The sequence below is a fragment of the Parus major genome, chromosome 7 (genome assembly GCF_001522545.3).
Source record: "Parus major isolate Abel chromosome 7, Parus_major1.1, whole genome shotgun sequence".
Lineage (NCBI taxonomy): Eukaryota > Metazoa > Chordata > Aves > Passeriformes > Paridae > Parus > Parus major.
Window position 1 is genome coordinate 6079774 of NC_031776.1, and position 72089 is coordinate 6151862.

A 72089-nucleotide genomic window follows, 5' to 3' on the forward strand; every position below is an offset into this window, starting at 1 on the left:
TCAAGCAGTGCTGTCCCTGAATTTGATGCTGTGAAATCCTAATGTTAAAGAAAAGGCCTGGTGAGTAATGAGCACTCTATAAAACACGAAAGGGTATTGCAGAAAGACTTTGACTAACTCTAGAGTAATACAGGTATCAGTATTGAACAAAATTGAAAAAAAAAAACTTGGTACAGCTCACTTCCTTTTGAACTGGGAGATTTCAGCCCCTGTGTTAGGAGCTGGTTTAACAAATGTGGCCATACCCTTGTTGTCCTAGTGAAAACATTGCTCCATAGCCCAAGACTAAGGACAGCTTTTGCTAACAAACAAATGAGATTTGGCTGATGGGAATTGCTCACAGGAGCAATACAGCAAATCAAGCCTAAACACCTGTAGTTGTTTCCTCGTGTTTCACCACTTAATGCTTTCACAGTTTTCAGATGTAATGTTTTATTTTTCCTGATGGATATCAAAGATAATATTAAACAAAACAGAAATAAAAAGGCATAAACTGACCAAAGCAAACTAATACGTGAAGTCCATTTTTTACTTTGTATTCTACTGCCTTGTTAGAAACTGAGTTACTTCTTAAATGGTCTGTTCAGAGTAGCTAAGCCTTGTGAAAAGTCCAAGTGTCTGGATGGCACGAGAGCAAAATAGTTACTAAAACTCTCACATTGATGAGGACTTTTCTGGGAGACTAATAGTAGTCTCAATGAACAAATGAGTGGTGATCCTTGCTTTGCTCCAGTTATTCATTCTGCTGGTACTGTAAAGCACTGAATCCACTTAGAGGCTGAAGTTCACTGCTTACACACAGGACCTTCTGCTGACCCTTTGAAGTAGGACCACAGTGGTTTTGCACATTTGCAGTTTCTACTGAATTGTGGCACTTTGTCCATTTCTTGCTGCTGCTTTTCAGGGCAGGAGGTGGAGACTCAAAGGAAAAGCATTCTGAAATACTCTATGTTACAGGATGAACACTCAGGAATAGCAAAAAAATAACACCTGCCTACCAAAAGTGCTTTGCATCTTACAAAGTTTTATTCAGCTGCATTAACAGCTTGTTGTCTGAGTAAAAATTAACAAGACAAATAACAGAAATACGAGTTTAATCTGTTGGATAGAGTCTCTAGACTCCATCAATTCCAGAATAATTGTATTCTCTTTTGAAAACAGACAAAAAGTTTGGTGTCTTAGAAGGAATCCAAGTGCTGCCCATTTCTCAGTTGTTGATTTTCACCCCTGGATATCTGTTGATTACCCCTGGATATCTTAGCCTGAGAACTGAAAGCTACAGGTAACAAGTAAATACAGAAACATGCAATTAATTTGTTTGCCTTATGTAATATGATCTTACTGCCTGTTTCTTATCTATTTGGTAGTCATGCTGAGAACTAAACCAACTAGGAAAGAAAAATCACATCCTCACTGGAAGGAAGTTTGCTGCTCTACATAAACAGCAAAGTCTGGTTTTGGCTTTCACTCCTGTTCAGGATTCTGTCAGACAGGGTAGCTCAGTGCAAACAATGGAATCAATCACTTGGCCTATCCTGCAACAGAAAGCACTTTCTCTCATTTACAGTAAGATTGGCTTTGATTAGAAGTGTATCCCAAGCCTGTACACTTCGAAAGGAATGATGGATTTGTCCTTACAAACAAGCTGTGGGTCTGCTGGTAGATAAAACTAGCACTGAGAGATAGAAGAAACAATGGGAAGGATTCTACTGATTGATGAATGGAAAAAAAGATATTTACCTTTACAAACAAACTGTATGTTTGCTGATAAGTGAAATTAGATACTGAAAGATGAAAGAAACAATGGGGAAAAACATAAATTCCATAAGAATTAAAAATTAAGAGGGAGGGTTATACATTAGAGAGGAATCTTAGGTGTTCTGGGAAGTCTGTATCTCTCAAGTACCTCAGACAATGGGGAAAGAGAGAGGGACATGAAGCTGGGAAATTAGGATAAAAAGGAGACTGCATCCTCCAAAAATTGGAGAGACCCCAGGGGAATGCCCCATGGCCTCTCCCTTTATTCGAATAAAGTAAAAGGACTCCTCTGTCTCTTTTTAGACATAAGCCTCTGGTGTTTGTGGATTCATTTCCCTGACATCTTCGTTTTCTTTTCCCAGGTGGAGGCTGGGGGCTGTGGTGCCATGCAGGGAGCTGTGGCTCTGCTCTGGGGCTGTCTAGACTGATGGACTCCGATTGTGCTGTGAGCTGGGGCCAGCCAGCAGCGGTGACTCAAGTTCCTGGGAGAGGAGAGGAGAGGGTGCCCGCTGCTGAGTCAGGGAAATGAGAGGCAGCCTCACTTGGACAGCCCAGACATGGGGAGCAGACAGACAGACAGACACGGAACAGCTGTGACAGCAGTCGGCTGGAAGGGAGGAAAGGGTTTGACAAAAGATTCCCGTCAGATGAGTAACCCCTGACTCTGGGTTGCTCCTATGGCCTGGCTTTGCAATTTCCAGCAACAAGCAGAAGTGTTACACAGCCAGTCTCTGATCATTTGGTAAAAAAATTGTAGCATCTTAAAGACAATTTATCCATCACTCCTTGTGTGACATTATACAATCAAGAAGAGAAAATAAATCCTCCTTTTCCCTAAGTTACCAACTTACTGATCAAAGTACTCATAAACCAAGCTTTTCGTTTATTGCCCATCTAGAGTTTGGGAACTTATTAACTCACCTGCAGTTTTGCTTTGATCAGGTCTGTAGTACAAAAGCTCTGAGCTAAGTCAGTAAATAACAGTAAAAGTAATGTGGGGTTTGTGTTTGTTTGGTTGGGTGGATTTTTTTTGGGTTTTTTTAACCTGTTGAGGAGGCAGCAAAGTTAGAAAAATTAGCAGCAAGTATCAAGGTTATGGATAGGAACTCCCCTTCTGAAAAAAAACCAGAATTTCTGAGGTGGCTTCCTGAAGAAATATTAATTAATTAATAGCAAAAGCAAGTCAGTGGAACACATGAGTAGCTTTGGGTCTTTTTCTGCTTATTGCAGAAATGTTTTTCTTTTGGGATTCCCATTAGACTAAATTAGTCCCTTGGTAAATATGGGGTATTTTTAACTTTTATTTAGGGCTTGAAACACCAGTATTTGTTCTGTTGCTTTTTATCATGCTCGCATGAAGAAAGCAAGAAGTTTAGACTTTCGGTGGCAATAAACTCCAGTCCTGTTATGTTGTACAAATTAATATTCTGAATTAATATGATTTATTTTTTCTTTGTAGGTGTTCAGGTGTTTTATTTTAGCTGAGACACTGAACTCTGTTTACCTGAGATGCTGAACTCTTATGTTGGCTGAGGAGGACTAGGCTAGGACGGGTTTGACTGAGCCAGATGATAGCGCTAAAATGTTATTAGTGAGAGATGATACAAGAGCTACAAACTGCAACTGAAGAGGTTGGACCTGCGCTGGATGTTTCTTCCCCAGGTGGGTATTGGAAGGGTGCAACAGTAACGGAGACCTCCATCAGGGAGGATTTTCAGATTTACTCTTCCTAGCCTTGTGCCTGCTGCTGGGCATTCCTGTGGCTGGGGAGATGCTGAGACCCTGGGATTTAAAATTACTTCATTTAATAGCATATGTGTTTGAAAATCAGGTTTTTTTTGTTTTTTTTTTCCTCCATGTCTGGGTCCACACTGGCACTCCCTTCACTTTTTGATTAACAACTTTCTTGAAAGACTTGTTCAGAAAGGCTTCACCAAATTGACCAGGCACGGACGTGTCTCCCTCTTCAAATTTCTAGCACTCCTTCATAGGATGGTACAGTGGTTTGAGATGAAGGGACCTTAAAGACCATCTCATTCCACCCCCTCCCATGGGCAGAGACACTTTCTGCCAGACCAGGCTGCCGCAAGCTCCTTCCAAGCTGGCCCTGAACACTTCAAGGGATGGGGCAGCCAGAGCTTCTCTGGGCAACCCGGGCTTCACCACCGTCACAAGAAAGAATCTCCTTGACCTTCCTCCAGCCTTCGGCTCGGGCAGAGATAAGAGCGGGATGCCTGGAGCTAGGGCAGCTCCGGGCCCGGGGTTCCGCGGCCGCCGCGCAGCCCCAGCCCCGGGCGGTGCCGGGCGCTCCCTGCCTGCTCCCGGCGGAAGAGAGCGGCGGCCCGGGCTCGGATCGGCCAGGGCCCGCCCCCGGCACCACATGATGCCGCCTCTCCTTCCTGCCGCCCCCGTCCCAGCGAGAAAGGGGAAGTGACTCCGCTCGGCTCCCCGCCCCGCCGCGGGAAACGCGCGGCCCCCTCGCCCCCTCCGCGCGGGGCCGGCGCGTCCCGGCAGAGCCGCGCCCGCCGAGCAGCGCGGGGCTGGCCATGGCGTGCCTGGGGATGCTGCTGCTCCTGCTGGGCGCCGCGCTGGCCCCGGGCAGCGCCTTCAACCTGGACGTGGAGAGCCCGGCCGTCTACTCGGGCCCGGCGGGCAGCTACTTCGGCTTCGCCGTGGACTTCTTCGCCCCCGACCCATTCTCGTAAGTGCGCGTCCCGCCCCGCCCCGTCCTGCCCCGCCGAGCCGCTCCCCGGGGCGCTGGAGCCGCGAGCGGCGTTGTCGCGGGGCGAGAGGCGGGCGGAGGATGGGGAGCAGCCCCCCGGTCCCTCAGCAGCCCAGCCGCCGGTCCCGGGCGGGCCGGGGCGGCTCTCGGAGGGGACGCGGCTTTGCTCAGGCCCCGGAACGGGGATGGAGCCGGCGCCTGCCCCCGGCAGTCCCCAGCAAGGAGCGCTCCGCATCCCAGCCCCGGCTCTGGCGGCCGAGACTCCCCGGCGGGGAGCCAGACCCCATCCCGAGCGGCCGGCGGCTCCGCTGGGGCATGATCCTGGCGCTGCGGGATTCTCCGCGTAGCCTGCACTCATGCAAATAATGGTGGTGATAAATACAGCGTGGAAAGATGTAGTTAGCGTCTTTTGGTTCCTGGAGCTGTGTGCCGGGGCATTTCAGAAGGTCTGCTGTTCTCTCTTTGGGTGTGCTTTGCGGGAGTGCTGTGTTTGAATTGTGCTGAGTCTGTGCGAGTTACTCAGCTGCTAATGAGTTTAGAGAAGGAGAAGTTCCATGCAAGCACCCTGCCCGTCTGCTTCCTGAATATATTCCTGTTTCAAGTTAAAGATTAGGCAGTGTGTAGTCCCTGTTGCGTTTCAGACCTTTGAATCCTCGTGTCGCTGACTGCACAGCCTCGGTGTCGCCAGAATGAATCAGGGTCTGGTTCAGAAATAGGAGCTACAGCAACATCCAGCTTTTGTCACTTTTCCCCCACTCCTCTCTCATCTTAAGAAAGAGCTGTAAGACTGGAAAAGCTGCTGGCTTTCATCCTGCTGAGGGGATATTATCTCTCCCCCCTTAATCTTTGCTTGTAAAACTTTATAAGCAAGTTGTACAGCTATTGAGCAAGTCTTTCTGCAGCGCATCATCTAGCCTTGTTTGCATTTTTTATTGCCTACATATATTAGAAGCCATCCTGTCTTAACTTGCACATGTTGCACCATCTTTCTCTGTTATCTTAATCCTGTAAGTCTTGGTACTAAAAGAAAAAAGCTTCTATTTTTGTCCCACCCTTTATTTTTAAGTCAGCATGTGTGGCTGCATAGTTATCAAAAGACTGGTAAATGGATGTAATAAACTTTCTTCCTTGCTTTCTGATAAGGAATTATGTGACCCAACTCTCCATGAAATCACTATTTGGAACCTCTCCATTATTTTTCTAAGAACTATTGACCTCAAAGTGCACTGGTGTAAAAGAAAACAATGTGGTTGTCAGGCAGCAAGAAAAACTTCTGTATAGTTATAAGGGAATGCTCACCTCAGTTTTTTTGTCATCACTAAAAGTTTGCTTGTACCTGCTAAGCTAAACACCTTATTTTACATTAAAGTTCTTAATTGAACCAAGTTGGAATGCACTTTTACAGGAACAGGCTCTAGTGGTGTTAAAGTCTCTTTCTAGTGGTTTAAATTTTACACCTATGATATTTTGCTTCCTGGAACAGCCAGAAATGCTCGTATGCGGTGTCCAGGCATATGGGATGGTGGTTTCTACACCTTCCTTTTTGCTTTGGTGAGCTTCTGTTTATCACCTGTTCTATACACGAGTACCAGAGACTCAGTTTCACTGGGCTGAGTCTATTTGGATTGTCTAGCCTGACAACAAAGGCATGATATTAGTTCCTGCATGCTCAAGCTGCTGTTTCACAGTCTATTTTGACCTGCTGGATGCCAAACTGAAGCGTATTTAGAAGTGCAGTAGGAAAGTCCTGTTCCAGGAGTGGAAGTGGTGGTGTTGTGGCAGGGGGCTGTGTGGTGCCTGACAGTGGGCTCAGCTTTCACAGAACACAGCTCCATGACAACTGAAACAGGTTTCTCATAAACCCTCTGTTTCAGAGGAGTTGCACTTGATAGTCCAGGATGCACCTCCATGGAAGCCCCAGTTTCTTTGCTGGCCATGGAAAGGCCTGGAAAGGGGCTGTTCCTGTAGGCACACCAGAGTGCCAAAACACTCCCAGTCTTGCCCCAGCATTAGGATGGGGTGAATGGCTCAGGAACACAATTTAGGAAATTAGCAGTATCAAAGCATAGCTGGTATATTCCCATGGAAATACAATTGTCCCTCTATTCCCTCTTTCCCAAAGTATGTGGATTAGAGGCTTCTAGTATTTGGATAATTTGCATATTATTACAAGAGCTTTGACAAAATCTGCTTGCTTGGTCTCTGATGATAAAAATGCATTTATTTATTTGGGGAAAAGACCTTTGTGGACCCACATAATGACTCCTTTTTTTGTAATCTTTTTAATAAGCTTCATCATAAATATTAGCTTAAGAAACATTTAAAATATATAGTTAGAATGGGAATGATTAAATCTTTTAAAGGAGCGTTTCATTTGGGGGACTTCTCAAAAGTCAGGGGTACAAGAGTAAAATGGGAGGTAAGCTACCACTTGGTGAATAGATTGTAATTATAATAATTGATATGTTTCTTTAGTTGGCAATATAATGTTTATTTTTAAGCATTTCTGTTCTGACCGGAGAGTTAACTTTAAGTTGATTAAAATGTTTCAAATTCTGGTTCTAGAAATCTAGACAGTCTATGAATGGCAAGTAAGGAAAACAAATGGATTTCCAGCTAGCCTGGATTTTCTATCAGGGTCCATGCTGGGACATTTTTAAGGTTCTGAAAAGTAACAAAGGTTGAAAACTGGTAGGTCTTCATGAGAGCTGATCTTTGAGGAGGTGGTTTACACCTACACTTATCTCTTTATTACAAAGGAGCCTGGAGATGACTCTGAAAACCAGGGCAAGTTTGATAAGCCTGGATTTGCCTGCCTGAAGATATTCTCCAACCAGTCCTGCAGCTTGTTTATCTAACCCAGTTTCCAAACTAGACAACTGTAATGCCTGACAAGACTTGCTCTTGCAAGCTGTGTTCCCTCTCAAGCAGTCCAAAGGAAAGTGACAAAGCAGTGTGATTCTGGTGGAAGGAAGCACTTGATTTTGTCTTCTAAGCATGACTTCATGCTTCCAATTGACTTTCTCAGTCAAGTGTTGATGAGTCAAGTGGGTCTCAGAGGTGCTGGGGCTCCTGGAAGGAGCTGGAAGACGCCAAGAGCCTTGTTCAGTCTATTTCTTACTTGGACACTTCTGAATTTTCCCACCTGTGCAGGCACAGTCTGGTGGCAGTTCCTGCTCAGAGTGCACTGAACAAGTGTCTGTAGGAGCAGAGATGCAGAAAAGCATAGCAGATATTAATAAGAAAATGATGAGTGTGCAATGAGTGTGGTAAGGATTCATTAAGATGCAGATCTGTGGCTGAGAGTGGCTGGCACTTGGAGACTGTTTTTACAAGAGCACTTGCTCAGGCAGGGCTGACTCATCACATTCGGTTCATGCTGAGCTCCCAGCTCACTACTGCTTTGTTTTGACGTTGTTTCCTTTTTTGACTGACTTCCTTGAATTACCCTTACTCACAAAATTAACCAGAAATTATGCCAGCTGACGGCTTTTGTAAGGTACAGAAGTACACAATTTCCTGTTCTGCTGTATATGTGCATATTTTTGAAAGGAAAAAAGAATATAAAATGTGTTTCTCTCATGTAGAATATAAGGTGGCCTGGATACTTTAAATTTATCGTAGCTTTTTTTTTTTCACTCTCCTTTTCGTAAATGGGATTTTTTTGGTATGCTTTTGCATGCAGAAAACATAATACAACTTTTTCTGTAACTAAGAGTAGTTTGGTTTAGATTAGAATAGGCAAGATCATTGCTTTATTAACTCTTCAGATACCATAAAGTTATAACAGCTGTGCCTTAGGTGTTGAAACCTTTGTTTTGCTTCTTCTTTTTCCTGCAGGACATTTCTTCTGGTGGGAGCTCCGAAAGCAAACACTACCCAGCACAACATTGTAGAAGGAGGGCAGGTGCTCAAATGTAACTGGAACTCAAACAGGAACTGCCAGCCCATTATATTTGATCCCACAGGTAATGTGTGAGTCACTGTGGGGGAGATGGAATGTCTCTGCCCTAATGCTGCTCTGGGGAAGCAGAAAGGATTCGGGTCCCTGTGGGATTTTTTCCATGGTCAGTGTGAATGCAGCTCTTTTTTGACTGGTAACTAGTCAAGGCTTGCTTTTGCTTTCCTTTTCCTCTCATCTCTTTTAGAGTTCTGTTGTCCTTGGTATGTGCTGAAAGCCTGAGTGAGCAAACATTATTCTTCTTGTGTTTTAACCTATTTATATTTCTCCTCTGTACTTTCCAGCAATCCTAAAACATTTGGCAACCTAATTCCCAATGAACCCTGAGGGGTTTTCTTCCTATTAAGAATGTGTCATATGAGGAAAGATACTTTTCAACATTAGCAAAGGTGGTATATAGGCTGAAATACCCAGAAGTTTCATCTGAAACCAGGAATATGAACTAAAAATTGTGGAAAAATGTATTTTTTAATTTTTTTCCCCTCAGATATAGCTCCAGAGTATTTTTGACTTCTATGACAACAGCACTCAGGTGCCTCTGGTCATAGGCATTCCTTACCCATTTCTGAAGCACAGAGGAGCTCAGCAGCATCGGTGTGGACATGAAATATTTCAGTCATTCTTCATGCTCTGGTGCACACAGTGATTTCCACAGGCTGTGGCAGGTCATGAGAATGCACTCTGTGCTGAATCCTGTTTTCCACAGCATGTTTCAGGGCAGCAGAAAATCCTCCCCATGTCACGGGAGGGGATTAACAAGACCCATGTGGCAGGGCAGAGGAAACACCTGTGCCGTGAAGGTCTAGTTGGTTGTAATTCATTCTTGCCTCTGCCAGTATTTTGACTTGGCAGCCTAAAAGCTGCTAGGTTGATGCAGCCTTTTGAAATCATATGCAATAGAGTGGAAAAGCCCATCTTCCAATTGCATTGTCAAGATATGACACAAAATGTTATTGGTGTTCAGATTTCTGAAATCTTCATATCTTTTTGTGAAAATCACTATGCTACCAATTCCATTGCAAAAAACAAACAAAAAAAAAATGTAATGGCACCCACAAGCCCCAAGTCATTATCATTCTTTCACTCATTTATCATTCTCTCATATTATTCCATAGGAGCATATCTGCCAGATTACTAAAAGTCTCTAATAAACTGCAAAGTCTGCATCAGTATCAAGGCAGCAGAAAGAGATTATAACTATCTTTTGGTTGTTGTTGTTCTCTGGGCTTATTGTTTACTAGAATACAAGTGTACTTTTTGTTAGTTTGGGTACTCTGCAGAAAGAATCTCAATGTCCCTAGTTAACAATCATCATTAATATCATAGCCAAAAAACTTCTGGTGGGGAAAGATGAGCCACACGTGTTCTAGACACATCTTCTAATGAGAATTAAAGTGCATTTATGAGTTTATACCATAAATATTTGCAGTAGGCTTTTCCATGTGTCAGGTAAAGCTGTTAGAGGCCACACTGCTTTGCTACGTGTCTGTGCTTAAGGTACGTGCTCCTGGGCAAACAGACAGTGTTTTGCTCATCATTTGCCTTTTAGGAACAGGCATGTTAATTGCTTGAAATTTAACATTAAAAATAGCAGGTCATAATGGCTTAAGAGGATTTCTTTCAGGCATGCTTTAACTCACTCCAGCTTTGAGGCAGTGAAGGGGGGAATAAGGCATTTGTCAATTATTCTGCTGGTGAAAAGGGGCATTGTGTTTCAGCTTGATAAAATAATAAATGCACTGAGACAAGAAAGAAGATGTCTTTTTCTTTGTGCATAACACAATGCTGGATTCCCTGTGTTCTGGTGACAAAGTCACTGCCAATACTGTAAACCCCCTGCTCCTGCCTGGTTAGGGAACATTGCTGAGGGAGGACTCGTGACCCACTTTGGGGAAACTGGAAGTGGAAGATCTGACCACTAACTTGTGGTGCTGATGCAAAGGGGCTTTTTGTAGATGACTAAATGCCTCTGCAGGAATCCAGGCTCATCCATCTGCTCATCATTTGTGCAATACCACTTGTAACTCCAGAGGTATTGCTTAGCCCTGCGATACAAGGGCTTTTATTCCCTCACAGATTTACAGGAAAAAACACATTCTGCATCATGACTTAGATCTATTTCTTCAGAGTTATTTTCCAATTGCTTACAGCCAGTGAGAAATCTGACCTGTGAAAATAATGAGAATGCTTGTACTTGTGGCTTTCCTGTTTGCCTGTCGATGCCAAACTCCATATGTGGGGTTGGATGCCCCGTAATTAACAGGAGTCATGACCCTATTCCTGCTCCTGCCCTCTTCTGCCAGACAGCACAGCTGGAAAGGCCAGAGCAGGCTAAGCAGTGAGAGAGGGCAGGGCAGAGGCTGTGTTCCTGTGCTGGGAACCTGGCAAGGGAATGGAGGAAAGAGCAAGCCTTGTTCTGACTGTGTAGGATTGCTCAGTCCCTTTGTCTTGTATCACAAATAAATATTAGACTAGGGTTTTACAGAGGTCTGGCACAGATCTCTGTAAACATGCAAGTTTTTTTTCCTCTATATGTTGTTCTATTATTATTAATTAGGACTATTTCTTCTTAAACATTCCTTGTTCTTTATTTAAGTTTCTTTGCAGCTTTATGGGCCCATCTGTACAAAGGTCATGCTGAGCTCACTGGCTGGACAAGGCTGGGTTTTATTTTCTACCTCTTGCTTTTGGCTTTAACATTGTATTTGCACAGCAGCATGGTCATTTCTGTGATCAAATGCCATGGCTCTTCCACAGCCCAGGAAGGAAGGTGCCAGCTGCTGGAGGATAATCTTTGGAAGAGTTGTTCCAGCCCTGCTGTTGCAGCAGCATCTTACTTGCACTTACCCCAGCTGCTCTCGAGGAAAGAGATAAATCATTAAGCTGATAGTTCCTGTACTACAGAATTTACTATTTTCTTTATTCCTTTCTGTGGGTGACCTTTCTGACTTTCCTTTCTGACTCAGCTCTGTCAGCATGGGAGTTGGGCAGTAGGAGTCCATTTGTGCAATGTCATTTATGTAGCTCTCATGATGAAATTACATGAATTTCCCTCTTTTTCATGCCCTTCCCACCAGCCTGTAACATAAAACCAAAATCCAGCAAAAGCAGTTATTATAATTTTTAAACATGTGGCTGAAAAAGCAATGTTCTTTCACAGCATATTTTCTCATTTAAAACAGCAATGTGTTTTATGGGATCACAGAATGGTTTGGGTTGAAAGGGACCTTAAAGATGATCTAGTTCCCACTCCCTGCCATGGGCAGGGAGAATATGTGACAGGGAATCTCCTTTTGTCCTGGATCTTTCAGCACAGTGGTTATACTCACTAAAAATATGCTGGGGAATATTCTGTCTGTGTGTGTCTGAGAGTTTCTGTGCACATTATAGTAATTGCTTTTGACATTCTGGTATATATGGTGGCTTTGGAAGGCAAAATGTTTATATGGCACATTAACACTTCCCAAATGTAAAGATGCTTTGCTGTGGAGCTTCTCAGCCTTTTAGCAGTGACATCAGTTGGCTTTGATTTAACACAGTTATGACTGTGTGAAAGTGGCATAACAGATGTGTGTGGCAGAATCTGCCCTGAAGTTCAGGGTGCACATGGCTGTGCTGCATGTGCTTGTGCCACCGGGCTACAAATTGGATATTTTTTTTTAAACTGGCTTTTTAATGTCATCAGACAGGTGTTTCAGGCTGGCTTGTCATCAGACAGGTGTTTCAGGCTGGCTTCTGCTGTTAGGAGCACATAAAGGTGGTAGGTTACAAAGGATCCAAGCACCAGAGCAAGCTTCCACACTCTGTTGGTCCTATTGCAAAACTGAAATATGAAGCAGTGCTGCTGTTACTTTAACAGGTTATCCTTCAAGTCTGGCTAGAAACAGGTCTGATTTTAACACTTTTTTAACCCTATTCCTGTTTACCGTGTTAATTTAGCAGTGAACATACCTCTGTCACAAAACCAAAATTTTCTGTTACTGGTTTTCTTCTTTATCTTGACTTCTTTCTGCAAGTGACAAAGCACTACAATTTCAATTCAACTGTCACATAGAATACTTGGAATTTTCCCCCTCTGTCCCAGTAAACTTTCAGACTTTCAGAATGTGTAGGATGCCCTATTTTTTCAGGACAAGCACTGAAGGGAAATTATATTCTCAAGATAGCATATTCTTTAAAATTGTCACAAGCACAAGCAATGATAATAAATCCTTTCCTCTGCAAGATGTTTTACATTGCACATTCAAATTAACAGAAATCACAGATTATAGCTCAAGAGAAATATTTATCTTCATTCATTCTTATCTCTTTTCCACACTGGATAATTTTGTGACCAAAAACTTAGGTGATTTTTTGTTTAAATCCATAGAAATAAGGGAATGCTCTGAATTTTGTGAAGAAGAAATTATCCAGGAAAGCAAGTTGTGGAAAAACTGCTTTTACACCTGGCTGAGCCCTTTCTACCAGACTGACCAGAGACATGGTTCCTCTCTTAAAAAGCTTAACACTTGCTTTTTCTGCTGGCTGCTTAGCAACTTTTTCCAGGAAAAACATATTTCTTGTGGGTAAACCATGAAGGGAGTGCACTTAATACAGCAGCCCATTTTCTGTTTCTGATCAGTTCTGAGACCAAGGTCCAAACCCATTTGTTTTAAACATGTATCAGTTCCCTCTCCTTTTTTTCATCTCCACAGCCTTCACAGACTGGCGCAGCAAATTTTTCTTAGATAGTACCAGATATTTCCAACAGTGTTTCCATAATCTTCCTCAGGAAAAATATTCTTGGAAAGTTAAAGGGTATTCCACAAGTTAAATTTATTTTGTGTAGTTGTCCATTTTCTGAGTATAAAATTAAACATTTTTTTTTTCTGTGCAACAGGAGGATCAGAAGTTCACTGAGCCAGACAACAAAACCAGTGGCCAAATGTGCTTTTTAGGAAAATCAACACATCATTTTTACTTATGTGTTTTACAGTTAGGCATGCATGGAATGGCAGGGTTGATACACTTAGCTAATTGTCTGACATCTAGATAAGTACCTCCATTATGTGCCCCTGGAATTTTAGAGAATCATTCTCAGTTTTCATTTCAACAAACAAAAAAATTATTCAGAGTCCCATGTAACCAGTTGGAGTTAATCAGGCTATACACATGACAAATTAATATAAACCAAAAGTTCCCTATGTACTTGTTTTCCAAAAAGAAACAATCTTCATAATTATTTATATTATTTTTATTTTTCTTATTGGGGTCCTAGCTTGTCATCAGTCAAGAACAGTGGGAAGTGGGTTGGTAGAAATAGCATTTCCTCATGTGTCTATGGCTTTTCATAAAAGTTTAACCAAATTATTTTATTACCTGCTGCTTTTTAAAAGAGAACTTTAATTGAGAAATGTATCTGCTGCAGTACAAGATGCTTGAAACTGTAGCTCTTTATGTCAACACCAGAAAGTGCAGTCCTGAGACTGCCTGGAGAGCTGCTGCATTTAGAATCATCTGATGAAATGCAGACAGCTCTACGAACTGTTACAAAGGAAAATATGCTCACAAAACCAATTTGAACTTCTATGCTAATGAATTGCAGATTTCTTGAGCAGATTTCATGTTTAGCCCAGGAAGATTTGCTTGTTCAGACAATGGATTGTTTTGCTTTTCTGAGACCTGTGGTAAACCAGGGATGCATGGCTGAGTGGTCATTCCTTCTCTGGGGAAAGCTTTCCCTACTGCTTTCATTCTTTGTGACAGATCCCAAAATTCAGGACTGGGGGTACTTACAGAAGCTGTTGAATGTTAGAAACTAGGAGGATCTCAAATGTTTTCTGCTCAGTGTGGTGTATTTTTACAGTTTTGGGAAAATAGTTCAGCGTGCCCTCTGCCTGGAGAAAGTTTTATCGCTGACATTCCTACTCTCCCTCCTCTTCCCCCTTCCCAGGTTTTGATGCAACAAAGTAATTTTAGAGAAACTGTTTGTTCTTAAATGCTTCTGGATACAATTCTTTGGAGACTGGATATTTTGTTTTGTGCTAAAAGAGGAGGAGGAGACTTTTGCAAATGAACTGCCCTTGTAAACTCTCCTGATTCCTCCTTATGTTTGCAGATTTGTTTTTTTTCTGTCCCCCAAGTGGGTGATTCTAGACAATAGGAGGCTTTGTTTGGAAGCCTAAACCACCAGTTTGGCATGGCTGGATCTAAATGTGACCTATTTAGCTTGAAGTGGGTATTTTAACTGCCTCGGGCAGCTTTGAGCTGCAGCATTGCACCGGGTACGATCTGCTGGTGTTGAAGTTATGGCTGGAGTGGGTACCATGAGCTTACATTTCCCTTCTGGAGATTCTGATCATTTGTGCAAAACAGTCAACTGTTCAAAACTCCACCATTTCCACTTACAAAATAAAGAAGTGCAGGATAGGTCGGTATTCTTTGAAAATAGCTTGCTTTAGCAAAGTACTGCTTTATTTTTGGCCGATTGCTTTATTGGTATCACCATGGAACCCACAGGGGAATTTCAATCTCAAAGGCCATTGATTTAGTCAACAATAAAGCAATAAATCTTGTGAAGACCATTAATTGATTGGGAGTGAAATGGATTGATTTTTATCTGGCTACATCTCTCATTAGCTCGGTGCCCCTGACGTTTGGTTGTTATCCTCATGCTTACGCTGGGTAAGCGAAGCGTGCCTTGGGATCTGGGAGCTGCTCTGAATGCAGAAGAATGTATTGAAACTCCTCTGCAGGCTCTTAGAGCTGACAGCAGAGAACTGCTCATGCTTTTGTGATTAGGTAGCCTCCTGCATGAGTACTCTTGGCTCTGTATGTGGCTGGATCACAGGGGTATGACGAGTTGGAAAAATAAAAAAGGCGGCTAGCTTATATTAGGCAAGGGAAAAGATGCTTTTGTTCCAGCACCGCCCGGAGGAAAACGCAGGATTCATACCTCAGAGAGGGAAGGGGAATAGTGGGAAGGTCTGTATTCCCATCTCCCTGAGTCATTGCAAAACACTGTGGCTAAAGCAAGGTTGCTAAAGCATCGGCTGCCTCCCAGCATGGGGAGTTTCAAGTGAAGATAAACTTGTGTTCACTTGCTCCTGCTTTGTCAACTGAGCTTGAAATCACTCAGATTTTGGTTGTAATGATAGATGAAAGATACTTTACACTGCATAGAGTTCTCCTATTATGAAAAGAGGACTCTTGCATATATTATAGCTTTGTCTTTCTTTTGGCTAGCTTCATAGCTTCCTTTTACCTAGCAGGGAAACTTTGTTTAATTTAAATTGGCATAGTTACAAAGAGGTTTATTTTAACGAGAGGTCTGTGAATTGGGTGACTATTTATATTTTGCAACTTCTTAAGTGTTCTCAGTATGGTGACACTGAACCAGTTTTCATCAGAGTTCAGTGCCTCTTGACTCACCATCATCTCTGTTCAGTCTGGCTGAAGATGGGGGCAAATGTTTGAGTTCAGTTTGCTCATTACCATAAAAACAGGCGGGCTGCAAGTTACAACTGGATCTGCTTACTCAACAGCAGGACTTTCCTAGTAACTCCTTTATTCCTGCAACTGATAACATTTACCTTGGGAAAAGAAGGTACCAGCTATCCGAAGGTGATAGTTAAAAGAAATCCATCACTGAAAAAAAAATTTGATCTTTTTATTATTTATTTTCTTTTTCTGCAATTTCTACCCAGCATCTCTCCACTTTAGTTTTCATTTATGAATTAAAATTCTGTGGAATGTAGTAAAGAGGCAGTGTTCATTGGTCCACCAGCAATGCACCAATTATTATTATTTTTTTAAATTTTAATTCTGTTCTTGCTCTGACTACCCCGTCTTTCCACCTGGAAAGTACCTGGTGAGACACAGCACTGTTGACTTGACATGTCAGCCCTTTTTCCCTTACATGAAAGAGTCATGTAAAATCATCATGTGATGCCTGCTACAAACAGAAGGAGCAAAGGAAAGAGCAGGGCATAAGCTGCCTTTACAGATAGGAAATAATACCCCATGGTCATATGACATAATCCTGGAATTAATGACCCATCAAGTACAAGTCCCTGCAGCAGCTGCACTTTAGTCTGACAAATAACATTGTATAAAAACTCTGAATATTTTTTTGAATAAATCTAGTCAGGATATAGTTTGTCCTGCCTAGATATATTTGTTTGAATGCCTTTTTAAAGGCTTTTTCAAGGCAAGGCTGGATGGAGCTCTGAGCAACTTGGTCTAGTGGAACATGTCCCTGCCCATGGCAGAGAGATTGGAATAAGATGAGCTTTAAGGTCTCTTCAAACCACTTTGAGATTCTGTGATTAAAATGTACATCATTGGCTTAAATATGTAGGGTATTTTTGGGGTACTCTGAAATTTTAGAAATAAAAGGCTATAAGAAATACACTAAGGCTGCAAGAACCCTTATAGTACTAAGCCTGATATAAATCTCTGGATGTTTAAATGTTACCTGTAATACGGTTTGGTACATTTAAGGTAGGTACTGTTTTTAAAATGGTATGGGGGAGGGCTTGTTATTTTTTTTTTAAATTTTACATATATATATTTATATAAAACTACCACTTAAAATTATACAAAGATAAAATAAAAATCTAGTCAGGATTTTTGTAATAAAACACAGAAATGCTGATGTCAGTCCTCTACCTTCCCATGACACATCTACTTTGTGGTTTAGCTCAACATTTAACTGTGGTTAAAACTGCTTCAGTGAGGGCTCACATTTAAGTGTTTTAATGTTTGCTTTTCCCAGTCAGGAAGAAAAACTCAAATGGTTTATTGTTTAAAGCAAGGGGATTTTTGTTGAATGGGTGTTTTCCAGATTCCCTCATAAAATTAGTTTCTCTTTGGATCTGAGAGAAAGACTTATAATCTATTTGCACAGTTTTTCCTGGGGAGAATTTTGAGTGAGTACAGGGAAAAAAAAGGTTACTTTTCTTCTGTAATGGAGAGTTAACATCAGATTTGGGCTGTATCAGTATTGTACCTGGGACACCAGTCAGTGTTTCCAGTGTACATACTTTCTACTTCATCTAGATCTTTTGTCCTCATGCACTTTGCATTGTTGCAGCCATTTTCAAGCTGAACTCAAGGCCCTCTCCCTAAGACCCCCCCACTTAGCTTTACAGAACCTGAAGAAGCTTTGAATGCAAGAGAAACTCAATCTAAGGCATCTTAGCCTTATAGCACATCTTGGTTTGTTATGTGTGTCTGCACTGACAGGGGAATTTGACTGAGATGTTTGCAGTATGTTTCTACAATAGCACTGTGCTATAAATAAATAAAATCCATTTTGCCAAATTGCCTAATGGAACACATTTTTCTGTGGGGTGGTGGGGTTTTGTAAGAATTCTTCATTTGTTGTTCAGGCCTTCAGAAATTATGATGCTGGCTTCTGAAGTCATGACATCTGGCACATAAACTACATTTGGCACATAATTATCTTTGTGGTCATGTTCATTTACTTTCCGGTTTGGCGATTTGGGGTTTTTATGTGCCAGCTTCTGGCTGTATCTGAAAACATGGAGATTTCTAATGTTATCCTCAATTTAGAGCTGAATCAGGGCTTTTTAATACTGTATAAAAATATTTTTGTCCTCTAATCACTAAGGGAGATACTGTCCTGGGCACTGATCCCTCTTAGTGGAAAAGGCAGAGAGGAGCTGTTTTGGCAGCCTGTGCTGATTGTTCTGCTGGCTCCCCTCTTCTCCAGTGCAGTCAACACAGACCATGGGCAGGTGGCACCAGTAACCAGTCCTTGGCTTTCTTTTCATTGTGTTTTTTATTCTTATTATTCAGCCCAGACTTGAAGGAACTAATTTCCTTAAGAGCTGAGATAAAATCAGGTTGTTGATAATGCAGAATGGCTGCTTACTCACTATTGCAACACAGCTTTTCCTTCTACTTCCTGCCTGTTGTTTCAAACTTAAATGAGAGGTTTGCATCCTAAACACCTTTATATTACCTGGGACAATAGGATTCTGCTTTACACCATGGAACTGCCATACCAGCTGTCATTTTTGCCATACATACATACATAGTGTTGTATAAGTATCCAACAGCAAAGTACAAAATGCCACTCTGTAACTATTCCCAAGTTTTACATTGTTTAAAGCTGTGTTTGGCAAGTAGACCTGAGACATTTCTTTGTATTCAAGAGTAGCTGGACAAGTAGAGGGCAGGAGCCAAATCTGTCTTTCCAGACTACGTAACCCTGGGTGTGGTTAAAAGATGAATTAACCACTTTTAAATCCCTGTTGGTGCCAAAAAGGATATTGTTCCCAGCCTTGTGTTGATGTCTTCTCCCCAGCAGGTTGGCACTGCTCCCCTCCCCATGCAGCCAGCTGGGTTGGAACCTCATCCTGCTGAATACTTTTTTAGGAGGGTTCATTCTTAGGTGGTTCCTGCTGTGGGCATATGACCAGGGGAGCAGTGCCAGGAGAGACATGGTCAGCAGGAATGAACCCTACAGGACAGGAGCAAACAGGATCTGCTGCCCCTTTGGGTGGCAGCTTCATCTGAAACTAACCCACCCGTGCTATTAAGCAAAACTATCTGCAGGTGGATTTTCACAGTTAAAGAACAGAAAAAATGGTGATAAAACGTGGATTTTTGTGTGTGCCAAAGGTTCCTATTGAAATTAAAGATTTCCTATTTGGAAAATATCTTGATCTGGTTTTGTTTTTCTATACCATGAAAAGGTGACATGCAGATCTCCAAGATACATTTTAGGCTACGCAAGGGTGGGAGTAAAAAGGTTCAGTGTACATAAATCTGTGCAGATGTGCTGATCAGCAGGCCCTCCAAGCCTTTAGCACCAGTCCAGTAAGAGATAGAGATGACAGAGGGAGATGGGGGTTATAGCTGCCTTTGATGACATTAGAAAAAACCACAATAGCTCTCTGTGTTGCAATGTGCTTGGCATTGGTTTCTGTGTAGTTCTAATCTGAGAGCAAAAATATTCCAGATACTCGCTTGTTTTGGCTGACTCTGCAGATTAAAATCTCTTTTGTCTTTTTCATGGGATTTTCCTAAAGGAAGTAACACAATCTCTGCAGACAAAACATTCTTTAACAAGGTGTAAAACAAGCCAAGGGAGTTTTGATTCAAGTGGCCACAGCCTCTGATTCATAGCAGGGTTGGGTTTGGGGATCCCCCCAGCGTGCTGGAAGCGATGTGTGGCTGTTGCCTCATCGATTCCTGCAGTTTTAGGCTCTATAAACCAGCCATGTAAGGAACTTTTAGGAAAGGTATGTTTTCAAAATGTTACATCAATTTTCTCATTAAGCTGCCAAAGTTTCCCTCATTTTGCCAATGAAAGTACACAAGAAACACCAAATAATTCTGTGACTTTTGGCATTCACACCTGCAGCAATCCTAGTTGTTTGTACCAGCCAGCATGACGGAACAGACACCAGTGCAAATTACTCAGTCTCTGACTTGTTCTCTTTCCCCATATCTTTGAAGCTTGCAAATCACCTGCTTTGTGCATTGCAGTGACCCTCAGAATAGAGATGTTACCACTTGGTAGAGTTAGGAGAAGGATCTCATTCCTGGTTCTAGCCAAAGCTCACACGATTTAATCAAGGCAATATTTCTTTTAGAAGCATTATTCCTGACGGGGCTTTGGCTCTGGTTCTTGAGCAGTGCTGTAATCTGCTTGGATATCCAAATATCTCAGCTATGAGGTATTTACTGTGTGGCTGTCAAACATGCTGTAAACTTTGAGCTACTACAATTAATCACCATTCTACCAATGCTCTGTGTGCAAAAGTAGCTGCTTTGGGCCTTTGATATAAAAAAACACTAATAAATCCTTTTTAAAGCTTGATTCCATCAAAGGGTGATATTCTCCCATGTTGCTGTTTCTGGTTTTCTGTGCATGCATCAAAACCAATGACATAGTGGTTTTTGGGGGTTTTGTTGTTTTGGTTTTTTTTCATTTTTACTCTATAGCTTCCTGTGAAATTATGTTTCTTTTTTCTTTTCTTTGTAGGTAACAGAGACTTTGCTCCTGATGATCCACTGGAATTTAAGTCTCATCAGTGGTTTGGAGCCTCTGTGAGATCCCAAAATGATAAAATTCTGGTAGGTCTTTGATGCCCTTCAGATGCATCAGTACTGAGATATTACAGTGTAAGAAAATGCAAAGAGATCCAGATAGCCTAGAATTTAAACAAATTCTCACTAATCAGCATGAATTGTCTTTTCTTCAGAATTTCTTAATTAAGCTTTGCTTAACTCTTTATAATCAAAGGTAGGAGTATTTTTTCCTAGTTTTAAGGCAAGTAGTAAAATTAGTTTGATGAAATTAGAATGTGTTATAAATTCTTGATAAACACTTCACAGCTGTTGCTTTAAGAAAATATTTTTTCTAAAATTCTTGACATAAATTAGCTATTTATAAAATAAAAACTGATGGTAATTCTGCCCCACTGCTGATAGTATAAACCTCCTCTAATAACACGAGATAAATCTGCCAGGTTTTTTTGTTGCTTTTCTGTAGAAAATTGGAATTTCATTGTATTATTTGATACCCACCAGCATTTTGAAGAGGAGTTTGTTTCCTCCCTGCTGTGTGTTCTTCCCTAGGCCTGTGCTCCGCTGTACCACTGGAGAACTGAAACAAAACAGGAGAGAGAGCCTGTAGGAACTTGTTACCTGCTTGCTGGGTCAAAATTTGTGGAATATGCTCCCTGCAGGTCAAGTAAGTATAGGGTTCTTACGCTGCTTTTCTCTTTGGAATTCCTCTTGTGTCACATTTTGTGTACATGCTGGAACAGGATGTTTTACAGCTATTTCTCCCTTCCATGTATAGCAATTAGAACAAAACTTAAAAACTAGATCCAGACATCTGAATTCTCCTCCAGCTGAGGTTCAGGATGCAGACCTTGTTTTCTCTGCTGTAGGCCAGAGGAAAATCTTAGGTCCAAGTATCATTGGACTTGAGGACTTCTGTTGTTGAAGGGACCAATTCTGTAGTAATCACTCAAGCAAAATTATGTAGCAAATACTTTTTCAAAGACCAACTTTATAATTTTTATGAATCTCAAGTATTTTATCATTATTCAAGAACATTAAGGTGCAAGCTCATTTTAGAAGACAAGATTTTGCAAAAATAGGTTCTGATGTCCCTGTGGGTGTACAGGTGTAGTGATGCATTGTTTAAGTGATATTAACTGTTGAACCTTTGGAGTCTTATTCTCCAAATGCATTGCATTTATTTCCTCTAGTTGGGCTGATAAATTATTCAGAAGTTTATAACCTAAAACTTGAATGTTGAAGTTAGGATTGACATTTTATTCACAGAAACTCATTTGTGAATGGCAGGAATAGAATCCAGCCCGGTCCAGCATAACAAGAAGTGAAATAAGTAAATATTATACTAAATCATGCTAATTAAGCAGTCACACTTTCAGATAAGGAGCTCCCAGCGTTTTTTCTCTGAAGCTGTCTAACCCTAAAATTGATTCAGCTATAACAATTCTTGCTGAGATGGGTCTCGGTAGGGAGGCGTTTTTTCAGCCAGGTATTCTCTTCTTGTTTTGAGCCAATTCAGATTTCTTTTCCATTCCAAAAGAAAAACTTAACCCCTTTTTTCCAGATATCTTGTTTCCTGAATAGAATTTGCAAATATATTTTCCCCAAGACTTTTGAAGTTTAAATACAAATGAATGTGGGGTTGCTGTTTGCTCTGACTGTGCTGGGCTAGAACACTTGCTAATGTTTCACATCTATTGGGCCAGTCCTAATGTTGTTACAGCACTTGATTGGGAGTTGTTGATGAAGAGAAAGTTAAGGAGAAAAGTATTCCAAGGTTCAAGTTTAGGGGTGCAATAGGAGGAGTACATAGGAAGATGCATTGAAAAGTTTCCACGGAGTCAACTGATTGAGTACTGATAATACTTAATTTATTTATTTTTCTCCTCTTTTTTTTCTATCCTTTTTCCTTTGGTAGCAACTATCGATGCAGATGGACAGGGGTTTTGTCAAGGTGGATTTAGCATTGACTTTACAAAGGTATGTGATTTTTTTTTGTCATTTCCATGGGTCAGGAGACAGCTGCAAGTTAGCAAACACTCCTGATACAGAGCACTTGGAAGCACAGCTATTATGAAACCAAATGTTACTGTTCCTGATGGGGAGCAAACCCACAACCAAACAAAATTTATAAATAAACCAAAAAATAAGTTGAAACCACTCAAAGAGCTTTTATGAACCTGTTTCTCCCTGCATCTACACAGCAGCACACTTTCACCTCTTGTAGGAACCATGTCCTGAACAAATAATCTGCTTTCCCATCTTACCCCTCTGCTGCAGCTGGTCCTCAAGTGAATTCAGCTGTAATAGTCGAGATTTTGAGACATGAGATTAGTGTATAGCTACTGTTACTTCTTGAGGAATAACAACTCAGGGAACTGGTAAACAATGTGCTTGTAATTCATGTTTGATTTTCTCACCAGCTAGCAGAAGTACAGGGGCTTTTCACTGACTTGTGCTTCTACTTTTGTGTTCTCTCTACCTGTTCTAGTCTTTTTTTTTTTCAAACTCACAATCAATTTTGAAATCCAAGCACAGTAAAACTGTGAAGGTACTATAGTGTTTTATATTGTACAGTGTAATTGTTGAGCAAAGTCAGGACTTGTTAAGACCACACAAGCCCTATTTGTGATGTGGCTCTTTTTTTTTTTTGGGTTCTCACATCTCAGGATGAGGTCATATCCCGTCACTCTTTGCTGAAGGCCACTCTTGGTTTTCTTCCAGATGAAACTGCCAAGTGCAGGATAGGACTGTGAGTGTTTGGGTTATTTTGCACACACCCTCAGGGTCAATGTGCAGATTCCAGGCCCAGTTAAAACCAATTTGGGCTCTAATCCAATACCTTAGAGTGGACAAGCCAGGCTGCATCTCCAAATGTCTGACCTAGATTTTTCTGAGTGGTGAATATAGGAATTTTTAGGATTAAAACCTGAATAAGTGGCTTAATTATGCAGCAAAGCCTATGGCCTAATTCAGTTCTTACAGAGCAAATTCCCAACCCTGGGATAGCTAATGGGGTTAAAGTTTCATAAAATGGTTTGTGAATTGCAGTTGTGCCAAGAAATTTGGAGTGGGGGAATTACATCACAGTTATTCTGAATTAAGCTTTTCTGATGATGTTACAGAAAATGGCAGAGGTAGAAGATAACACTATTTTGTGTACTGACCTAGAAACATGATGTAACACTCTCAAAGTTTTCTTCTAACTGTATTCCTGTTGCCATACATTTATGGGGGAAGAATAAAAACAGAATTCTGCCTAGAATTCTAAAGGGGTGAAATAATCACTGAAGATTTTTGGTTAGCATTTTACAAAATGCATTTCTAATTAATCACTCCTTCAAAACAGAAAATGTGTGGTGGTCAGCAGAGCTACAGTGATGTACATGCATGGAATTTTTCCCACAAACACAGGACATGTTGTCTGGCTTTAGATATGCTTCATGTGTTTTTAATTTTTCTTTCTGTCTTCCTTTTTTATTCCCTTCCAAGGGAGACAGGGTGCTTCTTGGAGGACCTGGAAGCTTTTACTGGCAAGGTGAGATATATGATTTAAGTCACAGTGAAGTTGACCTTCATAATTTTTCTCTTTGTCCTCTTTGTAATTTTGATCCACACTCTTCCAGCTTCTGTCAGAGTCTTTGTCAGTGAGAAAACTGACAGAAATATTCCTTTGTCCTTAAGAATATCTCCTGAACAATCAAGGCAACCACAGATAAAGGCTGTAGTAATAATAGTATAGATCTCCTTTGTGTTTTAAATAATTCCATGGGCATTATAAAGGCATTTTCCCTGGAAAATTGTCCCTGGGATTTGTTTTCATCAGCAGGATAAGCTCCCTTTAGCATATTTTGTTCTGCTATCGACATGTTTTATAATTTGACACACATACAAAGGGTGCATTTTCAGTGAGAAATAACCCCTCTAAAGAGAATTTCATTGTTTTCCTCTAACAACAAAGATGTTTTGCATTTGTATTAAGTGGTTTGTGCCACGGGGCACATTTTACCTCTACCTGGCATTACCTGTATACTTTGCTCCTGTGGGATTCTGTTGGTGTTTGTTTGCAGGATTATTCAGCCTTTAGCTGCAGCTCTCTGTTCAAAGGAGGGTGCTGCTGTAACCAGGACACAGCTGCCAAACTCTGCTGCCTGCTTTTTAATGTAACTTCTAACATTTATTAATAGATTTTCTGTATCATGCCAGCCTACATGGAGGTGCAGCAGCACAGGAGGCTTGTTCCAGTCCTGTGTTTTAAATTATGAACAAAATTGAATGATTGAAGCTAAACTGCAGGTACAATATAATATAAATTAGGTTCCTGTATTAATTTTATTGCTTTTTGGCAAAAGTGACACTTCATCTGCCAAAACAACCTTATCCTCTTCTACTACCAAAAAAGCCTAGTTGGCTCTGAATAGAAGACAATAATATACTTCTGAAAACGAGATTTGTCATCCTAAACTTCTATTCCACATCCTGAGATGCTGGAGGAGGAGTTTTTCCCTCACTTCATACACATACGAATATGTGTGTGAAGGAAGTACCATTGTAAATGGGGTTTTTGGTTGATTAAAGTTTTCATTTAAACTCGAAGAAAAGAATGTAATGGAGTCACCACCTAGTGGTTGAGAAAGTGAAAATGGAGAACATGACAATACAGTGTGATCATCTCATTTTTGTTCATTCTGTTGGCTTTTTATCTTCCAAAACAGGCTCTTCTGTTGTGGTATTTGGGCAAGGAGCACCCAAAGGGCTCAGTTCTGCATATGAGATCTCTGCACTGCCTTTCAAGTCCCACCTTAGTGTAGGATTGGCCTCTGTGTTCAGTGAGAGCTCTGTGTGTGCCTTTGATTCAGTATGTGCACAGGTTTTTGCTGAAGGAGGATCCATATTTCCACTTGTGTCCTTCCTGGCACTGCTGCAGCTGGCCCCTGCCCGGTCAGTGTGGAGCAAGAGCCGCTGCTTTCGAGGGCACCATTCCATAAATGGGTCACTTCAGTGAATGAGATCACAAATTCTGGCTGTGGTCTTAAGCTGTTTTCTCTCTCTTTAGGCCAGCTTATTTCTGATCGAGTGACGGAGATTGTGGCCAAGTACGACTCCAAAGTCTACAGTACAAAGTATGATGACCAGTTAGCAACCAGACCTGCCAGTGCTGCTTTTGATGACAGCTACTTGGGTATGTGGTGGGAAATGAGAAACCTCCACCTGGAACAGTCCCTGGAACTGTTGATGCTTACAACTAAATCACACAGCTAATAGTTCAACATCTAACAGATAACAAGGGGGTGACATTGCTGAAAACACAGTCATACATTTATGATGGAACTTTAGTTATTTATTGTAGCTATTTTGCCATAGACTTGACTCAAAAAGCACCTGATGACAAAATTAATGGAAATATTTTCATGACTTTTATATTTTCATGATGAGGGGTTAGTCACATAGGTGGTTGTTTGCTTGTTATTTAAAAGCAGCTGTTTCTAAATAACCCACCAAAGCAAAATAAAAATGTTAAAGAATTATGTTTTGGAAGAAAAACAGTGAGGAGTGGGAAATCGTAATTTTGCTTCATTTATGTCTAACCAGGCTCAGGAAAAAGCAAGGATATACCAGGACAATTCCCAGGATGATAATTTTAAAATTTTCATCTTCTCATCTCAGATTCCTGGATAGTGATGAATTACAGCCACTCATGGAGCTCTTCATAGTCTAAGCTGCTTTGAGACAATATTTATACCAGTGCATTTTAAGATGAAGAGAGGAGGACTGTGCACAGAGACAACTGTGAAAAGTGTAAAGAGAGATGAAAGGTTTAATAAGGTTTTAAAGCCTCGTCTTGTCTCTCTGCAGGTTATTCAGTAGCTGTTGGAGACTTCAATGGTGATGGCATCGAAGGTAAGCCCCCTGCTTCAGTAAGAACATCATGTTAATAGGCTGGGAAGATCTTTCAAATCAATGATCCAATGCACAGGGAAATGCATCAAGTGCTAGGGATGAGCTGCTTTGTTTAGCAAAGGTGCTTTGGGACCTGGCTGTTATCTGTGTCTTGCTTTATGTTTCAGACTTTGTGTCAGGAGTCCCACGAGCAGCAAGAACTCTGGGCATGGTAAAAAAATTTGAAATATTAAACTTTACAATAAAAAAAAAAAAAGTGACTATTGCTGGTATGCTGTAATGTGTATTTCTTCACATGCAGGTGTCCATTTACAATGGGAAAAACATGTCTTCCATGTACAACTTCACTGGAGAACAGGTGTGTGGCTTTGCTGAGTGTGGTGGGTGACCAGGAAGCTTTTCCTATGTTGCAGCATTGTTTAGGGTACTAGATAATAGGTTTTATATTACTGGCTTGATTGCCAAAGCAAAATTTTGTGAAGTCTGAGGGAATTCTAATCTTATTTAAATAAAGGAAATGCTGCCTGTTTTGAGAGCTGGGAAAGAGACTGGATCATGAAAGGGGAAATGGGACAAGTAACTGATAGGTTTACTTTCTAACAGAATATGGAAGAGAAACAAAAAAATAAATGAACAAAAAAAGATTTGTGGCATGTATTATCATCTCCCTGATGTATTTTGTATACAGATTTATGTAAACTTGTTTATGTTTCTATCACTACAACTCACAGGTTTGGTTTGAATTTTGTTTTCCAGATGGCTGCCTATTTTGGGTATTCAGTGGCTGCCACAGATATCGACGGGGACAAGTAAGCATCCTTTTCTCCTTCTCACCAACTTGTGAGAACTCAACTCACCTCTTTCCACCCAACTTGTTTCTGGAAAGAAAAAAAAACAGCTTTTAGTGAAAGGTTTTCCCCACAATCTAGATTTCTATCTTTATTGCTGGTTTAACACATCTGCACAACCCTTTTGCTAACACTCCACATTTGTTTTAACATTTGTAGTTTGTTTTTGTGTTTATCTACATAAATGTATTTTAAGTATGTTCACATGCTCAAAGTCCACTAAATTTTCATATATTTCTGCTTACTTTGTCAATATTTCCTTCAGTTGAATTTCAAGATAGCTAACTTTCATCTGAGTGTTGACTTCAGTGCTGAGTTAACAGGTGCTGAAGAGAATGAATTGTCACGCAGCTACCAAAGAGCTCTGTCCTTTTTTGTTCCAGTTACACAGATCTGTTCATTGGAGCCCCTCTTTATATGGATAGAAGTTCAGATGGGAAGCTTCAGGAGGTTGGCCAAGTAACCATCTGCCTTCAGCGAGCCTTGGGAGGGTTTCAGACAGCAAAGCTGAACGGTTTTGAGATCTTTGCGAGATTCGGCAGCTCCATCGCACCCCTGGGGGATCTGGATCAGGACGGCTTCAACGGTAGGATATTGATTCTTGGTCAGGATCTCCTGATTGTAGAGGGAGCCCAGCCAGCACAGAGAATGTGGATTCTGCACACAAACACTGGGCACTGTAGCCGTGAGCGAGTGTGGGACACTGAGGTCTAGACTCCTTTCGATGCTTGTATGCTACTCCCAGGAATGCTAACAGGAGTTCCATGGATGCATCGAGCAGAGACTATACCACTGACACCACAGCATGGACTGCTTTAGCTCTTACACTGAACACTTGGTTGCTTTCTAAGCCATGACCACAATAGAAACTTCAATAAAATACCTGACTCTCCACTCCGACCTGTTAGGACATCTTCAATATCATTTTCCTCTGTCCATTGTTTAAAGACCATTTTCTTCTCTAGAAACACAGTGATGACAGAAAAGAAGGTTTTACTTCAGATTGCCGGTTAAAAATGTTCTATAAAAAAGATTTTCCTGAGAAAAAATGTAGGGTATTTTAAAAAAAAATAAATTATTCAAAATTGAAGAGTTTGGTGGAAATACTGCATAGGAGCTACAGCCAAATGTACCAAGAGCTGAGTGTCTTGAGTGAGTAATTGGAGGAGAAGTTCGAGTCTGACACAACTGGTCAGACTCAAAGACTCTCAAATCCCTTGTCCAGTTTTCTTGTTGCTTTCTGATAGGAATGAAGATCAATGAAGCAGACAAGAATCATGTAGTGCTGGGATGGAGATTTCCATAGGGAGAACACTTTGTAATGCCCATTATAGTCTAGAGCTGCCTAAAGAGTAGTGGGAATTTGAGTTCCACCTAAAATCTTCTTTTTTTCCATTCTGCTTGCAAGCTAAGTCTTTTCTGTAAGATCAAAAATTACAATAGATGGTTACTTCAAATTCCCAGGTAACTCTAATTTATTTTTGATGAAGTGATAAATTCACAGTGTAGCTGAAATTGGAAGGGACCTTTTTAATTGCTAACTGGATGTAGAATCAGTGTGAAGATGCAATATCACTGCAACTATTTACAGAAGACATTGGAGAGCTGATAGCCAAAATTCCAGTCACTTGATGAGATTATCGCAAACTTTTTTTGATTCCACCATACTTACACTTGAAATACACTGTAGGAAAGAGAATCATAGCAAAAGCTGCCTCTTTTTAATTGTTTTGCTGTTATTTAGTCTGTTTTGGGTTTTATTGCTCTGCCTTATTTTGGGAGTGTTAATTAAAATGCCTTCCATCACAGTATGGTGCAAGATAGGAATTTTTACTGTCTTGATGAAGATTGTAAATAGAAGTCAAAAATACAAAACTGTAAACTTTTGAGTCCTTATTTTTTTTCCTCAAACTTTCCCAAATTTCAGAATAGAGGAAGGAGAAATTTAATTATTCCAAGTAGTGATTCATGTTTGGTCCTTGAACTGTCTGTGGAAATGTAGAAATTAGATCATATGTACACTTCCAGAGCTGTCCTTGCAGATAGTCTAATTAGCATTTTGTTTCTTACAATTTGTTAGTAATTTACAGTGAGTACTTCTAAATTTAAGAAATAGAATAACTGCACTAACTGGAAGTTCTCCATAAAGCATGCTGCCAAGCCATGACTGGGATAGACTGGATTTTAATATTTACCATTGGTTTAGGATGATTTAAGTTTTCCAGAATTATTAACATGTCCCACCCTTTGGAGGAACACGAGCATGTAAATGAAATGGGAAGAGAGTCACACTTAGTTTTGTGGTTTGGCACCCACAGTGACTAACTCTGCTTGTTTTAATAAAAACCTCAAAAGCATTCCAAATCCATATGATTTTACTGCAAAAGTGCAGAAGTGTTTGTAGAACCATTTCTCTCCTTCCTCTCCCCATAAAAGGCTGTGACACGTTCTTGTTAAACATTTATACTTTCCAGAAAAAACAGCATCTAATAATAAGAGAAAAAGCAGAACAAATAAAAGGAGCAATAAACAAACATTGATGAGCATTTTAAAAGCTGGTTGCATTTCCTCCCTACTGACACACATTGAAACTGTAATATCAGAAATTATTGATTGATGTAAGCACAAACATGTTCTAGCTTGTGTCTGCAGATGTTGATGATTCTTCTTTTGGTTTTCAGATATTGCAGTTGCTGCACCATATGGTGGGGAGGACAAGAGAGGACTTGTGTATATCTACAATGGAGGAGCAAGTGGTTTGAATGCCATCCCATCCCAGATCCTGGAAGGGCAGTGGGCCGCTCGCACTATGCCCCCCAGCTTTGGGTACTCGCTGAAAGGAGCCACAGATGTGGACAAAAATGGATATCCAGGTCCTCTGCTCCAAATGGCACTTTACAATAACTCAGTTATTGTAGCAGTCCCACCTCTGAGAAACAGCATATTTCAACCAGCAAGTTGTAATGTGCAATGTCTCCTCTCTTTCTAGACTTGATTGTTGGAGCCTTTGGTGTTGACACAGCTGTTCTGTACAGGTAAGGGTCCCTCTGTGCTTGTACCTGAGGGAAAGCTCAGTGGAGTTGTGGGGCTACAAAAGAAAGCAGGATCAGGGAAGTCTGAAAATCTACTACTCCACCATCCAAACCTCTGGAGGTGAAAAAACACTATACTGTTTTTTTAACCTAGTAAACCTATCTGCTGCCTGAAATTCATCTTTCTCATTAATATGTAGCCAGGAGAAAACATGAATAAACTGTCTTCAAGGCTTTCTGAGTGACAGTTTTGTAGATACTGACACAGCAGCTCCAAGCTATTACACTGCAATCCCATATTCTCATCCCAGCTTGCACATTTTGGGAGAATATATTGGTCTGTGCTATAAGTAGGTAGGACTTCCTCTTTACCCTGGTGTCCATGTTGTGGCTGATGGAAATGAAAGGGCACACAAAAGCTTCATCCAGTCAATTGTTATTTGTTTGTCTTGTTGTTTCATTAAATATTGTGTGTTTGTGTATATTGCACAGTTTGATGGGGGGGACATTGTCAAACAGGATGTTGAGTGTTCTTCAAGAGGATGTTTTCTTTGCAGGGCTAGACCAGTTATTAGAGTAAATGCTGCCCTGGAAGTTAATCCAACCATTCTAAACCCAGAAAACAAAGCCTGTTCACTGGGAGATGTAAAAGTTTCTTGGTAAGCAGAGTATCTGTATTTTCCTTTGAGGGGAGGGACTTCTTGGGATTATTTTTGTAACCTTCTAATTTTAGAGGGTCTCAGGAAGTCTAGTCAGCTAATTAAAAAAAAAAAAAAGACAAACACAGATTTTTTCTGAAAGAGCAGACAATACAAAATAAGAACTCTCTGACAGCAGTTGGAGGACCAGCACTGTCTTTAGGAGATGCCAGAGTGACTCCCAAAACCTGCAGAGACTGCCAGTTGTCCCTGCTGGGCAGAGTAAGCTCATCCCAAGATGTCAGCACATCTCATGGTATTTGCAGTGGTTTTACCCACTAATGTACACTCTTGGGCAATGATCTGCTCTGTAAACTGCTTTTGCTTCTGGTTCCCAGGCTATTATCCAAACCCAATTTCCCTTCCTACCGCTAACTTTCTTTTCAGGATCAGTAGGATAGCTTTAAAAGTAGGACTCATTTGATTACAGGAATAAACATTCCAGTCCACAGGTGATTGTCCCTAGATGAATCAAGATTCCAAAGCTTTGCATTGCCTGCAATTCTGTCTACTAATTCTCATCCATCAGTAGGAAATAGCTTTTGGGAATGAGCTAGAGTCTCAAAAAGAGAATACATCTGAACATAGCACAGTTGGAGGAATTTATATAGTGAGGAATAGTGGGGATTTTTAGAAGAGACGAATATTAGAATATATATATATATATATAATTAGAAGAATTTTAGAAGAAAATGAGAGAAAAAGTGTGTGAAATTATTTTTTTTTCCCTCTCAAACAGCTTCAAAGTAAAGTTCTGCTTAAAAGCAGATGGCAAAGGAAAGCTCCCGAACTCACTCAGTAAGTTCTGCTCATTTAAAAGTTGGAAGTCTTGTTGTGCTGTATGCAGACATGAGCCCTGGCCATTGTTATTTTCATGACTAACAGCTGGGTGCCCTTTGCTGCACCCTGCTGCCTCTTGGGTGGCATGTACATCTATGGGGCTCTCCAGCAGGATTTTCTAGCTGTAGTGGTGGTGAAGTCACTTGAATCATACCTCAGACTTTAAACATATGTTCAATTATGTGGTTAACTAGTCTTGGAAAGCCCTTTCTAATTTACAGAATTTATGGAAGCTCTCATTGAGGGGAGCTTTATACAAGAATATTCAAGTATGTGCATTATTAGGGCTGAGAGACAGACAAGCCACAGGGGACTTGTCATATCCTGCTGAGATCATGACTTTTTGATTGATATCACTGACTTCTTTCATCAGATTCTTGGATCAGAATCAGGAAAAGATTGTTTCAAACAAGTTCTTAAGTTGTCTCCAAGAGATTTTGTGGTGTGGCAAACAGCCTGCTGCAATCAGGTTTTGTTTACTGATTGCAAAATCTCTTCCTTATTTTCTGTGGCACGTACAGAGGTGGTGTGATCTAGGAAGGCTCATATGAATATCTGTTATGCATTTTAAGTTTTATTACCTATATAAGATATTTAAAGTAATTAGATTACCAATAGTATTTAAAAATACAAGTGTTTTCTGCAAGATTGCTTTAAATTTTCTAGGGGAGAAAAATTCTAACTTTAGTTCTTGCAGTTCCACAGCAATTACAAATTATAAATGCATCTGTGTTCTTACATATTTCCAGTGTTTAAGGAAACAGCAGAATCCAATTTAGGACAGCTGCAGTGCTTGAGAACTAATATAGTGACAGATTTTACCTGGAAAAAACTGGAAGTTTTAAGAGGGCAACCACTAAGTTTTCATTGTAGTTGAAATCAGTGTTCAGCACCATTTCTGAGGGCAATCTGCACTGTATTTAATGGAATGAAGAATCCCTGACCCAAATCCTTTGGCTTGGCCAGATTTCCAGGTGGAGCTGCTGTTGGATAAACTGAAGCAGAAGGGAGCTATAAGGAGAGCTCTCTTTCTCCACAGCAAACAGCCCAGCCACTCGAAGAACATGACAATTACAAAGGGGGGAAAGATGAACTGTGAGGAACTGGACGCCTTCTTGAGGGTAAGTAGCCATTAATGTTTTAAGCAAATAATTTTTGGTGCATTGTTTATTATAAGTTCATTGTGTTAGGTGTTAAAAAAACAAACAAACAAAACAGGACAAAAAAGCTAGAGAAACTTCATTTTCAGCATATAGACCTGAAATTACTGAAATCATATGTTTGTCACAAATTACTGTTGCTGTCACAGAATGAATGATGAATCTTATTGGGCCTGAAGTCCTGGCTCCTAAATTCATTGGAAATTCAATTCAGGGCTTTGTTCTGGGCTTCTTGGATAAGTCATCCAGGCACCAAATTAATTATAATTTCCAAGGAACGTGAAAGTCAATAAGCAGAAGTTGTCCCATGTACTTTGGAGGTTAAAAATTGAAGAAAAATACAGACCTGCAACTGACAAGCCAAAATATGCAAATAGCAGAGAAGAGGGAGAAGGTTGAAATAGTAAATTTGTTTTTTCTCAGTCTTTCTGTTTTCATCCCCATCAATGTGAACAGATGCTAACACAATTAAAAGTTTAAATCGGTAGAAGAAACATTGTATGTAGCCATGTAAGTTCTATGCAGCTCAGATTTATCTCTGAGCACTTATAAATCAAACAAACAACACGTACTTCCCCCTAAAAAAAAACCAAATAAAAATGCTAACAATCATTAAGGATTCACAGAGGGTAGGTAATACTTTCTTTGACCTGACTTTTTTGCCTGGGTTATATACAGAATTAGACATCTCAGCTCTCAGGGTTAGTAAAGATTTAGCACATTTCTACCTGACATTTTCATAAAGAAAATGAAAAATTTCATATAGGATGAAATTATATGAAAGAATCATAAATGGGGGGGAAAAAACAGTTTAAAACTATAGATATTCAATAAGTTTCTGCCCATAGAAGACATGTTCTGAAATAAGATTTTGAAGTGAGATGTGCTAGGGTCAGTAGTTTTCATTACTCTTGCAAGTGAAGCAGAGTTTACACTGAGTAAATAGTAAAGCTAAGAGATGGTTTGTAAGGCTTGATCCTGAGATTTAGAGATGGCTTGATCCTGAAAGGCAGGATCAACTTTTGATAAACAGAAAAACTTCAAATGAACAACATGAAAGTCAGCAACTTCCAAGTGACAGGTAATAATTTCGGGAAGGAAAAGTTGTAAGTCCATAGATGAGTATCTCTGAGACATCTTAGAAGCAGACTGAGCTTGGTCTGACAGGAAAGAGCAGAGTTGTGTAGCCCTTATGATCCTTGTGACTGGATTTCCATGACTTAGTATTTCTGTATGCTCCAGTTTTACATTTGTTAAACAGGCAAGTTGCTGCTAAAAATTGTGCAGGTTTTCTGACAAGAGATTTTATACTTTGAAAAGAGCTCAGAAGTTTTAATGTTATTTTGGCCTCTCCATTCCTACTACACTTTAATTGTGATTCAAATCTTTGGTTTCCTCAGGATGAGTCTGAGTTCAGAGACAAGCTAACTCCCATTACTATTTTTATGGAATATCGTCTGGATTACAGAACAGCTGCAGATTCAACAGGATTGCACCCCATCCTCAACCAGTTCACTCCTGCTAATATGAGCAGACAGGTACACTGCTTACACAGCCTGTGGTGAGAGAACTCAGAACATACTTTGCTTCATCTTAGGGAGAAAATCAGCTGGAGTAGTACTGGAGGTGTTAATATTGAAGGTTTGGAGAGTTTTATCCATTCTCATACTATGCTGCTCTATGTACATTATGTTTCTCCCTATAGTTCTCCTAAGGTAATAGACATTTCTATTTCTGCCCTTTTTACAAATTTTTACACTTGTTTGTAAAGAAGATAGTGAGGATGCAACTTAATATGAAGAGATTATTGAGTATGGAAAGATGGTTCAGGTGTAAACATCAGTCCTCAAATTGCAGTAGGGCAGGAGGAGGCAGTGTCCCCCACATATAAAAACTCATTTGTTCTCTTCTGAGACTAATGACATGAAAACATTTCATAACCAGCTATGTAGGATTTTCTTTTAATGTGGTGGTGAAACAGTATTATTGAAAATGAATGTTAGAACAGATGAAGGAATTATTACAACAGTATGTGTATGATTTTTGCATAGGCCCATATTCTGCTGGACTGTGGGGATGATAATATCTGCAAACCAAAGCTGGAGGTGTCAGTAGAAAGGTAAGTACATGACAAAAATACAACAAGGAAAGGCAATTTCCCTACTTGAAGTCTAAAATTCAGTAGCTGGTAATACTTTTGTTTAAGGGATGTGTTGAAATAAGTAGGACTCATGGCATACTATCTAAAATCAGGCTTATATGCCTTAAAGAAAGCCCATTTTCTGCTTTGTAACCTAATGTCTTTAGCATGTATTGCACCACTCCCACCCCAGCCTCCACTATACATAAGCCATGTTTATTTGCTAAGCTGAACATGTATAGTGAGAATAAATGGCACTGCTAGCTGCCATTGTATCTTTGTTCTGTTGTTTAATATTAGGTAGACATATGAAGATGTGATTTTATCCAGCAAGGGGAGGAGAAGGGCTTTCTTGTCACATGTATGAAAAAAAAAAATTGTTGGTATTGGTAGTATCTTCTGTCAAACCTGGAAAAAAGAAACAAGTTTTCAGTGGTAATTCCTGCATGAGACTGAGCTTTTTACACTTTGTGTGCCCTAAAACCTCTCTTAATGAATTATCTCATAATCTATTTTTAGTGCATTATAGCACACACACATTGTATGTAGCTAGTGCTTCACAAGCACTAATTCATGCAAACACTTAAGTAACATTTTACATCAGTGCAGATACCTTGATGTTTGCTTGTAGTTGGTGAAATGAAAACACATTTCTTGCAAAGATTGTCTCTTTGTATCTGGAACCAAAGGTATTGCAGAGGTCTTGGCTCTGTTCTGGGTAGTTGAGCCTTCCCCTGAGTTTTGTTATAAATATGTGTTGTACCTCTGCAAAATGGGCCTGTAATTCAAAATGTGAACAGGGATTTAGCTGCTCATAATTGTTCGCTCCTTGTGAGAATAAGGTGTGTGTTTTTTTGTTTTGTGGTACATTTTACAGGAAAGATTCTTACAATAGAACATGTAATACTTGTTCCACTTGTGATTATAGACTTTTAAAAGTTTTTAAAAGTACCTTAGAGCTCTCCTGACATTCCTGAAGCAAAGGTACTGCCTCCAGATATCTCCAGTGTCTTTGTGAAATTTCAGAATGTCTCTTGTTCCTTGAAGTTCAGCCACTTCAATGCAATTTAAAACCCGAATGCAGAGCTTTTTCTCACACTCTTTTCTTTTAGTGATCAGAAGCAGATCTATATTGGTGATGACAATCCCTTGACCCTCATTGTCAGTGCTCAGAACCAGGGGGAGGGAGCCTATGAAGCAGAGCTCTTTGTCGTTGTTCCACCCCAAGCAGATTTCATCGGAGTTGTTCGCAACAACGAGGTAAAAGTCCAACTGCTTTTGAGAAGTCATATTTGAGGTGCTGCTGTGGAAATCTGTAGTGGTTTCTATTATTTCAGTCTTAGAGCAAAGCATTGAAAAAGTGATCAGTTTTTTTCAAAGTCCCTCTCTTTTATAACCTTGAAAACAGGTCTGTCTTGTATCAAAAACATTTGTCTCCTTGGAGACTTCCATACTCAGATTTTATTTCACTTTAGTACTTGACTGTGTTATGGCTGAGAAATTATATTAAAATTAATACAGCATAACTAGACTTCTCTCCAGACTTTTATCCAGGTGTTCAGATGTGAAAACTAACATTCCTTAGTATTTCTTTCTGGTTTATTGCAGGCTTTAGCCAGACTGTCATGTGCTTTTAAAACAGAGAATCAGACTCGCATGGTAGTTTGTGACCTGGGCAATCCCATGAAAGCAGGAACTAAGGTAAGGTTTGGTCCAACAGGTGTCTGGAAGCTCACCCAGGAGGGCAGGTGGCATTTTCCTGAACCACAGCAGTGTTTGGGCAGGAATTTTTCTCACAGTAATTTAAGATTAGGTCTGACATTCAGCTGCCCACATTTGATTAGTACAGCGGTACTTTCCAGCTAAATTAAAGACTGAAAGGAGCATTCATGAGTTCTATGATGCCACTCAAAATGAGTAATTTATTAAATAGTAGAATTAATGGACTTTGGTCCTTCATGAATTTTTTATATTCATCTGATAGGTATTTTTTAGGATATAATCAAGAGCTAGCTCACAACACTTCTTTCTCTTAGTTTATCTCTTTTCTGCCTGCTTTCATGAGGAAGGACAGTGTCTAGTTGAAACCTCTACAGTTCCAACAAATGTAGCTGAAATTGAAATTGAGGGACTTTGGTCCCTCATGAATTTTTTATATTCATCTGATAGGTATTTTTTTGGATATAATCAAGAGCTAGCTCACAACACTTCTTTCTCTTAGTTTATCTCTTTTCTGCCTGCTTTCATGAGGAAGGACAGTGTCTAGTTGAAACCTCTACAGTTCCAACAAATGTAGCTGAAATTGAAAGAATTATAAAATTACTAGTGAGACCTGGAAGATTTTATGACACAGTAAGTCTTATTTTCTGAGGAAATGAAGTGAAAATCAGTCACAATTATAACAATTTCATGATGCTTTTCTTCCAAGAGCTATCTTGTACAGATGAATAAATGCTATTTCCAAAATCTTTTGAAGTGTATCGAGCTGAACTGCACATATGTTAAAGCAAATATTAATTGACATGACCAAACCTTGGGAATTAATTTTGAATCATTAATGTGTTCCCTGCTCATATTACAACACTTTTTGCAACGTCTAGGGAGGCTCAGTTATGTGTAGAAATGGCAGAAGCAGGGTGGGGAGCATGATGCAATCTTTGTTTTGTATTTTATGGCAGTGATGCCTTGGCTGCAATCTAAAGAGAGGGCAGTACATTTCCAGCCTGGATGAACTGGACAGCTTTAATTTTCCAGTTCTGCCTGTGTGTTCTCTCATCACCAGGAGTCTCAAGCAATTTCATTGTAGTCTAATAGCAGTGAGAAGCTTTTATTGTGTGTTTTATTGTGCTTCCAACTGAACCACAGTGATTTTTTTCCCCAGCTCTTAGCTGGCCTGCGTTTCAGTGTGCACCAGCAGTCTGAGATGGACACCTCTGTCAAGTTTGACTTGCAAATCCGGAGGTATGGAAATCTCTGAGTTACTTCCTCACCTGGGAAAAGACACACACAGTAAATAGGCTGTGAGCTACACAGTATCATTCCAGCCTAATTCTCTTGTCTTTGCCTCATAATGGCTTGAAAAATAAACAGGCTGAGTTAGCTTTCCTAAAATAGAGGGAAAAAATTAAGAATATTTTTATGTGCATATCATTGTGCTCTGCTGACACTTGTGCCACAGAATGACTTTGGGTTTATAGCCCTCTTTTAAAACTGTTTCTTGAACTCTGAATTCCTTCTGATGTAAAGCCAGAATTTTATATATTTAGGGGAGGAGAGTCTTTCAGGGCAGGCAATGTATGGGGCTGTCTGAGCAGAAGCACCACGCAGTGAGCCATCACGGCAGCCAGCCTAAAAGAGCCTGAAAATTAAATGGAACAAAACAGTAGTGTTCCTGTTAATTATCAGATGATCACAGCACTGTCATATAAATCTGATATATAAATCTGAATTTGTAACTTCTGGAGATGATATTTAAGGTTGGAGATGTGTTCATTAGGAGCATCCTTACCCAATGCAGTTTTATGTTGCTTTTAAGGGACAGTATGAATACAGCTGTTTTGGTTTTTCCCTGCGGTGGACCAAAAGCACTTTTTCTTTTCCATTTAAGGGCTTTATTTTTCTTTAATGTAGTGAATAAATTCATCTCATCCACATATGCATTTATCATCTATGGGATTTAGGAAAGATTAAGGCTGCCATTCTATTCTAATGGTAGAGTGGTTTGCCATACCGATCAAAGACCTTGGCACATAAAATATTTCTTTGATCTCCCATTGCTCTCTGTTCAGTTTTTCCCCTTCTCCATCAGCTGGCAAGGTATGCCAGTGGCATGGGTGGCATGGTGTGATTGTTCTTTGCACAAAGTGATCTCTGGGGTGTCTGTCACCTCCCTTAGGCCAACAGCTGTCACCTGCCACTGTCACTGGGTCAGAAACAGTCAGTGAGGTTGCTCAAGTCATGCTTGTCTCCTGAGGGAAGAGAAGGGAAGCTCCTCTAGTGTTTTAGGCCTTTTATGAAAGAAAATTTCTTCCATGACTTGTGGCTGCCAGAAGGGTGAGCAGTGGTGCAATGGAACACAGTAATCACAGTTCATAGTGACAGGCATTACCAGGAGATTATCTGGGAGAGGTTTTAAGGATCACACTGCTTGTCTTAAACCCACAAAGCTAGATTTCCAATGCTGGCTCTGTTCCTAGCAGAGCAGGTCTAGTCCCTAAAAGAGTGAGGTATTTACAGGTCAGGAGGAAAATGCTGTTGCATGTGTTTGTTGATTACAGCACCAATGAAGAATAATTAGAAGATTCAAAAAGGTCTTTGTAAAGGAAAGTGTTTGGTTAGGGAGACAGAATAATCAGATGTGTCGAAGGAGATCAAGATTCTGCTCCCAGCACCACTTTGAGGGAGGAATGTCCCCTGTATTTTCTTACATGACAGCCATGTAACAGAGTCAGCATTCACTTTGTGTCCTTCATCGACCTCTCCTTGCTGAGGCTCCCCCAGACTATGCAGAGGGTGCGACTTCCATGCATTTAGGTGAGAACTTGCTGGAATCTGCTCCTTAGTTTTTAGCAACTTTGCTTTCCTACAGTGGCTCAGGAGTCATGCTATGATGTTACATACAATTACTTTGAAGTGTGAGGTTTTTTTTATTGAATACTTTGCTTATTTCGTTTAAGAATTTACCTTTTATTTTCCCTGCAGTTCCAACCTGTATGACAACCTGAGCCCAGTAGCATATTATCAGGCTGACCTTGCTATTTTAGCAGCTGTTGAAATTAGAGGGTAAGCAATACCATTTTAATAAACACTTTAAAGGATCTTTGCACATTTGCTTATTTATATTCACTGAACTTCCTTTCAGGTCTGCATAAGTTTTCAGGAAGGTTTAGGGAATTTTTAATCATAAAGACAATATGGTTCTCTCTAGTCAACCTTTGGATCTTTGGATCTTAAATAATTCCAAATAATTAAAAAAGGAATTCCAAAAAGGAATATTGTGCCTCCATTACTAGAAATATTTTTTAGAAGGAGAAAAAAAATCACACCTCTTGTTTGCAGTTTTACAATTTTGCAGGTCACTTTTCTGCTCCACAAACTGACTGGGGTTTCATCTGAAAACCCCTGAAACCAAAGTTGAAGATTCTGTGGAATTTAAGTTTGTAATTTCCTCACCTTTTTCAGCCTTAAACATAGTATTAATATTGTAATGACTTAGTTACTCTATCACTTTTACTTCCCCTGAAAAATTCCTCTTGCTTAATCAGTAAACTTGGATTCCTGAGTGTTAATTTTTTAAAATTTCCCCTACATTCATCATTGTGACAAATTTGTTCAGTATCTGAGAGGTAGGGGATGGCACACTGGAAAAGCATGATTGGTATCTTCACAGTTTTCAGGGCTGAACTAGTCTTAGGACTGTACTGCTAAGGCTCTACATCACCAATATTTCTCATTATCACAGTATTTCCCATTGGTTTTGTTTGGATGACTTGTGTGTCTTTTATCTTTTTTTAACCTAGAGAAAAGAACTGAACATTTAATATTAAAACCACTTCTTTTATGCAGATTATATAAAATTAGATTATATATAGTACACTATATATAATTTATATAGGTTTTATATAGGTTATATGTAGAGGATGAAGAAGTGGCAGTTGTATTTTAAACGTGTTGATTTTTTTTTCTTTAGATGTTCTAGAGAATCCCATTTATTGTTTCATACTTGCTAATAACCACTCCTTTGCTCTGCTGTTTAGTGTGTCGTCCCCTGACCACATATTTCTTCCTATTGCAAACTGGCAGCCCAAGGAGAATCCCGAAACAGAAGATGACATTGGGCCTCTAGTTCAGCACATCTATGAGGTGTTGAATTATTAATGATTTCAGTGACATGCTTCTGTGCTAAGTGAAAAGAAATCTTTTGGTGTAGCTTTTCTCTGTAGTAAATTATGATTTTTTTTTTCTTTCGTCTTGCATATAAGGAGAGATTTTATTTTTTTAATGCTGGGCCAATAACTGGTATATCCAGTAAGAAGGGTTGGAATGCCTGCAATTACTGTAACAGGGGTTGATTACCCACATAACTACATATACTTTGTTTTCTTACCTTTTGAAATCTAAATAAACATTTGAAGTAATGTGAGCTCAGGAAATGGCTCATGGCTGTAAATGATTGTACTCTGTTCTGAATCACTGCTCTGAAGTCTTTTGCTGTGAACAAAATTTAAGTATTCAAAATTCCCTTAAAAGAATTATCAAAGATTTAATCTAGATTGTTTAATTAGGCAAAACTTACTGAGGGAGCTGTATGAATAATAATAATTAAAACTTTTACCACTTTTAGGTAAAGTTTTGATGCTGTTGCCATAAGTGGTTGAGGGTAGGGGTAGTAGCAGTATCACATTCGTGGCTCAAACATAAAATAACAACTATATGCACATTAACAGAGAAAGTAGCATTACTTTTTTATATCTGTAAATTTTATTTTCATAATCAGCTGAGAAACAACGGTCCAAGTGCATTCAGCAAGGTGATGATGACTCTGCAGTGGCCTTACAAATATAAAAACAACACGCTGTTGTATATTGTGCAGTATGAAATTGATGGTCCCATGAACTGCACTTCTGACATGGAAATCAACCCACTGAAAATTAAGGTAAGCAGGACTTTCCCTTTGAGTGGAGTGAAGTATGTTTGGTTGTTTTGTAAATATTCAAAATAGCCAGATCCCTGAGAATATGACAAACTGAGATAGTTTTTCATCTGTGACTGATGAGTAAGTCTACACTTTTTCACAGTACATATTAATGTATATAGCAGGTGAAATAAAAGGTAAATGGCAGCTCAAAATTGTCAACTCAAAGATCAATTTGTCCTGTTTCTTTTTATTGTGGGCTGGGGTTTTTTTTCTGTTTGTTTTGTGGTTTTGTTTTTTTTAACAATAAGGCTCTTTTATGTAAGTCCAAAGCAATAGAATTACAATGAATGTGGTCATGAATAAAACATACCAGACACTTCTGGACTGTTTATCTAAATTTCCTGGAGTTTGTTTCTTGGAAGAACATGGTATTATTTTTTATATTACATTTATCTATTTATCCAACTGGATAATTTATCCAGTTTGGATGAATTTATCCATTCATCCAAAGGTCACAAAAAACAATAAGGGTTAGCTGTCGCTGCCAGCAAAACATGGGACTTACAGAGCAGAAGGAACTCCTTTTTCCTGGGCTGGACTAGGCAAAGAAACACCAGATAAAACCCAGCAAGTTTAATTGAGTGTAGAGGGTTGATTTCTAGGACAGTTTAGAACAAGAAATAAAAGTCAGTATAGGCAGTGAAATTCAGTTAGTTCAAGAAGAATTTCAGCAAAAAAAGGACAGAGGGAAGATAATCAATGTATAGAATAACAAAGAATACTTGTTTATTTTTGAAAACCAAAAAGCAACTCCAGTGAATGTATAAATACAAAGTTCCTGTGCTTCTGCTCTACAATTTACAATGATTTATTTCCAGCCGGGGTCTGAAAAATCGCTAGGATTGAAAGAGAGAAACTTGCAGTTAGGAATTTTCTTGGCCTTAAGCTCGGAATCTGCAAGTAACTACATGATTGTTTGCGTTCCCTTGGTGTATCCTAGATTTCTGCTTCCAAGGATGATGACAGGAATGAAACACTTAGCAGGGAGGACCATCGTGACCACCGCATCAGCCGAAGAGATTTAGCTGCCGTGGAGGGGGACGTGCACACTTTGGTGAGCTCTTGGCACTGCGGCATTAACAACACACCTACAGTCCTGTTATAAGTCCTTAAAAACAAATCTAAGGAAGGTTTTTCCTTTCTAAACATGATTGGAAATAATCTGTAATAGGAAATAAACTTAATACCATATCACTGTCTTTGTAGCTTCAAACTATAATTATCCGATACTGGAGGTTATTTAATGTATTTTAAGAGTTTATTTGCCAGTGTAAGTTTATGGGTAAACTAATGCCATTAAGGACTTTCCAAATATTTTCATATTGGAATATCCTTCCTGTTTTTATATACAGGGCTGTGGAACTGCTGACTGTTTAAAGATTGTCTGTCAAGTTGGTCACCTGGAAAGGGGAAAGAGTGCAATATTGTATTTAAAATCACGCCTTTGGACCCAAACTTTCATGAATGTGAGTGACTGTGAATATTCTGTCACTGTTTTTGAAACATTAAAAGTGATTTTTGTACACACATGCAATACTAATTTTGTTTTTCTTACGCAGAAAGAATACCAGAACCATTCCTACTCTCTCAAATCATCTGCTTCTTTCAGTGTTATAGAGTTCCCTTATAAGAACCTTTCCTTTGAAGATATCCACAATTCTACAGTAGTAAGTCATTTGCATCCAGCTTGAGTTACCATATTCAGTCACTTCAAAATTAGTGCAAAGACAGTTATTGAGTAACATTTTTATGGCTTGGTATAATTTTAATTTTATCAGCTATTTGTTTCATGTATTTATTTCAGTTGTACACATACAGTTGATGGTAAAACAGACTGGAGCTGACAATATTTGTGGCTTGAAAGACTTAAATGAAAAAAATGATGGTGAACAATCCTCATGAAAATCATCAAAAATTACAGAAGACATGTTGCCATGTTATCACTGATTGCAAAAAAGCAAATGCAGGCAAAACAATCCCCAACCCCCTATTATAATTTAATTTTAGAATCCTATTAAGTTTGGGTCAGTGAAGTTCTTATGTCAGCACAAATCTATAGCTATACTAGAGAGAAAAAGTAATTTATACTGGATTAAGATTATAATCATGAAAGGATAAAGGTATACAAGATGTAATGGATGAAGTCAGCATGTCACTATGCCTCAAAGTGTGACTTATTGTGTTTTTCAATCAGGTTACTACAAATATTACATGGGGCATTCAACCACAGCCCATGCCTGTGCCAGTGTGGGTTATAATTTTGGCCGTCCTAGCAGGGTTGCTGCTTCTGGCTGTTCTAGTGTTTGTCATGTACAGGGTAAGTAGTGTGTCTGGGGGGTTTTGTATCTTTTGCTTTTCTCTATTAGTGATGTATTATTTCATATAGTACCAGCACTTTGCAGAAATGCCTTGGTCCCAATCATCTGAATCAGTTAAGTTTTTGGAATAACTGTATCTTTTCAGCTTTGTCAGGAAGAAGTTGAATAAAAGAGCATGCCTGTGATAGTGCTGAACTCAGCTTAATTTTTCAACTGATATTTACTGTCTTTGGAGGTCAAAAATGAGGGAAGAGGGTAGGAGTGAAAAAACAACTTAATCAGTTAAGATCTGATCATGAAGGAAAGAGAAAGGATGTGTCTGTGTTTTACAAATCAGAATGCAATTTCTTAATTGTTCTCTGAATCACAGATGGGCTTTTTCAAACGTGTGAGGCCACCTCAGGAAGAACAAGAAAGAGAACAACTACAGCCACATGAGAATGGGGAAGGAACATCAGAAGCTTAAGCAGAGTTTTATCTGTAAGACATTCTGAAATGTACACTTGCCTACATCTTGGTTACAAATATTGGCTTCCCCCTTCATGAACAAACACTCACTGTTGCAGAGCTGCTGGTCTGGGAAGGCGTCAGCACGTGCAAAACAAGGGCAATACACTTAAATCCTCCCTCTCGTATTAATGCTGTTCCTGCCTGCCACTAATGCATCTGCACTGACCCTGTGTGACAAACTCAAGTAAGAGGAGTGCTGGGATTTTGCTTACTGGGATACAGGAAACATCATCTTTTCTGGTTGATGTGCTGATTCTCCATGAATTTCTACACAGTCTGCATTTGCTCTCAGAGCCAGCAGCCTCCAGAGGTGGATTACATGCTTAGTTTCCGTTGGTTTTTTTTTGGAGTACACTACATTTCATTGCCTAGCTCTTGAAAGTTAGTTGCACAAAAAAAACGAATGTAGCTTGTATTACAGTACTGAAGAATGTTCTTTACCCATTAGCTCTGATGATTATTTTTTTCTTCTGCTCAAGAAATAGGAAATATGCAGTGGAATCATTCAAATCCCACACCTGGTTTGCACACCTGTTCCCCTGTCTACTCAGTCATCTGTCTTGTGGTTTCCCTCTAGACCTTGACAAATACTGTTCTCCAGGTCCTGGGTCTCTTACTGTAGGGATTGAGCCTACAAACACCACGTGAGTGAGAGAAATCTGGGGCTGATGTACTTTCTATGGGACTTAGGGAAAAGACTCAGGAGAAGATCCCAAGAGTGCTGTGTATTTCCACAGCGCAGGATTCAGGTGTTCCACAGAGCTCTTGGTAGCATGGATGCATTCATACATTACCAGGAACAAGATTCTGGGCTGTGGCTGCCAACAGCCATGTCTGAGAAAACCCTTGATATCCACCAGTGAAACCTCTGCAGGTTTTGAAGTGAAGGCTGCACATTACTTGGCTTGTATTTCAGTTTCTAGCAGAGCACTGGAGGGACACTGTGTGACACCTGGTACACTGTAGGGGAGCTGTTAATCCTCACTTTCCCTGCTTGACCATGCCCAGGTACAGGATGGAGTGACATGGGGGCTGTTTAGGCTCTCTGCCAACTACATCCATGGATCTGGATTATACCTGTGCTTCAGCCACACTCACACCTCCCTCACCTCCTGCCCTCAGGGAACAGTGAGTCAAATGAAGCAGAGAAGAGCTGGCAGTGCACAAGGGGTCCAAAAGTAAAGGTTGATTTGGATTATTTCATTTTACTCATTCATCGTTTCATTGGCTTGTTTCATTTGATTCATTCATTGTTTCAGTCACTGCATGTTTCATTGCACAAGACATTTCATTGCACAATGACATTTCATTATGTTCAATGCATTTCATTACCAGAAAAGACACTAAGTATTTTGATTCATTGTTTTTTAAACATACCAAAAGGTCAGTGGTTTAAAGTGGTTTGAAGCCATGGGTTTATATCGCTCTCAGCTTATTTCCCTCACCATTGGTGTAGTAAAAGGAAGCTTCTTACAATGATTGATACAATTTTTCCTTTCTAAACATGATTGGAAATAATCTGTAATAGGAAAGAGTGCATGTCTATGCATTTCAGTAGACATGTGCAGAGCAGGAGGTTCTCAACTTGCAACCACAGGTTGCACAGATCCTAGACCAGACATACTTAAACCATTACTAAGGTGCCTTCTGTGTGATGTGTTTATTTTCTTTTTTAAAGGGAATAAATTGCAGTATAAACTCTCTGGATGCAGCCAGGTACACAAAGACTTCTACTGTACTTACAGCAGTGAGATTTCTATGCAGACAAGCTCTTAAAAGGGCAAAAACTCTTGTCTGGTTTTGTACCTTGGGGCTTTTCTTCATAGCTGCATTTCCCCCATAAATACAGCAGTGCCCATTAAACCCAGAATTTTCTGAAATGAGCAGTTTGTTTCAACTTTTATTTCTGCATCTTTTCAGAGGTTTAAAATCCACCAATGGCTTTTGTTGTTAAGTCCCTACTTGCTGATCCATGATGGCATCTGAGTCCTTAAGGGAGACAGCACAGAGTCTGGGGGGCCAGTATGTTCAGATATAGGCTTGCATATTTATCCATTTACATGGGTTGGGTTTAGACAGTTTGTTTAGATAAAATTAGTTTACATGAAAGGGTATAGGGCATAATTCTGCTTTCACTGAACTTTCAAGGTCTTCAGTGTGGCCAATGTTTTATTTTTGTCTTTCTTTTTAGTATTGTTACTAGTAATGTAGTAGAGAATCAGGAGTCAGGTTTTGATCCTGGCCTCAAAATGTGACTTTGATAGAACAGCATTTTCAGTTACTTACATGGGCTTGTGGTTCTCACGCTTGATTATCTATGTGCAAGGAGATCAGTTTTACCCAGTCTTAATCTTAGTAGGGTAAGAGGTTTAAGAGACTGCCAGACAGATTATAGCTCTAATTCCTACATGTGTGTTTTCATTACATGTACAATTCATGGTGACTTGAAATTTATTAGACTACTTGCATGTGTAGGCATTATTAAGAGATGAAAAAGAGTATTTAGAAAAAGCATGGTGAAGATCCCTCCTGCTCACATGGATGGGATACCACAGCATTGCTAATGTCAGTGCTAACTGCATCCTGATTTTACTGTGGCAACTGGAAACTCTCTTTTTGCTGATTTTCAGGATAAGGAGGTACATTTTATTAGTACAACTACTGTAGCTACAGAAAGCATCTTCCATTTTTGAAGTTACATAAAGTAAGACTTACTTAAGAGATTTTTATTTCTTGCCTTCTGCTGGACAATGAAAGCAAATAGTTGCTTCTTCTATGTCCATTAATTTCCAGTTTGGTTAAAAAGACCACAGTAGCATATATAAATGGAGCATACAGGTTATCTAGTGAGCATAGATGTAACACCTCAAATTCAATTTAAAGTAATATTTGTGTTTCAGGGAGATTCCAAACTGGAAATTTTCCTGAATGGAGGTGCAGGAAACTTTTGATAGTGTGTTCTAGATTCAGCAATAAGATTCCAGATTATGTATATACTTGTGTCAATATGAATTTCATACTGACTTACAGGCATTGATGTATTCTTACAGCAAGTACTGTAGAATGATGTTAAAGCTTTTAAAGAAACTTTAGAAAAGGTATTTTAGAATGAAATTAATGTCTTTGAGTCAAAATTGATTTGCATAAAATGCATACTGGGAGCATTTGAAAAATACAAGTACAGTAACAGAGAATTAGACTTCTTTGGAGAACTATGTTTCAGGAGCAGATTTTTTATTAATATAAAATCCACAGTTATGTAATTATTTAGACAATAAAAACATTTTAAAAGAGCTATATCTTTTATAATGAAATATGAAATTATATATGTACTCCAGTTTGCAATTAATGCAGCATCTCACGATCAAGTTTGAAAAGTGATTTATATTACAGAATGCATATTATCTATTACTATATTTGACAATATTTAGAAAATGTAAAGCAAGGAACCTAATTTATAGGTTTACTTTTTTTTCAAGGAATGATGAAATTGTGGAAATAGCTTTTGTTTAAGCACGACTGTAAAGTCAAGTATGGGCTATATTTATCAATGTAATTTGAAATCCTTGAGTAAGTCTGCCAACATTGTTTGCCAAGTTATCAGGATTTTTTCTGTTCTAAATCTTGATTTACACATTGACCTCTAATTCACATAATGCTTGTGGAAACTTCAGAAAGTTTACTACATGTGCTCTTTCTTTATAAAACATTTATTCCAAGCAAAGGTATTAAATAGTTAGTCATTTCTGAACTTGTGTCCACGCTTAAACAGTCTTAAAGGGTATTTTGAAAATACCTCAGCTATAATCAGCATGCTCTTGGTAACTTGAAGGAATCATGCTGAACTTAGATTTTTGCAGCATTTGGGTTTGTTGGTTACTCCGATAGAGCCCTGCAGTATTTTCCACCCTCCCAAACAGTTGCAGAGCAGCATTATGCTGGGGAAAATCAAGGCAGTTTTTGTCTTTGGTCCAGACTAATATGACCCTTTGAATGTGATTCTTTGTGCCCAATGCTGCTGGCTGTTAATGAGTCAGAAAAAAAAATGTATTTTATTAAAGAAAAACAGGAATCCAAAAAATGAAAAAGGTGATGGCAGGGCTCAGATGAGCCTTACAGCAGGGAGATGATTTTGGTTTTGTTAGTGCTCGGTTGGCAGTGGCCCCTCTCACAGCCAGATGCCACAGCTGGGATCATGGTTATTGCTGAGCTCTGTAACTCCTGTGGGTGTGAGTGGGATCTGAACCCTTTGGTACTGAATATTTAGCCTCAAACCCCCACGTGCAATATGACATGGTGTGACCTGGTTCACTGCCAAGCCCTCTGCCCAGTTCTGCTGGCCTAGGAAGGGCTGTGGTGTTTCCATTTTTGTGAAGACATTACTGGTGAGGACAGTGTTTGTCAGCCAAACAAACAGAGCCAGCATGCTCGCTGGAGGTGATGAATTAATGCTATTGGAAGTCTCTGATCGCCCACATTGGGTGAAGCTTGATGTATATTCTAAAGTGTGTCCATTACTAACTCCTGAGTTCTTGAGAACTGGTACCACCTTCTTTAAGTCCATAGTGGAAAATCTGACTAGATCCAATACAATTGGGGTTGAGTCTGTAGTATTACTACTGTTTCATGTGATTGTGGTATTTAGGTCTATTTTTTCCCTATGTATAGAATTTTAACATAACACAGGAAATCTAACCTTTCATGCAATGACTTTCTCCAGATGTGCTGCATTAAAGGTGAACAACTTAATCCTTGGCTTTTGCAAAGTAATGGAAGATTTCATGTAGCATTTACATCTTCAAAAAACTTCTACAGGTTTTGCTTTCCTAGTTCATGAAGGAAACCTGTATTTCCTATGATACAAATATGCTGAAAGTGTAACATTTTATTTCTTCTTAATGGATTTCTTTTGCCTTTTTTTTTGTGTTTGCTCGTGCATTAAATCAGTAGAGCATTATTTGCACAAGCAGAAAATTAACATACTAACAAGAGTGCTGCATTTTTTGTTTCTTTGTCATGCAGTAAATACTTGCAGCACAAATGGGATATTTTCAGTTACTATGAACTTGTTTCAAAGATCTTCGGTACATTTAAGGAGAGCAATATACATTTGAAGTCACCTTATTTTGTATTAAATTATAAATTGTTCAAAGAAGTGGGTATTGTGGCACAGTAATTTTGTACTGATATGAAATATATAGCTATTAAAGCTATGGTTTGCTTTTTAACTCATTCTTTTAATCCTAATGCAAATTTGAGTGTTTTTATTAGGTTGTATTTTTCTATGTATATATACAATTTCAAAATATTATGATTGGGAACTGAAAAATGTAAGTATTGATTTGATTCTGATATTTAGAATTTTGGAATAAAATACCTCTTAATCAACAGAAATTCTGTTGTAGGTTTGTTTTGGGGTTTTTTTTCCCTTAGATGCATTTTTAAAAATGTATTTAATTCATCAGAAAATATTTCATAGTATATGTTTGTACTCCAAAATTATGTGCTACATTCACAAAGGTTACATTAACACAACTTTTATGTTCACACCTCAAATAAAAAAATGTTGCAATCACAAGCAAGAAAAATACTATATTCTGTTACCAGAAAACTGATCTCCAACAGAAATTTCTACATACCAGAAATAAATAGTTTAGACCTTATAGGTTTCACGTTGCTGTAGAAAATGGTGACATCTTGTTCTCAGGTTAGGAGAATTCCCAGAGAGCTGGAGTTCCTTTCCTTGTTGTATTATTAGTCTAATTTTATCTCAGTGTTGTATTTCTTCTGATTACCACTCATACTCACCTGTGTGAGTGGGGTGACAGAATTCATTAATCTGAGGACAGTAGTAATAAAGGAGATGGAAAAGATGTAAAACTGATATTTAATGGTTTAATTAACAACTAATTTAATTTAATATGGTTTAATTAACAACTTCCACTGATCTCATTTGAAGAGATCTCACTGATCTGCACCTGATGTGTATAAGAAACACGACAGCAGCAGTCAAAACATGGCTTTTAATGTTTGTTCAATACACCCTGCAGCAAACACAGGCCTAGTTCCTGTCAAATAAGATACCTGCAGTTAGATAGTGGCACAGTGATCACTGCATCTGCCTGGCAGCTCCAAATTAATATATTATTATTATTGAGAAAATAGCTGTCTCATTACAGGAACAAGGCAACAGAAAGGTTTTTCAAATTCCCATCTTACAGTGTAGCCACCTCAAATAAAACGATGGCCACTGTAAATTGGCATTTACACATCTCCACTGGAGCTATGCTGCTGTACCTAAATGATATTTATTGTGTGCTTCCATCATTAGTTAGTTTGTAAATGAATTGCTAATACATTAATACTTCATTGCATACTAGTACATTAATATTTTTAAATCATCAATTCAGGCATTCTCAAGAACATGGTGAACAATTGGATATACTTTGACAAATATTTACAGGAGCTTCTCATCAATATATTGTCTGATAAACATAAAGAATTAGGGTTAGTGCTGGCAGCTGCCCATCTTCTCACAAGGTATTTCACAATCAATCTGTTCTACTGCATCTCCCTGATAAACCTGCTGGAAGTTTGGTGCTGAATTATTGCCCATCTTGACAAACATACAGGACATGCTAAGGCTAAGTTTGCAGGAGACAGAAGCACAACACAGACCTTACAAATGTGAGCAGCAGGAGAATTTTGACAGTAAAATACCCCATGGCTAGTGTTTGTAATTTCACATGCAGACCAGGCCTGTGTCATACTGGTGTTGAGAGTTCTGCAGTCCATGTAGACTGACATTTCTGTGTCATTTCTGCACACATTTTCAGCCCAGGCAGAACAGTAGATGCCATTTTCAGTGATTGATGACAGTGGTTGTAATTTGCTTACAGTTTGAAGAGTGTGTAGCAACCTTTAAAGACTGCAGGAGTAACTGCTGGACACAATTCCTCAAGAAAGTACTCAGGTAGTTGAAATAAATTACTACAAACCTTCATTTCTTCCAAGGAAATTTGTTGAAGAGGACAGTCCTCATTGTGATAATATTTCTGCTGAAATGAATGTTACTGTGTACCCTAATTTTTCCTAGTAATTTTTCTAAATGTAGTACAGACAATTAATTTCCACATCTTATTCCCCTTTTGGAGCCATTTTCCAGAAAGCTTTTATCACACATGTAACAGATTTTTTCCCCCCAGAACTTTATAAATAAATAATTGTGCATATTCATATCATCAACGTTAATTTAAAGTGTTCCAGCTTGCCAAGCTGGTTCAACTATTCCTCTCCAAATAGTTTATATTCTGTTAAAAGCTCATGTCTGCAAACATTTGGAAATGAATTTGTGATCCGCCCTTTTTCAATGCCACACCCTCAGTTACCAGACAAATTCCTGAACAAAGGAAGCTCACAGCAGCAGCAACTTTTCTGTAGGCTTCTTTCTTCCACCTGGGACCACACACGGTTGCAAGGAATCCAAAATTAATTCAGCTCTGAGAGTGGCTGTGCAGGAACAGCCACTTTTCCTGCACAGTGCCCATAAAAAAGGTTGAAATAAGAAGCTGGGTGAGAAGATGTCAATTAAGCAAATGGGCACTGAGCATGTCTGCTAAACTAAAAAGAGAATTATTTTCTTTATGAGCTCCTGGAGGAGTTTCACATCAAATAAATGATTGTTTTAATTGTACAGTTTTTGTGGTCCTTTGCTTTCTTTTAAGACAAGTCCTGTCAAATGAAATCAGGTGCTGATGAAGGAAAAAGAGATTGACAATAAAGAATAGTATTGAGAAGTACCTGCTGAGGAGGATGTGCATTTTCCCACTGCAGCATTACCCTGAAAGCAGTGACTTCCAAAATGGTGCCAGTGAACTAATAGCACCTGCAATAAAAGCAAATTGCATTTTCTATGTCAATCCCAAATCTATTTCAAGTCATTGCTAATGGCAGTGAATTAATTACATTGTACTGTATAGAATGAGATGGAGGCATAAGGAAAAGTATATTAGATTATACTCTGAAAATATGCAGAGTAACCTGCAAGTTCTTTTCAGTATGGGAAAATTTATACCCTGTTATAGTTTGTGACTATTCCTCTGTTTCTCTTTCAATGAAGACATTTTCTGCAATCTGAAAACTACAGGATTTGGCCTAGTATATGCCTAAAATAAACCTTTTATTTGACTGATCTTTGTTTTGTTAAAAGGCAATTCAAGTAATTTTATATTTTCCAAAGAAGTTTCTATTCACTATTTCAAGATTCACTGAAAATTTAGTATTAGCCCGTTCTGTAAGTGCTTCCAGTGAATGGGATGTTGGCCTCACTGCAATCATGGCATGGGCACGCTCATCCCCACCAGTGTGATATCCCTGTGGGCTGATCCCAATGTGTGCTCTTCTCTCAGGCATCGCAGGCTTCGTGCTCCGGGTCAGTTTGATTTGTCTGGATGTGCTGCCTTTCTGGGTTTTTTTTTCCAGACTTATCTGCTGGATCTCTTTCTATTACCCTCCCATGGGCTGTGTCGATACTCCCAGCTCCCTCATCTGGCGTGTGCTCTAGTCACTGTGACAGTGTTTAAAACCACATTGGTATCTCCTAAAGCCTTGATCCTACACACAAGCATCTCTCTGCCTTATGTACATGTTTACTCCTATTAGCAGTTCCTGATAGCCAACATTACACTGATCCACAACATAGACAATAACAATTTTTAGCTCTCCTGAACATATTTTTTAGAATTAAGGATGCACATAAGTAAAATGGGAGTGTGTTCATGAGGCCAGAGAAGGGCAACAGAGCGGGGGGAAGGGGCTGGAGCACAAGTGTGACGAGGAGCAGCTGAGGGAGCTGGGCGTGTTTATTTTGGAGCAAAGACGGCCCAGGGGAGACCTTATCGCTCTCTACAGGTCCCTGAAAGGAAGGAGCAGCCAGATGGGGCTCAGGCTCTGCTCCCGAGCAATCCGTGACAGGACAAGAGGACAGCCTTAAGCTGTGCCAGGGGAGGTTGAGGTTGGCTATTAGGCAGAGTTTCCCCACAGAAAGGGTGATTACCAGTGGAACGGGCTGCCCGGGGCAGCGGTGGAGTCACGGTCCCTGCAGGTGTTCAAGGAAAGCCTGGAGGTGGCACTCAGCGCCACGGTTCGATTGACGCGGTGCTGCTGGGCCACAGGGCGGGCTCGGTGACCTGGAAGGCCTTTCCCAGCCCGGTGGATTCGGCGGTTCTGTGAACGCGTGGTTCACCGATTCCGCGGCTATGCCCAGAGCCCGGCACTGCCAGCAACAAGCACGGGGGTACCCGGGCACGGCCGCCTCAGAGGGACGATGTTCCCGGCCCCGGGGGAGGCGGCCCCGCTCCGCCCCGCCCCGGCCCCGCCCCGGCACGTCTGTGGGCGGGCGGGCGCTGCCGCCGCAGAGCCGCCGCTGGGGCCGCGGGTGCGGAGCGCTGCGCCGGCCTCCCGCAATATGCCTCCGCTGCCCTCGGGCTGCTCGCCATGCCGGGCACCTGCGGGCGCCTCTCCGCGCCGCTCCCGGGGCTGGCGGCCGCGCTGCTGGTGATGCTGATGATGGGGCGGCCGCCTCCCGCCGCCGCCACCCGCCCGCAGCAGCAGCAGCAGCGAGCGGCGCTGCCCGGGGCCGCCCCCCCCGCGACATCAGGTACCGACCCCTCCCCTGCATCCACCTTCCTTCCCTCCGGGATCCGTGTCCCCGGGCCCCACTCACCCGGGGAAGTCCGGCGTTTGCGGGGGGGTGGTCCCGGACCCCAAAATGAGCGGCTGGGGTTTGGCTGGAGCGGGATCCATGCTCGGAGCCTGCGGGTGTGAGTGCAGCCGGCGTGTGGCCGGGAGCGCCCTGGGGAGCGAGCGGAGCCTGGCCTTGGCTAGCGCGGCTCCAGGGATCCCTGTGGGATGGCAGGAACCGCCGCAGGGAGATAGCCGAGCGTCCCTGCAATATAAATATATATATATATCTGTATGTATCTCAGACGTGTATTTATTTCTATGTATATTTGTATCACTTTAAAAATAAACCAGCCGATATGTGTGCGAGCATCTTGAGCCTGTCAAATGAGTGATGGGGCTGCTGAGCTCGTTAGTTTTTGCATCCCCTCTGCAGATGCTTATCCAACAGCACGAAAATAATGTGCTTATTTCAGCTTCAGGCCTTAGTTCTGCAATCAGATATTTGAGGGTACCCCTGTGCAGAACCAGAGCAGAGGATGAGGTGTCTGTACTGTCATCTGGTCTAAAAAATACATGTATAGTCTGAAGTGTAGTGCCTCAAATGAGGATAAACCAGTATTTTTCTTGACATACTGCCTTTCACCAAAGAATTTCAAAATGGTTTCAAACATTAAGACCTTTTAACACCAAGGCTTCATTTTGGCATACCGCTGGAGCATATGTTTCATTTTTAGCGTATAGGCATGCTTCTGTTTCCAGTTGACTTCAGGAAGGTATAATATGTGCTTAGCTTTAGGCAGATGGTTAATATTTTCCTGAATTGAAGCCAATTTACAAAGCTGCCAAATCATAATTAGGAAATATAAGCAAATACATGAAATTGCAGTATTTGCTTGCAACTTCTTTAAGATGTAGGACAAGTAACTAGATTTGATAGAAAATTAACAGAATCTTAAATTTTTCTTTGTACACTCTTAAAATGCCTTGATTTCCTCTTCAGGTCTTTGTTTTTTTGTGGGTTTGGGTTTGTGTTTTTTATTATTTTCCATACATGAAAACTGAAGTGTTTTGAAGAAAGGCATTTGATGAGCATCTTGGTCCTTGGTTATTTTACATTTTCACTGATGAGTTTTCATTAGTTTGCTTCTTATCATACTTTTAGTAGAATTTACCATTAATCACCAGCAAACACCACTTAAAAGGCATTGGCAGCATTTCTGACTTGGGCAGTGAACATTTTGCTCATTAAAAATTGAGTGGTTAAAAAAAAAAAAAAGGACAGTTTTTCTAATTCAATGATCCTCTTTGGTTTCAGGTATTGATTTCTTTTCAAGAAGCTCTGTTACCTTATCTCCTTCAGTCCTTATCTCCTTCTGGCCAAGGTCTTTGTTGATATCTAACATTTTGATGCCCGTTCTCTTGGCTTGGTGTTGTTGTTGCAGACCCATGAGCCCAGCTCATGCTGCTTGCTTTTATTTGCTCATTTGGCATCATAGGTTCTGAGATATGAGAGTCCAGAAAGTGTCTTCTAGTCCACAGCTTTCATGATCACTCTGAATTTATGAATGTTAAAAATTATCATTTCAGTTGGTTGTCAGCATTTGTTTATGTTATATATATATATAACTATATATAACTATACATTATATAACTATGTAACTATAGTTAAAGATTTGTTTCACTTGTTGGCTGGATTTCTAAATTACCTTGATTTTTATAAAAACTGAAAAAAGCCAATGGTAGACTTTGAAGAAAATAAACTAATTACTGCTCTGAAACTTTTGTTATTCTGAAGAAGCTGCTAAGCACCTTTGGGTTTTTGGGTTTTTTTTGTGTGGTATTTCAGTACAGCATGTAATAATTTTTGCTTTATTGACATTTTTGGCATTTTTTTAGAAGGAGATCGTGAGTCCAGATGCATATGTAATGGATACTAATGTCTTTTTTATGTTAAATTGTTATTTGATGGTTTACAGCTGACAGGTAGGCAGGACAAATGGCTGTTGCATCTCCAGCAGAAGACTGGCAGCAGAGCAATCCCTCAGGACGAGGCTCTGTAGAGGTCACTCCTGCAGCTGCAGGTGCTGCCAGGCTTGTGCAAGCCAGGAGGAGCGAGGCTGGATGTGGATCTGTGCAGGGTGTTTGTCACCCCGGTGATGCTGCAGCAAAGGCGGCTTCTCCTGCCGGGCTCGGGCGGGTGCGGAGCCGGGCTGGAGTTCACAGCTTGCTGTCACTTGACGTTTGTTCCTGTATCGATGGCCCTGTTCTGTCGAAGCTCATTATAGCGTTTTACAGATCAATTCCCTCCCGGATTAACTGACTCCTGCCACTGTAAGTGTTGTGCTGTCTGAGGAGGGGTGCTGAACTCAGCGCAGCTGGCTGTAGTGCCTGGGGTGCACACTCCGTGCTGACATGGAAATGCAGCAGTGAGAAGGTAGAGGCACATCATGACTGAGAAGGGGTTTTTTGTTCAGCTCTTTCTGTTCCCCTAAAACCAACAGCAGACTTACCACTGCCAAGAGAAGTAAGTAAATTCTGTAACAAGGCAGAGAACACATACAAGAGGGACCCAGTTCATGAGTTATTCTGACTCATCTCACAGCTACAGGCATTCTTCCAAATTAAAGAAGAAAACAAAAAAAATTGGAGAGCAAGATAGACAGGCCTCTCTGGTTAGGGTGGTGATTGCTGGAGTGGAGAACCTGCCTTGGTTCTTCCTTATTCATAGTGATTTTTTGCATTTTCTATGTGGCAGTTTGGGAGTCTGTGCTCTGATGTGCGGAGCAGAGAAGCTGCAGGGACCTTCAGATATTCATCATTGAGGTCAGCAGGCTTGAGCACAGAATTCAGTGAATTATAGTCCTGGCTCTGATCCAGACAAATCTGGTTTTGTTTTCCGTGTTCCCTTTTCTTTATCTTTATTGAGGTGCATTCTTTATAGGAGCTGAGAGTTATGTTCTTTCACGTTCATGAGACTTGGGATATCCTGATGTGGGGCATTATTATTCTCTTTAGAATGCAGATATTGTGCTATAAATAGAGCAGAGACCACTAATTGAATAAGTGATAGTTATCTGTATCAGCTCTGTGGCAGGTCTGACATGTACTGAATGAACAACATGCTCCTGCAGAAAAAGCAGCTGTGTCAGTGGAAACTGTCACTTTACACAGGGTGATATACAGCGTCTTCATGTTGGCATTTTTTCACCATGTTGAAGCATTAAATTAGACTTGAACAATGTTTTAAAATAGGTGTTTTTTTTTTCAAATGTGTCTAGTCCCTGTGCCTTTTGTAATCCCAGCATGAACAAGAAAAACCTTGCCCTGTTATTTGTTACAGACCATGCCCAATCTGCCTCTCATTCCAGAATTCAGGGAAAAAGGAGTTTCTTTTGGTTTGATGTATTTTTGTTGTTTGGTTGTTTTGTTTTGTTTTTTTTTTAGGCAGACAGCTTTGCATGTGATGGGGAGATTAGCTTGGTTCTGTAGAGTGAAATTCAAAAGCTGTAGCCGCTAACAGTAGTGCTGAACAAAGGAGAGGGGGGATTTGGAATTGCTATGTGTATTTATTTGTTAATACACAAACCCCTGTTTGTTGAGACAGATGAGATAAATATGTGATTGTTGACAAACCCAGAAGAAAATTAGAGATTACTTTTTTACTTGCTGGAGACAAATTCACTGTCTGGATGCTGCCTGTGGAATTTGATTCTGAGCCTGTTTCTCTGCACTGTCTGAATGATGTGATGATGAGTGGCTGCCTAACGTGAAGCTGTGTTGTAGTCAAGTCATTTCTGGTTCAGAGAATGAACCAGAAATGGTTCAGAATTTTCTAAACTCTTTTGTATGTTGTCTTAGTCTTCCTGATCATTCCAGAAAGAGGAAACCTTTTCATGCTTCATTTTTATCTGAGATACCAAAAGAGAAATGCTTCTCCAAAACAGCATGTGTGACTTACTGCTTTTTTAATTGTGGTGTTCCGTGTTTCTTGCTGTAGAGTATTTTTCCTAATGGCTTGTGCATTGGTGCATAGTTGATACTTGGGTATTTAAAGTAGCATTTGGTTCTGATATCTTGTTACATTTGCCTGGGTTTAAATTTGAGCAATAATACATAATAATGCACTTTAAAACCCCCATGGTGTAGTGTGACTGGCTTATTTGTCACTTGATGGAACAATCTTTGTGGTTTACTGTCTCCAAAGTCACTGGATTGGGGATTAGTAGGGCAGCAATAATCCAGTTTTGTTTTAGAGCTTTTGTTGCAGTCAGATACCACAAGAAAATGAGTGAGGAATTAAAAGCTGTGTGGGAGATTCTTTAGCATTCCAGTAAGGAAGGAAATTCAGTCATTTTCATGGCTCAGCGATTATGTAGGATACAGTTCCTGCTCAAGAAGCAGGGCTGTCTGAGTGGAGACTTCTGATCAGAGCTGGCATTATTTGTTTTCTAAAAGCAGCAACACAACCTTCTTATCCTGTAGATACTGGAAGATAACTAGTGTCAAGGAAAAGGTTTATTTTCAAGTTAGAAATGTTACATGCACATCCCAGCCAAATGGTTTAGTGCAAGCAAGCTAACCCAACCTGTAGAAATAAGCTCAGAAAATGGCCTTTGATTTGCTGTTTATTTTTCTCAGGATTCCCAGCCTCTGGTATTTATTATAATGGCTTCTCAGCTAGGTGAGAAAGAATGCAAGACTTAGACATGTCCTGATTTGTTGGAGATCATGTTCTTAAGTAATGCAGCAAAATATCAGCAAGGGCATTAGGACACTGAGAGAGGATAAAGCATCTGCAGTTTGAAATGGGAATGAATAAGGAAAAAGAAATAGTCATAGATGCACATGCTTCAGGATATAGGTCACTCAGTTGCTAATACAAGCAAAAGAGGAGTTTGGGGCTTTTCATGGTAAAGCACACATGAAAAAAAATCTACTAGTTTTGTTTTGCTTTTTTTTTTTTTTTTCCCCCCCAGGAAGAGAATCTGCATAAACACAGGGGTACTGAAGAGTTCTGAAGAGTAAGACATCTCTTCTGAGCTGAAAGCTTGCTTTCATTGAGGCCTGTAATACATTATACAGCATCATGCTCTATACTTCAAAAAGCTTGACTTCAGGAAACTTGCCTTGATAATAGCTTTCATTCTAAAGAATTGAGAGAGACAATGTGTTTTAGCATTCATAGAATCAGGGCCCATGGTTACATGGTCAGCAGTGGCAGGAAACAGGGGATTAGTGATGGCAGGAAGCTACCTATTGCATGGTGGCAGTTTTTGCACCATTTATTTGTTTTGCTAAAGTTTGCTTCTTGTCAATCTGTTGGCAGAAAGTACACCATCAAAGGCCAATTGCTATGTAAAAACATTCACAGAATTACTGTCAGGCTGAGGAAAAGGCAGGTTGAGAATTTGGAATGCAGCTGCTATCTGGGTCACTGGGGATCTGTAGCATGCTTTCTCTGTGAACTAGCTCAGTAGATGAAGTCTTTGAAGACACAGGCAAAGATCTGAGAGGAAAATTTATTCAAAATAAACTTAGTTTTTGTTGTGTCAAACTTAGCAAAACAGCACAGGTTACTTTGTTGTCTTCAAAGTTGCATATTTTTACATCACTGTATCATTCTGTAATGAATGGGGGCTTGAGGCACAATGTGACAGTGCAAATGTACCCTCTTTATTGCTCCTGGTATTGTGTTTCATTCCTAATTCATAGCTTTTGCTTCTGGGGTGCTATAGGAGCTCCCAGGTTCTGTGATCAACCATTTCCCTTGAACCATCAGAGTTACTTTACTCCCAAATTACTCAAGTTAGCTGCTCTCATATAACTCTTCTGTGTTCAGTAGGTTGAAACCACCAGGCAGGTTCACCTGTCTAATCCTGGCTTGCCAGGGGTGTTCCAGCCCAGCTCCTGCATGCTCCTAAAGTCTCACCTTCCACACATGGCTGCAAGAAGTCATATTCAGAAAAGCAGCTCTGGTGCATTTCTTGCCTTGCTTCTCTGGCACTAGTTGTAGCAGAAGACATGAGGTTTGAGAACACTTTTCCTGCTTAGCACATGTTTGAGGGGAGGATGTGACTGTGCACAGCTTCACAACCATCAGTAGGGAAGTGTATTTGCTGAGAGAACCTGTGCTAGGGAATTTGGGGTTAGAAAGTTGAAGAGAATGAATTCATCTTGCAGAGGGCCCTAAGCCTGGGGTTTAGTAGGGCAGATTTCACTCAAGATGTACTCAGTTGGAATAGGCATTCCAGATCCATTCAGCAGAGCTGGGTTCCTGGGAAAGGGCAGTGCTTGCAATCTGAGCCTGCAGCACAGAGCACATGCTGGTACAGCCCCACCACATCTACACCACAGTGTCTATACAGAGGGTAACCTTTGGGCACTTTGCTGCCCTGTCATTTGGGGGGATTTAGGTCAGGAAGGGATGGTTCTTAGATCTTCCATATGAAAGAGCACACATGGACTGTAGTGTGAGCAGGTTCTCTCTCTAGGTCAGCATCAACAAGGACAGTCCTGTGTGTGGAGGACCCTCCAAAGCACCACTTACCTTATTCTCAGCCAGAGAGCAGGGCTAATGTGTGACACTAGCAGTTCTGTCCAGTAAAAATCATGTGCTGTGAACTTCACAAGCAGCTGTCAGTTGTTTGTAGAGGATGTGAAGAAAGTCTCCTCCCAGTTGGACCAGCTGCCATAACTTTCTCTCAATGCCCCTGTGTGGCCTCTGGCTGTAAGCATATTGTACATTCTTGTAATCACCAGTGACAGCTCTGCAGCTCATGGCACTTGCATGGCATCACCCTGGTGAAGTGTGGCCTTGTCTGATGTAGCTTCTGGAAACCATCTGTGTCTCCTGCTGGGGTGGACAGGCCTGGGAGTGATGTTCTTGCATGTGTATGCATAAGTGCCCTAAGTCTCACCAGGGGCAGGCATGAACCTGTATTCTTTCCCCTCAATTTCTTGTCCTCCTTTCTCCTCCCTGATTTTACTTTACCACATGTTCTTGATGAGGGTCTCTGCTGTCTGAAAGAGGTCAGACTTCAGGGCACAATTGTCACAATGTGGAAATGAAGCAGTTGTAGGAGATGGGTTACTGGACTAGTTCCTCCTGCTGGACTTCTACATGACCCTTTCTCCAGCATTCTGCATTTACTGTTGGTAGCGCCAGCTGCCTAAGAAACTGCGGTTCTAAAGAGAAGAGGCAAGAGGTGGCATCTCATTAAGATGACATAAAATAAATGGTGGCTTGTGGTGGGTTACAGAGCAAAAACCAATTTTGTCCCTCTACCTTGAGATTTTTTTCCTTTTCCCATTTTGAAAAATCTGGTGGTTTTGGTGTAGGTTTTACCTGAACCACTGGCAGCTACACAAGTTAAGCTGCATGGCAGCTGTGGTGGGGAATGCTGGGGGGCTTCATGTATGTTGAACACGATGTCGTGCTTGTAGCTATGAGTGTGAGGCATGTATTGAGCTATGTGCAGTAGGAAGTTATGAAGCAGAAGAATAGAGAGAATCTCTCAGAGCCACTTCAACATGTCCCCAGCAGACTGTGGTTGAAAGCCATTCTTTATGTGACCACTACACCCAAGAAGTTCTATCAGGTCTGTGGAGTGTTGTTCAATTGATGAGGGCTCCAGCCTGTGCCTCTGAGTGTTGATTTGGGTGCTTTTGCTAAACACAGTGTGGTTATAAGCAGATCAGCTGGAGCACTGATTCATTATGATGCAGCTTATTTTGGAGGAAAGAGCTGAATTTAGGTGGGTTTTGTTTGGGTGTTTTTGTTTGTTTGTTTCACTGTAGTCCTTAATAGTTCATCTGCTTCTTCTGAAATGCTTTCTTCTATTTCACATACTTTTATTTTCTTTATTTCTCATTAATCTTTTACCTGTATTTAATGTTTGAACTTTCCCACTGGAGTGTGCATGTAGCTTTCAGGGCTTGTGTTGTAGGTTATTTTAGTTTCAGGTCTGAACAACCCTTTTATTACTCCAGCTGATCTGAAGTTCAGAATAATTGGTATTACTGTTTTTATTTACTGCAAGAGTTATCAAGTAAGGCCATGCAAGATATACTTTATCTTTTCACTCTATTTCCATTATGATGCATGGATTTCGCATCAGATTATTATATGATGGTGTACTCCAGGTAAAACTGTCAGACAGTTTTGCTAAATGTATTAAAATTAGGAGCTGAAATAAACCAATCAACTGAAAATGGTAGTTGTTGGTTTCATTTTCTGTGATTTGAGAGTAACTGAGGATCTGGAACTGGGTGGGTGTTTAGGCTGGAGGGGCCATCAGGGGCATTCTTAAAGCAGGGCTGGCACTGAACTTATGCCTGGAAGCTCTTTCCTGTCAGGCCATGAAAGGCTTCAGGGTTGGGGAACCTCTCTGGACAACCAATTCCCATGATTGTTTATCCTCAGGGAGAAAAGCAAATGCCTCATGTCCAGTCAGATCCTTCCCTGCAGTTGGTGACTGCTGCCCTTCATTACCCTGCCATGCATCCCAACAGAGCTCTTGGCCCTTTATCCCTGGTAAATGCCTGGGAAGGCTGGTGTTTAGGGCTCCCAAAGCCTTTCCTTTACAAGGTTAAACAAGGCTCATGTCTTTCATGTGCTTTCCCCTAATACATGTAAACTGGGACAAAGTGGAGTTACATCCTCTGCTGCAGATTTGGGGCTGTTTCATAAATATGATGCATACAGTTGGCTCAGTCTGCTGAAATAGATACTAGTGTGTAGCATGGTTGTGAAACTTGGCAAAACACCAGATCTATTTATTATTAATGACTCTACATGAGCAAGGCTCCCAAATGAAACTGATTAGAACATTCTCATGGAAGTTATTTTCTGCGAGGTAGCACATCTGGTTGATAATTTCTATGTGCTGACCTGAGTTATACTGGAGAGAAGGTCAGTAATGTCAAGATATTTGAAAATATTGGCTGTTATGCTGGGATGAAGGATATGCTTGCTCTCTCCACCTATTATAGACTCTAATGGAATTTTAAAAAGTGTTTTCATGTAATTGTGGAAAATATTTTTCCTCTGTTTTGAAGCATTTCATTAAGTGACTGAACAGGAGAAATGAGTAGTTTTATGTTGAGTAAATGCAGGATTTTGGTACATTGTGTGTTTGGAACAATAAAAACTGTTAATGACATGAATTATAGCTTGTGATAAATATCACAGGAGCTTATTCCATTGTTTCTGGGAGCAAAGGAGAAAACTTACTCTCACTGGGCTGCAGTAGAGAGCTTCTTTGGATTACAGACCACTGATGTTGAGAAAATCCTCTAATTAAATTCAGCGGAAGCAAGACTCAGCAAAACATTTGTGAGATCCTGCATAGTTTGGGTGAAGCCTTGGGCAAAAGAATCTGTCATGGCTGCTTGCCTCTTAATTAGCTGTGAGGTTCCTTCTCCCCTTCTTGTGTTTTAGTTGGGTGTTTTTTTCTTAAGCACAGTAGAGAAAACCCATCCCTTGACAAGTCTGTCTGCTGGATTCTTCAGTGTTCCATGGAACAGATTGTCCCAGAAATACTTAAGTGGATTTGTTTCCCCCCAGTCCAGCTGGCACAATCTCACAGGTGCTGAATGAATCTTGAGTATTTGGGGGGAAAAAGAAATTGTTTACTGCCCCCATTCTTAGCCTCGGTGTCAATAAAACCATTTCCATCATCCTAGAAAGGTTTCCATGGTGCCGAGTTCTTTTCCCATTGCTCCCTACAGGACTTGGGCCACCTGCTGACAAGGGAGGGCTTGTGTTTGTGCTGGAGACAGCACAGCCAGGGGCTTCAGCTGGCATCATCATCATCATCCAGTGATGAGCTGTAGGCAGGCAGCAATGATTCCGAGCAGCAGTGCCTGAGTCATTAATACATCCAGCACTGACACTTACCTGGATGCCATCCATGGACACAGAGCTTTCTGTTACTGTGCTGCAGTCCTGACTCTATTGTTGTGCTTTAGCCCATGAGCTGATTTGACAGAACTTTTTTTTTTTAAACTCTGAGGAATAAGACTTACTTAAAATGGGTAGGAATCTGCAGTCGTTTTTCTAATACCTGATGTTGTAGTCTTTGTTTTTTTTGTGATTTTTGATCATTCACTTTATGAAACTCAACTTTAATGAAAATTTCTATATGAAAGAGACTGTAGCTTGTTGGGTGCTCTTGCTTTGTTGCTGCAACATGGATTTCCTAACACTTGCAATAAAAAATTCCCATTTCACATGTACAGAGCTACCCTTAGGAAACATTGTCCTGCAAACTTTAAATTATATTTTCTCCATATATGCCTTTATACACCAGCCTTCTTCCAAAGGATTAGAGGATCTTTTCCTGCAGGTGAAAGACAGACATTGCTGCAGCATTATAAATATCTTTCTTGAAGGAGAAGTATGAGATTTTACAGCTTTAGGGGAAGAAAAGTATTTTCAGACAAGAGTAGTGACCAGGTTGTTATTGAAAAATATCTCTGAATGCAACAGTGGTTGTCCTTTGCAATTAGTGAGTAACGTGCACTGGTATTTGAATTTCTGGTATGTTGGGTGTATTATGCTACAGACTCTGTGGATGAATATCTGTCTTAGGGTTTCACAGTGTTAAATGTCATATTTAAACAGGTGCTACTTTGTTTTCCTGTGGATTTTTTCCCCCTCTTTCTAATTAAGGGTATGTTTCAAGTTGCACAGGTTTTTTTCAGCTAATTCCACACACAGGCCACCACTAGGAATTCCACAAGGCAAGTCCTTGTGGCCCATTAGGATAAAAAATATATATATGATTCATGTTGCAAGGTACATGATTACTGGAATATTCTTTCTGTCCAAGTATACTGACTGTTAGAGGGTAGATTTGACAAATCATTAGAAATTCTCCACAAGAAATGGTTGCGTTTTGTCAAGATGCTGCTGCTGAATGATTTTTTTTTTCTGTTTAAATGCTGAAGGTTTAATTGTAAAGTTCATGAATGAGAAATCCATGTTGTTGGCTTATCCTCTCATAGGCACTTGCCCATTTTTCTTGAAGGTGTATAATATATTGTGGTGTTTACATAAAAAGCCCATATTTAAAATAGAGTATTACAAAGATTTTATAATACTTCCCTTTGTACTTTTCCCCCAATATTCTGTAACAAAGCGTGAATTTTTAGTATTTTCATTCCCTCAACTCTGATGCAAGGTAAAATGATACTGGCAGTGGTTTAAAAAAAATGAGAGAGCAGCATTACAGGTTTAGTATTAGACAGTGAGTAAACTGAAATGAAAAAAAATAACTCTATAATGGTCTCTTGAATGCCTGGGAAAAGCTAGGTTTTTTATTTTGTAGGTTTCAGGAGCTCTTTCTAGTATTTACTTGTTCATTTTAATCTCTCCCTTGCAAATTAATCTTAATTTGAAAGGTAAGTTTTATTTAAGATTTTATTCTTGTCATATTAATAATTTATCTCACTTATCTCAAATTACAGAAGAGATATTTAAAATAAATGACTCCTAAATAAGTGAAGCTCTGCAGACTGCAGCATTTCATCTTTTCTGCTGCCTGTCTCCCTTGCCCCAGGAAGGTGAATTTCTGCTTCAGTCTTCCATAGAAACCACAGCTCTGAGAACCAGGCTGACTGATTCAACAAAATAGCAGCAAATTAAAATGCAAAGTTGCTATGGTAATTTTAATTCCCATAGGTTTATTGTGTCCTGTGAATTCTCATGTTCTGTCTCGGGTGATGACACAGTCTGATTTTAATTTGTGAAGAAGGCATCTAATGGTGAAAAAACATTTTGCAACTGCTTACCAAATGAGTACCTTGCAGCAGTACATGATACCATTTAATATTATTCCAGTGAATTTTTAAAATGACATATATATGCCATGCAGTGTTAAAGGAAAAAAAAATCCTATCTAACCTCCATGTCTGCTTTCCTGTCTGAATTTCATGGCTCTTGCTTAGGTAGCCCATAAAAATATATGAAGGGGAATTTTCCTTCTATTTTCAATAATCTTACCAGGAGCACTTCAAAGTGCCTGGGGGTGTGTTCCCACTGGATAGGAGAGTGAGTCGTTAGCAGCTTTATGGATTAGCCTGATGGCATTCTGCTGCACTTCTTACAAGCACAGTCATTCCAGGAAGGTGTTCATTGATTATGCAGCAGTGATCATTAGGGATACAGCCTATGATCATCTGGTTTATTTTATTGATTTTGCAGGATCTTAATTTCATCAATATTTGGTTCCTGTCAGCATTTGTGGAATGATTATTGTGCTTATGCAGTTTGTTTATGCATGTGGTCTGGGACCCTGGGTGGAAGTGTAACCAATGGCAGAACACATCTGGTTGTAGAAAATGGTTATTTTTGTTTACTTATTCAAGTAAGTCATCAGATCAGTCCTCTCATATATACACTGGATCTTTAAATTGAAAAAGCTATAATTTGCCTATGCAATTGTACAGATTTTGAATACTGAGGCCATCCAGATAATAAAGTAATCCAAACCCATTAAAATAATTGTAAGCATTATAAGTTTGCATTTTTGTTCTCAAATGTGGTGGGGATTTGTTGTTGTTGTTTGGTTTGTTGTTGTTTTGTGGTGTTTTTTGGTTTTTTTAATGCAAACTCAGGGTAGTGCTGTAATCAGTACCTGTACAAGTGTGTCATGGAATGAGATGGATGGGAATTTAATGTCTGTTGGGAAGTACCAGGAGTGTCTAAAGTCTTCCTCATATGTGAAAAATTACCTTATGCTTGGAAAATATCACATCAAAATGTGTCAGCTCAAGTTTGCCAGAGTTGAATATTGGACAGTCGCAATTAAATTTCATCCTGCCTTTGAGTTGCTTAAGAATTTGGAGGAACTGCTAGCAAAAGTTGTGGGGTGAACAGTTTATTGGCTTGCACTGACCTAATGCCTACAGGACTTAAGTGCTAATGAGGCATAAATTAATATTTTTCAACAAATATTCAAGGACAAGATTTCTAGTAAGAATGTTTTGCAGTTTTCTTTATCTCTCTCTTCAGAAAACAAATCTCCTTTTCCTCTTGCTATCTGCTTAAGATTTGTATTTACGTATGCACACAACTCCATACAAAATAGAAACCCCTGAATTATGTTGGTATAAAAGGAAAATTATTACTCTGTTAAAGTGAAAGAAATTAATTATTCTGCTGAAGTGAAACAAAATTGTTGTCAGTAAATAAATGCAATTAATAACTTTTTTGGTGAAAGCATCAGTAAAATGCAGTGTTAATTCTATGTAAAAAATGTTACCAAGTCAATGAATACTTTTTCTGGGAAAAAAAATGGACAAGCTATGACTCACACAAACATTCTAGTTCTCTGGTGTGACAGGGTTTTTTCTTTATTTACTTTTATTTCCTATAAAAATCCCTTTAAGAAGGGAAAAAGGCTTTGTTCTTATCTGTAAAATATGTAACACTTGCTCCAGTATGTCAGTAGGCCATCAGCTTCTTTATACTGTCTGATACAGTTTCATTATAATGTGAAACTGCATTTGGGGTCTGTTCTGAACTAGATGAATAACTAGTCTTTGACCTACTAATTTACTTAGAACCTTGAAGTTTTCTCTGGATCATGCTAATTTCCCAGAGGCAAATCCCTGGCAGTTTTTCAGTCTGCTAGATTAGAAGTGTCCCTTTAAAGCTCATCCTGATGGGTTTGATTCAATGCATGTAATTTCATGCAATAAATTCACCATTCTTTTTAGTGTGAGGCTTGCAGAAAGCCTCATCTTTAGAAAAGTACTGGTCTTTCTTCATAATCAGTGATCTCACTGGCTAAAATATTACAGGGACTCCTCATCACAGAGATGACTCCAGGATGGATGGATTCATGGCAGGAAGGAGACTGAGCAGAGCTCTGCAGAGGAAAGAGGACACTATCAAAGGCAAGGGGAAATAGGAAGTGGGAAAGGGAGTTTTCAGAACACAGTGAATGAGAGAAGGCAGATATATTTTTGTTGGAGATGACAGCAGACTGTCACATCTCTTCCTGCATTGTTTTGTTCAGCTTTTAAGAGCAAAAATATCCAGTTGTTTCAAGAGATGCAGCCCCTCCTTGATGTGGCACTGAGGAGTCAGAATAGTGTGTGAGAGGTGTTCTTATGCTCTATTTTTAATTTTCCAATAAGGTGATGGGAAGGGTCACCTGAATACTGTAGTGTGTGTTGAAATGATGCATGTATTTACATGAATGAGCTTCTAGTAAATAATTTCCATTTCCTCTTAACCCATGTACAGATGCCTGACAGTTCTGGAACTGTGGTCAGCACATGCCTATCACAGCTATTCTGGTGAAATGAGGAACTGTTCCTCTGTATCTGAAATAAAGCATTATTTGAAGCAAATATAAAAGAATTTGTGTGAAAAACTCTCAGAGTTAGAATATGATTGTTTGTTTTTTTTCCAACATAAGATCACTTGATGCAAGAAACTGCGCTCACCTTTTAAAATTTCAAGGGTTTATTAAACCTTAACAAAATACAACAGAAGGACTCAATAAGGAAGGAGACACAGTGCCAGGAGCACATGTCCATCTCCCACCTGCTTGTCTACAAAATGCCTTTTATACCACTGGGGGTTGAGCCAGGCAATCCTGGCTGCTCCCAAAGCTTGTCAGTCAACTCTTTTTCACCATTTATTGGTGGAGGCTTCTTTCTTGCAACTTGATGGAGGTTGGGTGTTGCCATGCTGTGCCCCCTAGTAACAAACCTGCCCTGCTCCCAAAACGCCCCATCCAAGAGCACAGGTACAAGCTCCCTCCACATGTCCTGACTGCCAAGGCTTCCCTTGGCGACCATGGGGCTGTGCAGAGAACAGAGGACATCTGAAAAACAAATCACAACACATCAAAAAAACTTCCCTTAACACACACATAATATTCATCCCTTAATTGTGAGATCTTACCATTGTACTACCCATCTGTAACACCTGAGTAGCCTGACGTGTGACAAAGCTTAGGCAGCAGTGTGCTAAATTTTTTAAAATTTCTAACCTGTTATACTTTTTCTTGACTGTGAAGCTTGGTGGAAGCACCTAGATCTGGCTAGATTGGGTTAAACTGCCTCCTACAGTAAATATGGAACAGCCTTTCTCTGTGTATAAGGGACTGCCTGCTCCCCCCAGGAGCTACCCTTAGCTCCCTTGTAATTGAGATTTTGCAGATGCCTTCTGTGGAAATTGGTGGGAATAGGGCAGTGGGAATACTGTGGTGTCCTACTTTCCCAGACTCTGTTTTGCTGCTTTGTCCTTGGAAATTGGTAATGTGTTCTGTATCACTGCAAAGGTTTTTGCCAAAGCTCTTCTCTGAAATATGCATCCTAATTTTTGATTTTACATTAAAATATTTTAAAGGAGTGCAGAGCTACAGAACTGTACTGTATGGGTTATGTTGATTAGCTGTTCACATACAAATGCAGCAAATGCTGATCAGCTCTGTGCTTCAGTTTGTTTAAGAAAAAAAAAAGTTTGCAGTATCTTTTATGGTATCTGTATTGTCTAAAAGCAATTTTCTGTAAATTTCTGTAGTTGAACGGTAGTGACCAGCACCCCTGACATGGAGCAGTAAAACATCAATATATTTTCTCCAAAGGGCATTTCAAAGAGCAATGGGTACCTGCTTGAAAATTAGAGCCATAATGCTGCCACTTTGCCTCAGATCAACGTAAATAAGGCAATTTTTAGCAATTGATGCAGTCTGTGTCTGTCCTTATATACCCCTGTTCTTTACCTATCACTTTGGGGTTAATGTTGAGTCCCTGGCTGGAAAATTTAAACTCCCAGGGTGATTCTGGAGAGGGGTGGTGCAAACTTCACCTCCTGCTAAGTCCAAGAGTGAGACTGCCAGTAGTTGTCAACTTACAAGTATTTTCTTTTTGCAGCCAGGTGGAACAATTGTATTTGTTGTCCTAGCATGTGTTGTTCTTACCTAAATCTAAGGGTGTCTTTTCCTGTGGAATTGATTTTTACAACTGGTTAGGTATTTGCTGAATTTTCTCTGACCTTTTCTGAACAGTGTGAGTTTCTTTACTTCTCAGTTCAGTCATAAGTTGTTGAAAATGAAATATGCAGATTGTACTTAACAGCTAATTAAGAAAAAGTTAAAATTGTACAGGCCAAGACACTTGTGGTGCATTTTTTTATTTTAGCAGAGTTCCTGTTCCATTTCAAGAAGGAAAAATAATGTTCTGCTCTTAATTTTCTGCTACAGTTTTAAATCAGAGGAGCAGCATATAAAACATCCTTATAAAGAATCACGTAATTAGTTTCTAAATGAGATATTCTGATACCAATTTGGAATAGATAGAATGATTTGTGTAGAGTTAAAAAGATCTTTATGCATGTATATGCCCATTTGTACCAGGGTCTATAAATTACTGCGTGGAGTATGACAGGATAAAGAAACATTAATAGCTAACAAATGAAGCCTACATTTGGCTGTAGAGGTTATTAATTAGATTTGCAGGTTATTTGATAGCTATGAGAAGCATAATTGAAAACCAGCCAGGGAGCTCACCCCAGTGCCTGACAATAACTCTCACAATACACCCATAAAATAGTTATGGGAGTTTAGGGGTCACCTATCATGTCATTTTAATACAGTGTACAAGGCAGAAAGCTCAGTCCTGTGTCAGTGCTTTGTACCTTACTCCAGAACAAAGGTACCCACGGATGGATGGTGCCCTGTGGGGAGGGGGGCTTGGCCCTGCACTAAATCACCCCCGCAGCCCTCAGGTGCTGCCACAAGTCCCCTTCATGTATGTGGGTTTTTCATGAGCCGAAGGCAGCTTTTACTTTTTCAATCTGTGCTTTTGTAGTTTGTCACTGCTATTACTGGAGTTTTGAGGAACAATTGGTGTTTGGGTGTTTGTGGGCAGGGGGATGGCTTTTGCATGACCCTTTTTTACTGAAGCCAGATGTGTGTTGGCTGCCTAGATTATGTGATTCATTGATTTCCACCCCCCATGGCAATACCCATTGCAATATTGGATGTGTAGTAAAACCCCTTACTCTTATTACACATTTTTTCTTTACAGATCAGTGCACCTTTCATATCCCTAATTACGTGAAACCAAAAAATATGGTGTTCTATGAATGTAAAAGATGGAAAAAAGAGCTGTTCAGTCAGCTAAGACCAAGGAAATGGCAGAGCCCCAGTTTTCTGTGCCTGGTGAGCAGGGAGCCTAGGATAGTCAGCTGCCATAGAACTCATATCAGTGTGTGTCTTTTCTGGCATGGGTTTAACATCTCTGGGCAGGGGTGAGAGGAGTCCCCTCTGAAGGAAAGAACTAATGAATAATTTGATTGTATTAACTGTTTATCCCATAAGATAATTGCTTAACTGGGTAGTTGTCTGTGTGTTATCCTCCTTCCAGGTGCAGAGCCTCTTTGGCTATAGGAACTTGGTGATAAAGAGGGAAAGGGACTTTTAGGGCTGGGTTACAGAATCTGTAGATTTCTTCCTGGGCAGTGCCCTGTGTGTGTGTTTCATCACCATACCTCAGTTAATGACACATGTAGTTTGGAATATATTGGTGCCTGTGAGGGTTCTGGCCTTGACCATGTTAATTAAATCTCACATAAATGTTAACCAGATGACATGCTTGTCTGCAGAATTAAGAACAAATTATCTGGACCATAATTGAGGGGTTTTTTTGCACTGTTACATTTGTACCCAGCTTGCAATTTCAAGCAATTCTTTGGCTTAATTCTGTGATACAATTTCTGAGTTAGAATAGTGATGTGAAGCCAAATTCCAGGCATTA

The 72089-nt window shown here is 40.0% G+C and overlaps 1 protein-coding gene across 1 annotated transcript; it reads left to right on the plus strand.

The window, feature by feature from the left end:
- The first annotated feature begins 4237 nt into the window (after positions 1-4237).
- Positions 4238-44752, plus strand: ITGAV (integrin subunit alpha V). Its single transcript, XM_015635115.2, has 30 exons — positions 4238-4459; positions 8321-8448; positions 20440-20531; positions 21036-21150; positions 22402-22463; positions 23976-24021; positions 25540-25665; positions 26340-26384; positions 26552-26595; positions 26686-26742; positions 27141-27193; positions 27616-27818; positions 29914-30105; positions 30222-30267; positions 30822-30923; positions 31702-31760; positions 32769-32923; positions 34363-34500; positions 35014-35081; positions 36215-36362; positions 36711-36803; positions 37984-38063; positions 39804-39884; positions 40859-40964; positions 41599-41757; positions 42740-42853; positions 43152-43265; positions 43359-43466; positions 43994-44116; positions 44488-44752. Exons 1-30 carry the CDS (start codon positions 4305-4307, stop codon positions 44581-44583), a joined length of 3108 nt encoding a protein of 1035 aa, XP_015490601.1. The 5' UTR covers positions 4238-4304; the 3' UTR covers positions 44584-44752.
- Positions 44753-72089: the final 27337 nt, after the last annotated feature.

Coding starts and splice junctions, on each gene's coding strand:
- ITGAV (XM_015635115.2), top strand. CDS start 4,305: ATGGCGTGCCTGGGGATGCTGCTGCTCCTGCTGGGCGCCGCGCTGGCC. Junction 26,743..27,140: donor ACAACTTCACTGGAGAACAG/GTGTGTGGCTTT, acceptor TTTGTTTTCCAG/ATGGCTGCCTATTTTGGGTA. Junction 27,194..27,615: donor ACAGATATCGACGGGGACAA/GTAAGCATCCTT, acceptor TTTTTGTTCCAG/TTACACAGATCTGTTCATTG.